General features: G+C 37.7%; 4 protein-coding genes and 1 long non-coding RNA gene across 7 annotated transcripts in view; 2 read left to right on the plus strand and 3 right to left on the minus strand.

The window, feature by feature from the left end:
* Positions 1-19,222: 19,222 nt before the first annotated feature.
* Positions 19,223-25,228, plus strand: LOC107791199 (CRM-domain containing factor CFM3A, chloroplastic/mitochondrial). 2 transcript variants are annotated; one of them, XM_016613216.2, is made up of 9 exons: positions 19,223-20,329; positions 20,996-21,485; positions 21,564-21,694; positions 22,288-22,638; positions 22,770-22,926; positions 23,002-23,294; positions 23,499-23,558; positions 23,695-23,784; positions 24,670-25,228. In XM_016613216.2, the coding sequence occupies exons 1-9, from the start codon at positions 19,466-19,468 to the stop codon at positions 24,811-24,813; spliced, it is 2,580 nt and encodes an 859-aa protein (XP_016468702.2). In that variant the 5' UTR covers positions 19,223-19,465; the 3' UTR covers positions 24,814-25,228. The 2 variants fall into 2 exon arrangements, with proteins under 2 accessions (XP_016468702.2, XP_016468703.2); XM_016613217.2 differs by having other exon boundaries at positions 19,267-20,329; positions 23,695-23,775.
* A 3,484-nt stretch (positions 25,229-28,712) lies between these two features.
* LOC107791200 (transcription factor bHLH92-like) lies at positions 28,713-30,829 on the plus strand. Its single transcript, NM_001325515.1, is given in 3 exon segments — positions 28,713-29,071; positions 29,714-30,004; positions 30,543-30,829. Coding segments are annotated over 3 exon segments (666 nt in total). The 5' UTR covers positions 28,713-28,807; the 3' UTR covers positions 30,654-30,829.
* A 561-nt stretch (positions 30,830-31,390) lies between these two features.
* LOC107791201 (small ribosomal subunit protein uS19-like) lies at positions 31,391-34,448 on the minus strand. Its single transcript, XM_016613219.2, has 4 exons — positions 34,289-34,448; positions 34,024-34,169; positions 33,327-33,384; positions 31,391-31,884 (listed from the first exon to the last, which is right to left on the minus strand). The coding sequence occupies exons 1-4, from the start codon at positions 34,289-34,291 to the stop codon at positions 31,636-31,638; spliced, it is 456 nt and encodes a 151-aa protein (XP_016468705.1). The 5' UTR covers positions 34,292-34,448; the 3' UTR covers positions 31,391-31,635.
* A 22,676-nt stretch (positions 34,449-57,124) lies between these two features.
* Positions 57,125-58,092, minus strand: LOC107807853 (uncharacterized). The gene is made up of 2 exons (XM_016632294.2): positions 57,934-58,092; positions 57,125-57,845 (listed from the first exon to the last, which is right to left on the minus strand). Exons 1-2 carry the CDS (start codon positions 58,000-58,002, stop codon positions 57,372-57,374), a joined length of 543 nt encoding a protein of 180 aa, XP_016487780.1. The 5' UTR covers positions 58,003-58,092; the 3' UTR covers positions 57,125-57,371.
* Positions 58,093-71,246: 13,154 nt separating this feature from the next.
* LOC107807846 (uncharacterized) overlaps positions 71,247-72,089 on the minus strand; it is a 2,489-nt gene continuing 1,646 nt past the window's right edge. The window contains exon 2 of one of the 2 annotated variants that reach the window (XR_012711502.1): positions 71,247-71,908. This is a non-coding gene — a long non-coding RNA (uncharacterized LOC107807846). Of the gene's footprint in view, positions 72,008-72,089 lie in introns of both variants that reach the window. The other variant, XR_001653018.2, reaches the window with a different exon arrangement.

Genomic DNA, 72,089 nt, shown 5'->3' on the forward strand with positions numbered 1-72,089 from the left:
TAAGCAGTAGTAACAGCATGCAGCAGCAGTAACAGCAAAATTGCAGTCACATGGTAGTCCCAGCTACCAAAACTTCCCGAACTACATTAACCTGATTCCCCTTTAGCCAGGGATATGTAGGAAACCTTTGAAGCAAAGGTTCGGTTAAATCATTTTTCAAAAAATGCTTCACACGGAGTACTCCAACAGGGCAAAAAATCGCTCGTATCCGCTCACTTTATCTTTGCACGAAAGCTCTTTGTGCTTTCGGACAAAGAGGGGCAGCTGTGAGCACGTGATTTTTGCTTCACGGAAACTACTCCAAAAGAAATCGAAAAAGTAAAACAAGTTACCTTCGGGTACAATTTTGAGAATTTGCGTGACATTTTGATAATTGTTTTGTCCGTAAATGCTCGCCTTGCTATAGTTAAAAATACAAAAAATACATGTTGCATGCATTTAGGAATTAGTGGTACATTTAGGAATTAATTAACCATAATTTGGTTAAAAGAAAATCACAAAAAATATGCATGTGTATTTCTTGTCATTGTGTGATTTTATTTTAATTTGTGTGTTAATTATTATAGGTGTTAAATAATATGTGTGTAATTTTATTTTTTGATTTTACAATTTATTTAGGATTTTTGTTTAATTTTGATAATTAAAGAAAGAAGGAAAATGGGTGAAGTATCAAGGAAACTTGAATTGGGCCAGGTGAAACCAAAAATTCAGGCCCAAACCAATTACATTGACCCAGTCCAAACCAGGTCTTCCAGAGACGCCCCCCAAACGACGCCGCATAGGGCGTTTGATCTGAGCCGTCAATCCAATCCAATCCAACGGTCCAAGATACCTTTCAGCAACCCATCTCCAACCCGACCCATTTGTCTCCGGTTCGAACCGACCACTGGCTAAAACCATACGACGCTGTATTATTTAGTTTCCTTAATCCTGGCCACTGATCTTAATTGATCCAACGTCTAGGATTGAACCCCCCCACCCCGTATAAGAACCCCCAATCCATCACCCCATGCCCCAAACCAAACCCCCCTCACCTACTGTTCATCCTCGTCCCCATAAACCCCCCCTCACAAACCCTAGCCGCCTTAGGATTCCCCCACCGTAAACCCGGCAACCACGACGCCGATGACCACCAAACTAATACCCCTGAATCGCCATGACCCCCTCTCTCCAAATCCACACTCAGTTTACTTCAAATCCTCTCCGAACGTCTCGAATCTTCGTTCGAAGGTTCGAGCAAAAACCAGATCTACACCCACCGACCCCAAATTCATACCACAATACCTACTAACCTCTCTCACACCTTAAACGCCGTTGGTTCTGTTCGAATTTGACCAGAGCTGAACGAATCCCAAATCGGACCACAAAGAACCCTAAAAAGACCAAAAGTTGAGGTCTGTCCGAATTAAAAGACGATGCGGGGTCTAATCGACCTTAGTCGAAGTGTTCTCAGTTGAGAACACTCGATTAAGGTCCATTCGACCCCAAAAATGGTCGAGTCCGAGTTCGAGCCTGGGTTAGTTTTTGATTTCGAATCCCTAAGGTAATTTTTCCCTTTTTTTGTTCTCCTATGAATTCTATCTGTTTTTCATGTTTAGTTTGGTTTGTTTTTTATTTTTCTGTCAAGTCTGTGAATCCTGAGTTAATATTTAGTTTGTTTTGTGTGTTTTATTGATTGTTTGATGTATATCATAGCTTGTATAGTCATTTAAATAAGTGTCGTCAATTAATTTGTTTGAAAATTAGAGGAAACAGGACAGTAGCTCAGTAATGTCCTCCATGTATGTTTGCCAGCACCACATCTATATGCTAACTTGTAATGGACCTGTTGAATATGTTCAGTTTTGTCTTTGAACTAGACTACTCATTCGTTCAGTAACCTCATGATCTTCATAGTCTGCTATGGAAGCCTGTTCATTACTGCTTTGATCTTAGCCTGTTGGTTGTTGCCTGTTTGCATTCTGGTTCTGAGTTGGTCAGGATTGGCTCCCAATATGACCAACTCATTTGGTTTGATTGACACCCCTTTTGTGATCTGATTTTGAGTTGAACTTAAGTTAGGAACTAGATATGGCTGTAGAAATCTAAGAGGTCAACCTGAAATCAGTGGTAAGTTTAAGTGGATACAGTCAGTATTCAGTGATTAGCTAAATTCAGAGGGGTTTATATACTGACTACTAAAGTTAGGGTAATACAGTAATATGCAAGGGTTAAGGGGTAATTTTGGGGGTTTAGTAGGATGTTAACAGGTTGTAAAGCTAAAGTCTGCCTAGGGGTCATTTGTTAAACTTAGTTTAATTGTCAGTGGGGTACACAACATGAGGGCATGGGTTTATTTGAATATTATAACCCCTCCCATGACTCTTGATTAAAACAAATAAGACAAGCATGGGGAACAATATAGTAGGCATCAAAAAAAGACATTTAGGCATGGTGAATTAAGGGGTATGGGCAGAATAAAGGCTGAAGCAGCTTGGCTGGCCTGGGTTTGCTTATAAATAGTCTCTTTTAGAACAAAAAGGGGGCTGGGACATTTTAAGTTTTCAGAGAAAAAAAAAAGCAAAAAGAAGGCTGGTCTTTCAACCTTTAGAGGACAGTCTGTTTTCAGAGTGACATAGAGTTAAGAGTGTACTAGATTTTGAACATAACAATCAGAGGTTACTGCTGTTTACATTTGTTTCCTTCTCTGCCTTGCCTGTATCTGTTTTGGGTATTGTTGGGTTGCAAGCTGGGTTCTTGCTTGGGTTTTAAAGATCTGATTGCGCTGGGTTTTGTTGCTGCTGATTGTTTTTTTTCTGTTGTTGCTGTTTGCTGTGAATGCTACTACTCAACTGATCATTCCCTTCCTTCTTTTGGCTCTCCTAATACCAGGTACACCACTGATACACTGTCAATGTAAGCTGAAAGTTGAAACATGAATACAAAAATGAAGAGCTGAAGTTATTTTTTTTCCGAATCTGTTTCAGTCTGTATATTGAACATTAAGTTGTATATATAATAGTTCATATCTTCTATTAGGATAATGAATGTAGTCATCATGTAGAACTAGCCATCACGTATGACAACTTAATATCACATTATGTATGTATGTTGGTAGATAGAAAAGAAGTGATAGTGTAGTAAGCAATATCCTGAATTTTAGCTGCGTTTGTGGTTAGCATATCTTCTAATGCATGTTAAGTGCTAAACTGTCCATTGCTAGTTAATATCACTCCATTTAGTAGGCTGCCTCGTTATAACTTGCAACAATACCGTTAGAATAAAATAACACCAGTTTCCATTTCAGCCTTATAAATGTTGGGCCAGAGCCGAATGAACTAACAGGCCCTTATCGAAAAAGGAATGGCCCAGGTCCAGTCCATACAGTGTGCGCAAGGCCTGGGCCCATAATATCCAAACGACTACCCATATACGCGTTCATGTTTCGGATTTTACAAATCATATTCGGAACCCAACTATAACTAACTTGTAAGCATGTAAATAAAGTCGGACCATTTTTCTTCTTTCATTATTAGAGACCAACTTAATAGAAAACATAGCCACTATAGGACGACCTTTTAAAATAAAATGAGGCGCGCCTCGCCAAATAAATCACACATCGCTGGGGCTCTCAATAAATACATAACCATGGACTAGACTTTGGATTTGGCCGTTTAGTGAATTTTTCACGGCCTTTTTTCTAAAATAACAATTCGTAGTTTCTTTAGGACGCGTTTTAATTAATCTTACCTTATTAAATACGGGTGCGCATTTATGTGATCCAAATCCAAATCTCAACGGAGTCGAAATATGTCTCTAATCACCGGTACATTGATTGTGACGTGGCTCGAGATGCGTTTCCACAACGTTGCAAATTCCCCAGAATAACAATAATAATAACAAACAATAAATAACGAATGAGATGAGCCTCGACAAACAAGAATACCCAAAGTGCGGGGCCCTCAACGGATAGTTATCACGAGTACTTAGATTCCGGGATAGGCCGTTTAGCAAAATTCACGGCCCTACCCAAAATAATGATACGCTAGTCGCTTTAGGCGCGTATTTAATAATGTTATCTTCTTAAACTCGGGTGCACATTTATGTGACCCAAATCCAAATCTCAACAGATTTGAAATGTGCCAACAACCACAGGTGCATGGATGTGACGTGGTTCGAGATGTATTTCCACGATGTTGCAATTCTTGATAAAAATAATAGTAATGATAAAAGCGGTTAAAAGTTAAAATTCGCACATAGGTTCAACATGTATTAAATCAGATAATCAAGCCAAATATGACAGTTGAGCGACCGTGCTAGAACCACGGAACTCGGGAATGCCTAACACCTTCTCCCGGGTTAACAGAATTCCTTATCCGGATTTCTGGTTCGCGGACTATTAAACAGAGTCATTCTTTTCCTCGATTCGGGATTAAACCGGTGACTTGAGACACCCTAAATCTCCCAAGTGGCGACTCTGAAGTAAATAAACAAATCCCGTTTCAATTGTCCTTTAATTGGAAAAACTCTTTCACCCCTCGCGGGGGCGGAAAAAGGAGGTGTGACAATCACCCCACACTCGGGGACTGTCGTCCAAAAAATAAACTCGAACAAATCAAACTATCAATTATCAGGGGCATAAGACCCATCAGGCAACCCCCTAATTGTAAGCACGTGATTTTTACCCCATATGAGAATTACTCCAAAAAAAATGATTTTCCTTGGTGGGCAATTTTGTGATAATTTTGTGATATTTTTTGAATAATTATTTGTATTTGTCTGTGCATGTTTATTTGTTAAATTAATAAAAATACAAAAATATGTCACATTTTTGCATGTAGGATTTAATTCTACAATTGTTAGTAATTAAGTTTGTTTTACAAAAAATAAAAATTACAAAAATAGGCATCGTTTGCATTTTTAGCATTTAATGTCCAAATATACAATTTTATGCTTAATTATTACTTAATTGTGCGTTAATTATTATTGGGAGTTAATTTGCGCTTTTATAACTTGATTTAGTTCTTAATAATAATTTAAGTATTTTTATAATTTAGTTTTAGAAAAATAAAAGAGGAAAAGAAAACAAAAATACAAAGAAAAATCGGATTGAGCCACTTCTTCAAATTTCAACCCCAGGCCCAAACAATTGTCCAACCTTCCCCATGACCCGGTCCACTTCAAACCGGGTCGACCCGGCACGCCCCATTAACCCAAATACCCAACACCCTTCTTCATTTTTTTTTTCAAAAAAACACAAAACAAAAATAAAAAAAAAAGAAGCCAAAACCCTAAAAAACCTAAAGAACCTACCCGCCCCCCTCCATCTTCTTCTTCTCCAAAACTAAACCACCCCAAGCTCCCCTCCCTAGCAGCCATGGCTGCCTCCCCATCGATAACACACATACACACACATCGACAACACACACACACACATCGACAACACACACACACATACACAACAAAACACACACGCACACACGCAGCAGCCCGTCCATGGCTGCTGCCTCTTCTTCTTCCTTGACCTCACCATCTTGAACGTCCACCATTGACGCAGCCAACAACTGCTTCATCTTCTCTGTTGTTGCTGCGTTTCCACTGCTTCATCGAAGACGAACAGCTCGTCGACCTTCACCTTCTCCGTCGCAGCTGCTGCCCGCATCCGCCATTGACGCAGTCGTTGCTGCCCGCGCTCTATTGTTGTTGCTTCTCTTCCTCCTTTCTTCTCCTCCGAGCTGCTGCTTCTCCGCCATGGACGAGCACGCACAGCTGCTCACGTTTCTGCTTCGGCTTGCCACGTCGCTTTCACGCTTCTATTTTCTTGCTGCTTCTTCTATGGCCAAAGGATAGACACTATATTTTGTAATATATAGTTACAGTGTGTAATCTTAAACTGTTCACATACTTCTCTCATCAAGTTGTTGTTAAGATTAGCACCATTGTCCGTGATTATTATTTTTGGGATCCCAAATCTACAAATGATATGGGAATGGACAAAATCCACCACTGCCTTCTTGGTTACAGACTTGAAAGTTTTGGCTTCAACCCACTTAGTGAAATAATCGATGGCTACCAGAATGAACCTGTGACCATTCGAAGCTGCCGGCTCGATAGGCCCAATGACATCCATGCCCCATGCCACAAATGGCCATGGTGCTGACATTTAGTGCAATTCCGTTGGTGGAGAATGAATCAGATCTCCAATCTTCCTGTGGGCATAGGCTTCTGGAAAATATACTTTAATGGATCCAGGCGTGAAATAAGGTAAGTAGTATGTGATGACAGATAATGCTTAAACTTTTGTGCTACCCAAGTTAGAGCACAACATGTCTTCTCAAGTTGAGTGTACTTATTCTCATAGACTGTAAACTTCTTGCTGAGATAATAGATGGCTTGCTCTTTTCTTCCTGTGATGTCGTGTTGACCCAACACGCAACCAAACGAATGATCCAGGACTGTTAGATAAAGGATTAATGGCCTCCCCGACTCAGGTGGAACCAACACAGGTGAATTGGATAAATAACCTTTGATCTGGTCAAATGCCTCTTGACATTCTGCCGTCCATTCTATCGCGGCATCTTTCCTCAGCAATCGAAAGATGGGTTCACAAATCATTGTGAGCTGAGCAATGAATCTGCTGATATAGTTCAACCTTCCCAACAGACTCATTACTTCTGTTTTGTTCCTCGGTAGCGGCAATTCCTGGATGGATTTGATCTTTGACGGATTCAACTCAATGCCAAATATCGACCAAGCTCCGAGGTGGTCGGACAACACAGAATGGGAAGGGAAGAAAGGAAAATCCATCTTCGGCAAAATAACCTCCAGAAATTTTTGAGATACAAAATGGGGAAGGGATAAATGGAAAAACCATCCCCAACAGAATGTTATCCCCAGCAAATAACATCATCCCCAATAAGTTTTGAGAACGCCGAACAGGAATAAGGGAAAGGGAACAATCATCCCCATCAAGAGTGACATGACCACTCGCCATATTTCAAAAAAAAAAACTAACTAAATTTTCTTTGATTTGAACAGGAAAATAAAGTGTTGATGATGGCCTAAAGATACGCCATAAGAAAGATCGCCGGAATTGGGGCAGAAAATTTTCTGCCACAAGTGAAAATTTTCTCGGAGAATCGACGAAACAAATTCAAATTATTCTTTACCAATTAGGCGCCCACCAGTATAATGCGGGAATACATTTTATGTTTTCATTTCATGTTCTAGGTCGCCCACCAGTATAATACGGGTATGAATTTTATGTTTTCATTTCATGTTCTAGGTCGCCCACCAGTATAATGCGGGTATGCATTTATGTTTTCATTTCATGTTCTAGGTCGCCCACCAGTATAATGCGGGTATGCATTTCTCTTTTCATTTCATGTTCTAGGTCGCCCACCAGTATAATGTGGGTATTATCCGGATTTCTGGTTCGCGGACTGTAATACAGAGTCATTCTCTTCCTCGATTTGGGATTAAAATTGGTGACTTGGGACACCCTAAATCTCCCAAGTGGCGACTCTGAAATAAATAAATAAATCCCGTTTCGATCGTCCTTTAATTGGAAAAAACTCCCTTCACCCCTCGCGGGGCGGTAAAAAGGAGGTGTGACACTAATTTTAAAGGTCATGACCATACCCATTCGGGGACTGTTATCCTAGACAAGCCTAGATAACTCGGGAAATCAATCTCACTATGCTACGCCCAAATTAAAAGGCTACAGCTGCACTAACACGACTCCGAGATGTTCGAGAACCGTACCAAAAATACCCTCAGCAAACTATGATCTGAGTTACTTACTTTGGGATAAGGTTCCTGGTAACCCCGAACCTCCAAGATGGCTCAAAAGCAAAAATAATGTAAATGCAAGATTGTTCGAACTTACACAACCTAAGCTATTTTATTCCAACCTTTGTGAATACAAGTAATAAAGCAAAGGAATACTCGAAAGCCCAAAAGGGAAAAGAAAGCCTTGTATATATTTACACAATAGTCTTTTACAAAAGCCAGAATTGGCTTTATTCGAAAACATTTTCAACGACCGAAATGGCCCCAAAAAGATGCAAAAGAAAAGCAAAAAAATACGAATACCTAAGTGGCATGGTCTTCATCGGAGTCAACATCCCCGTCCTCGGGATCTTCCCCACATTTAGACTCACTTAAACTATCTGAGTCTTCCTCGGGAAAGGCCGGCTTTCGAGCCCTGGCTTCCTCTGCGTTGGCGTTCTCGAGTTCAGCCAGTATATAAAAGCCCTGAGCGTGGACTCCCTCAAGGGTTTCCCTTTGAGCTTGCCACTTTGCATGATCCACCATGCTATTGGATTGTGCCTGGATGGCCTCGACGTCGACCTTATATTGGGCTACTTTAGCATCGGCCTTGGTGTTGGCCATGACCACCTCAGATTTGGCCGCTTCGAGCTCATTGGCCAAGTTTGCTAATTGGGGCTGAAGCTCCTCAATTTTCATAACCTGCACCGAGGCTTTCTCCCTTGCAGCTCGGAGGTGGATCTCCGCCGACTCCAGTTGTGTTTAGGCAACTTCCCTTTTCGAGGCTAAGTGCCCATATTTTTCTTGAACTCCCCAGCCTTAGCTCGAATAGTATCTACTTGTTTTTGAAGCTCCCCAATTTGTTCAATCCTCTGTCGAACCTGCAAAATCAGATTGTTAGTCATTATATCCAGTTTGTCCTCACTATTGTAAAGCATTCGGAATACCTGCTCGGTTATCTCAGCATGTTCATCCCGAGCCATTACTAAATCGGCCTGAAGCTTCTCGCTGAGAAGATTGTAGGTATCACTTTTATCAGTAAGGTCCCGAACCTCGGCCTCGTGATGAGTTAATTCCTCTCGATATTAGAGGAAAGCCTCGTGATGCATCACCAAAGCCTACAAGCATAAGGGAAGATGTTACTTACAACTTTAAAAGTTAGAATATATGAAAAGAATAGTCACACAAACTTACCCAATTTAATGCTTGTTGAGATTCATTGAAAAGGTAGGGGGTTTCCACCTCGTCTATTATTGCCTGATCTTCTTTGGTCACCAAGCATCGAAGGTAACTAGCAACCCCTATAGAGGCAGAGAAAACTCGGGAGTCCTCCGAGATAGAAAAATCTATTGAGCGTCTTCGTTCAGGATTAACACTTGGGGCCAAGAATCAAGCCACCAGTTTTGGGCTCGATGAAAACCCGGGAGCAATCAACGACGGCTCTTTCCTTGGCACCAGCATGTCACTGAGCCTGGTGACGTCTTCCAAAATAGCATCCTTAACCCCATCCAAGAATCCGTGGATATTAGTCACCCCCTGAGGACTCAACATACTGTCCTCACGAAGCATGGTGTCCGAAATCTGAGGAGATCCGCTGATGTTGATCGCTCCCAGTTTATTTATCGAGGCATTTTTCGCAGCTCAAGAACTGTCGCCCCAGATCTCTCTATAGACTCCCCTTGCTGGGGCAGAATAGGCTTGGCCTTTTCTGGCTCGGAAGTTTCAGCCAGAGCTCTCTCACCAACCTCCTCATGTCGGAATATTTCAATGTCAGCACCCGCCGGTTCGAGAACTTCTTGTGCGATGACGCCAGCTCGCACACAGGCCACTAGTTTGGATTTATTCTCCTCTTCTTCTTCTTCGGACTCATCCCTTAATCATAGGATTGAGTCCGAGGACATGGCATCGGTGTCTCCCCTTGTCTTGCGTGGCCTCTTCGTCATTTTCTTATTTTCCGAGCCCGGGGAACTCAGAGCCCCTTTCCTTTTCTTCTCTTTAGCCTACTTCGGAGCAGGTGGGTGGGGAAGGACTTCTTCGCCACTAGATGGGAGACTCATTTCAACATCCTTCCCAAGGCCTACAAAGGAAAGAAGATGATTAAGCTCGAAAAAAATCTCGAACGATAACCGTTTTAAGAAAGAAAATTACCATGATTGCGGGTCTCCCATCGACCTTACGATAACTCCATCCAAGCACACTCAGAGTATGGTCTCTGCGACACCAGGCCCTCAACCCATTGCTTGAGTTTGGGAACTACTTCCGGCACCTGGGCCATATCTGCAACACCAAAAACATAGATTAGGAAAGAAGATCAGAAGTAAAACGACAAAATTGAACATTTAAGGCAAAGTACTACTCACGATTCCTATTCCATTTCTCAGGAAATGACATGTCTTCAGCAGGGATCAGGTCCGAAGTCCTTATTCAGACAAATCGGCCCATCCAACCTCGGTCACGAGCCTCGTCTATGCTCGAGAACGGGGCCTTGCTGGCGCGGCGAGCAAGCTTGATCAGCCCTCCTCGATAAAGTCAGGGACTATAAAAATGCATAAGGTGATCAAGGGTGAAAGGACATCTCTCGATTTTGCTTACGAAGAATTGGAGGAGAATCACTATTCTCCAAAAGGAAGGATGGATCTGTCCGAGGGTCACGTCGTACCTCTTACAGAAGGCGACAATGACAGGGTCTAAGGGACCCAACATAAAGGGGTAAGTGTAAACACTTAGGAAAATCCTCCACATGGGTAGTGATCGATTCCTCAGGCAAAGGTAGTACCATATGTTTATCCACCCAGTTGCAATCCTCTTTAACCTTGCAAGGAGGTCATCGGTAATTGTACATATATACCTCACGACCGATTCACATCGACTCGGTACTGAGGAGGACTTTTCTATCTTAAAATCAACAACGGTAGGACACCCTCCCCGAACAAAATCCTCAAGGGGATACTCCGTCGCAGCCCCGTCGCTGGCGGGCCGTAATGAAGAGGCAGCCTCTTTTTGCGGTATAGTCTTAGAACTTTTCTCCATTGTAGAAGAAAATGGAATTAGGATGGTATGCTGTTTGCTAAAAGTTCAAGAAATTTGGGTGAGCAAAGAGATTTTTGAAGAGAAGCAAGAATGGAAGAAGCTTTGAACATGAAGTCTGAAATAGAGGGAGGTTACAGTACTTATAGATTGTTGGTGACGATTCAGAACTCATGGTGGCCGACCAGAAACTGACAAGCATTTAATACCTTGGTAACTAGATCGACGGGACGTTTCGGTTTGTTGCTTACATCATGATCTAGTGTATCGATGACGTTCGTCGCTTACCTCATGGTTCATCTAGATGGAGCTCGGAAATTCATATCATTTCTCGTTATCTTCTCTCCGAGAAATGAGGGGACTATCTGTATACGATCAAAATCGAGGTTGCCCTTTTGTATGACTAATAGAGGTCGGAACGTGATAGGGCAAGGTTCAACCTCGTATTATATCGAACCATGGTGCAGAATTAGATTGTCGAGCTCGTGACCCAGAGATCGATAAGGATAGAGATCGACCAAGATCAAAGTCGAGCAAGATAGAGATCGAGCGAGATCGAGGGAAGCTTACCGATCCAAATAACGGAAAGTCGAAATATCTGCAATCGGGCGAGGATCACGGCGAAAATCCTGGCATGTATCAAAAAGAGGCCGATTAATTAGCTAATCATGGGATTTCTTACATTATATAGAATTGTATCAAAAGTAGGACTCCCTACTATATAAAGAGGGTCTTATCATTTGTAAAACCATCATATTCACGCAATACAAAGCAATATACTGTCATTTTCTAGCTTTTATTATCTTGTTATTCTGTTCATAAGCTAGTTGAAATATCTTTGGTTCAAGGGCGACTGAACTCGAGGGCCAAGGCTATTCAATTCGTGTGGTTTGAATTTACTCTTTTATCGTCAATTTCAGTACTTATTTATTCTTCTTAATCTGTACTAAGTTATATCACATGTCCTTAAAACCGCGTATAAATTCAATTGTCATCTTCGATTTAACTTCATATTTTTAATCATACAAATATTTATGACTTATTTTAGAATAAATTTGAAATTTTCTTTTCTTAAATTTTGTATCCAATCAGATAAAATCACATGAAATAAAAAAGATGGAGTAATATGAGTAGTTTTGTGATGTACAGAATAAACTACAAATTATAGCTTCTCCGTGAGAGTAGAATTAAATAGTTAAACAATTTAGACAAAAATATCATTATATTAATATTTTGATTCAAAAGGAAAATCAATCTTTAAAGTTATTCCTTCCCCTTCTTTTACCATGGTTTTCCTTCACTATCTCACCAACTCTTTATACACGCAAATCTCAAATAGAAGATGACATATTTTAATTAAAAAATATTGAAAAATTAATTCAAATCTCTAAATAGTAAATAACTAAGATCATTTTTAAAATAATAGTATTAATTGTAAGATAATCTATACATGGCTTTTTTCGTAATGTAACGCTTAGAAACACCTTTTGTAAAAAAATTAATCAAACACAAACTGCTTTTCTAATATTAAAAATCAAACCGCTCAAAAAACTCATGTTTATTGTAATGAATTTTAATACAATTTATTCATCTTCTAGTTGACTCAACTCACTAGGATTCATCTTTACATTCACTTCTTCAAAACAAACACACCTATAACTCTAATGGATCAACAACACTGCCAAGGAGGAATACCTCCAAAGCCACCAGATATAAATTTCTCACAATTAATAAATACTATATCTGTCTCTTTTAAAGACAAACTACTAGCCAATGAGCTGAAGGAACCCTTCTCAATAGTATCGCCACCGACATACCTATCTCCAATGGCAATGAACACAAACGAGGAAGAAAATGAAAAGGCTTATGAAAATCCTGAAAGGGAATTTAAAGTTCTCATAAGTGGGGAAGATAAATTACGTATTTACTACCCCTGAAGATTCTCAGTTATAATAAAACTACTAGGTAAAAAAATCTTCCACCAAGTTCTCAAGCGTAAACTAATAGATCTTTGAAAACCAACTGAAGCTTTCCCCCTAATTGATATTGGTAAATAATACTAAATAGTAAAATTCAACAAAGAGGAAAACTTGGAGAACGTATTACAAAAAGGGTCATGGTTTGTCTTTGGCCACTTCCTTTCAGTACAATGATGGGAAACAAATTTTGTTCCCGCTACTGCCAAACAAATTTTAACTGCAATTTGGATTCGCTTACCACATCTTCCCACAAAATTCTATGATGAAGAAATTCTGAAAAAAGTAGGGAACACAATAGGCAGACTACTCAAAGTGGATGATTGCACATCAGTGGCTTTAAGGGGTCGCTATACCAGGCTCTACGTAGAGCTACCTCTAGATAAACCAGTAAAATCCAATGTGTGGATAGGCATTCACAAACAATAGATCCTCTACGAAGGAGAAAATCTTCTCTGCAAAAACTATGGCTATCTAGGTCATACAGCTAGACAGTGCAATATCAAGACACAAGGTCCAGCAACCTCGTCATCTAAGAACAATGGCGAAAAGGAACAGAGTGGTCAGGAGCAAGAACATCTCCCCAAAGAGAAGGAAGAATGGAAGACAGTTACTTTCAACAAAAAAAGAAGACTTCTACTGCTACTAACAGAGGCACGGAATCAACTAAGGTTGCAGGTATCAATGTAAATATTTTTTATGCCAACACAGGTAAGTTCCTCACTTTCCAAATTTTTAATTACAATTCCCGCCCTAATCACAGTAAACCTACTGGAAATTCTATGATAAAAGAATCTCACTCCATCAGCAGCAACAATATCCAAATAAATAATCATTTTACTGCTCTAATGGAGCAGAACATGGTTTTGGGACAAACCACAAACCACCCATCGGAGAATGAATCAAAAAACAAACAAAGAACCAATACCAATCACATTATTGACACATCATTACGACACGTGTCACACAATACTACTAATGCTCCTAATAATAATTATAATATATGTACTAAATTAGCCACCTACCCAAATCAACCAATAAATCCTAATAATCTTGTGTTGCATTCCACTAATGACATTGCATACCTGTCTGAAAAACAGGCTACCCTCCTCCAAATGGACAATACCTTCAAACACGTAAACCAAGCCCAATCTCATTCCTTACTTGATAAAACCAGTACGCTACTCCTTCCAAACGCCATGCAAACCGAGCATACAATCATTGGCAAAGATCCTCTGCATTCTCAAGGATCTAATACAGTCTAAACACAGCTTATAAGTATTAATCCTCCAACAAACAATGCCAAGGCTTCCTTTTCCCAGCAGAAGGCGCTATCGCCTCATCCAAATCCTACGCCAACAAAGGCCTCTGAATATGAAAAATAAACCTCCCACCAACACTCCAACAACAAACACCCCCTCTATATTCATCCAACCTCCACTTCCAGAGAACCACCAACCTCTATCATGGGTGGAGTTGGGTCTAATGGGCTATGTCATATCCTTCAACATAATATTGAAAGGAAGGGAGACAATAATAGTGATACAAAACTCCCACTATCTAGCTCAGCTAATCTCGAAAGGGATCCAGATGGCAATGAACAACTTCATGAACCATGTATAGGTAAACAATATTCTTCACCCAATAGCCCTAAATATATCACCCAACATAACTCAAATGATGATGGGACAGTGGAGTCTTCCTCCACATTTTATCCCAGTACAAAATGCAAACCCACTGATAGACCTTCCATTCTTCACTCCGGGAGTGATGACCAACATCAATCCAGTTTTCACACCCTGGGATGCACATGCAAACTAAGGTCAAACTCCAAATGTTCATCATGCACCCTAGTTTCACCAACCAGGACCATCTCACCCTCAATCTCACTCAAACACGCCACAAAACATTCCTCACACAGAAATAATGGGGGAAGCAGTGGAACCCTACTCAATCCCAGAACCAATACTCAAGGATTCAAATCTCGATGAGGTAAATGTGTTCATCTTCAAGGAGATGCAAGAGCAGAGGCAGATTCTCAAATGTCCAATGGCTCTCTACAAGTGTACAATGGATATAAGGCTACCGGCAGATCCGACCATAAGGCAGCATGCAATGATATTGGTTCCTTTCTAGAGAAGGAATCCAATACATGCACCAAGAGCACTGGAGAATGGAGACCTTCACAACTGGAATATCATGATGAATAGACCTATCAATTTCATTATATGGAACATTAAAGGTGGAAACAACGATAACTTTAGGTTAAACTTTAGAGATATGGTTAATACTCATCATCCTTGCATGGTAACACTCTTGGAAACAAGAATGGACAACCATATGCCGCTTCTTAAACCTTTTGGGTTTTCTGACATGATTGAAATTCTGGCTCAGGGTCAATCGGGTGGTATGGTTATCTTATGGGATCACACTCTAGTTAATGTTCACAGTTTCATGCGTAGGAATCAAGAAATCAGCGCAACCATTGAGGTAATCCCCATACATGAATCTTGGTTATTTACTTCTATCTATGCTAGTACTAATATTAATAGTAAAGATCAATTATGGGGCAATCTCATTAATATGCATAATTCTTTCAATGGTCTGTGGTTAGTAAGGGAGATTTTAATGATGTCCTTAGCTCTAATAAAAAATTCGATGGAAATTACCGGGATAATTATCTTTGGAATTACATCAATAAATGTGGTCTCTTAGATCTAGGTTATAAGGGGTGCAGGTATACTTGGACCAACCGTAGGAAAAAAATAACCTAATCATGAAAAGACTAGACAAAATATTTGCTAATAGTGAATGGATTAATTAGTTCCCTAACGCTTCTGTATCCCATCTCCCCAAAATCCATTCTGATCATAATCCTCTCTTACTTGAAATAATCCCAAAATCTAACTTAGCCCTTCAAAAGCCTTTTAGACTTGAAATATTTTGGTGCAGGCACCCTGATTTAACAAATTAGTTACCAATTTATGGAGAGGTACAAATTACCAACAAGCTTCAAACTCCTTTCTGAATAATGTTAAGGATTGGAAAAACAAAATTTTTGGAGATATATTTAAGAAGAAAAATAGAATTTTGGCTAGACTTAGAGGAATTCAAAATTCCAAACACTTCCCTCGCAGTATCTTCCTCCAAAATCTTGAAAGAGAATTGCAATCTGAGTATAACAACTACCTGAAAATAGAAGATGATTATTGGAAACTGAGAGCTAGAATGTCTTGGATTCAAGATGGAGATGCCAACACTAAATTTTTCCATATCATGGCTACTAACAATAGAAGGAGAAATAAAATTACTCATTTCAAAAATGAGGCAGGTGTTTGGATTAATGAACCAACATAAATCCTAAATCACACTATCAATATTTCCTCAATGCTTTCACAACCTCCCACCAACACACCAACTGGCTTGGCATTGCCAATAGTTCGACTAACTTTAGCAAGGTGAACCTAAATTTCCTTGACAATGCTCTAATGCCCTATGAAATAATCAATGCCATATTTTCGTTCAAACCCTTCAAGGCTCCTGGGCCAGATGGAATTCACCCATTTTTTTTATCAAAAATATTGGAAAACAGTGTGACCTTCAGTTATACAATTTTGTCTACAAGTTTAATGCACCAACACTCTTTCATCGGGCTCTAACAATACTTATATCTGCCCAATTCCAAATATTGATAATGCTAATAACTTAAAAAAAATTCGGCATATTGGTCTATGCAATACGATCTACAAAATTATTACCAAAATAATTGCTAATAGACTGAAGCCATTCCTAAATGATCTGATCAATCCCTTTCAATCAAGCTTCATCAAAGGAAGAAAAACCAGTGACAATGCAATAATTGTCCAAGAAATCATGAACCAATTCAAGAAGAACAAAGGTAAAAAGTATAACATGATGCTTAAGCTCGATTTAGAAAAAGTCTTTGACCGTCTTGAATGGTCATTCATCTATCGTATGCTCAGATTCTTCAATTTTTCACCCTCTATATCCAAATTAATCATTCAATGCATAACTACTAGTAACATTGCCATTCTCATTAATGGATTAACCACATCCTTTTTTAGTCCTAGTAGAGGTATCAAGCAAGGATGCCCCTTATCCCCTTATATTTTTATCCTATGCATGAAAATATTTTCACGCTTAATTTCCCATCAAGTAGATATCCACAACTGGGATCCTATGCACCTTAGTTCAAATGATCCGGGTATTTCACATTTATTCTTTGCGGATGACCTTACCTTATGGGTAAGGTAAACAAGAAATCTTGTAGCTATATTAAAAGGAGCATGTCCATCTTCTGCTCCTTGTCAGGGCAAAACATCAACATACATAAATCTAAAATAATCTTCTCAAAAAACTGCCCCACAACTATCTCTAAAGAAGTTACTAAAGATTTTAATATGAGTGTTAGCAACACCTTTGGCAAATACCTAGGATTTCCAATTCTTCAAAATCATCCTAACCCTAGGGATTACCAATTTATTATTGACAATATGCAAAGGAAATTGTATTCCTGGAAAGTCAAATTTCTGAACATAGCGGGTCGTAACACCCTAGCAACATCAACTCTTAATGCTATCCCTAGGCATGTAATGCAATACACCCATTTTCCCACCAAAACCTTAAACCAAATTGACTGTATTCAACGTAACTTCATCTGGGGTTCTACTAAAGATGCCAATAAAGTTCACTATATCAATTGGAATACCATCACTAAAATTAAAGAAGAAGGAGGGCTAGACACAAAAGATGCTAATACAAAAAATTTGATAGCTCTCAGCAACTTAGCCTGGGGAATTATCACCACTCCCACAACCTTATGGTCCAAAGTTCTCATATTCAAATATGCAAGAAATAAAACCCCAATCTCCGCCTCCTTCATCTGGAAAAACATCCTAAAAGGGTGGTCAATCTGCACTAAGGGCATCACTTGGCAACCCTGCAAGAATCTTAATCAAAATCTTTGGCTATCTAATTGGATACCAAATCTCCAACTACTAAGAGAATGCATCAAGGGTCCGCTCAATAAACATGAATTATCCACTAAAGTAAAGAAAATCTTTTTAAATGGCCGATGGGATCCCTCTACATTATCTTTTTAACTGCCTACCAATATTATGGAAAAAATTCATCAAATTCCTATCCGCTTAAATGATAATAATAATAATAATAATAAAGATACCCCTATATGGAACATGAACACTAATAGTTATTTCATCCGCAAATTCCGCCTTACAATTATTAAACCTACCATAAAGCCTCAATATGACTTCATGTGGATATGGAAACTAAATTGCCCTAATAAAATCAAATACCTCCTTTGTCAATGTCTACACAACAGACTACCATGCATGAATTATCTTCAGCATATTAGGATAATTATATATAATAAATGCCCGATGTGCTACAATGAAGATGAGTCTATAGAGCACATCTTCATCAAATGTCCCCTAGTGCATCACTTATGGGATGAACTTGGTATCATTAACCCTACTTCAATAACTAAACCATCACTGGCTCATCCACAATAAAAACCAGACCCCAAAAATCCAATCCCCACACCTGGAATGGTCAGACCTCCTTCCCTTTTCTAATATGGGGAATTTGGATTAATCGCAATCACAACAACATAAAACCCTCCTTAAAGATGATTTCATGCAATTGAATTTCACTTCTTCATTACCAAAAGCTCTCATTCTCAGGCTACCAGAGTAATCCAAGTTAAATGACATGCTCCTCCAAAAGGTTGGATTAAGCTCAACATAGATGGGGCATGCAACAAAACATACGATGAAATAGGGGGAGTATTTAGAAATAATACGGGAAAGTGGATTCTAAATTTCCATAAATACTGTAGTGCATTATTTCCTCTACACATGGAATTACATGCACTCCTGGAAGGACTTCAGATGGCTTCAAAATTCAATCTTTACCCGTTAGAAGTGGAAACAGACTCAACTGAAGTAATCAACGCAATAAACAATGACATTCAGTTCTTACTAATCTAATTCTTTCCTGCAGGTCATTAATGCTCCAGGGGAAGAGCCTTCTACTACGCCATAATTTCAGGGAAGGGAATGCAGTAGCTGATGCACTAGCCAAGGAAGCAAAAAAAAAAATAGTAAATTTAACCCAAGAGGGACTAAGGTGCTCCCTGAACCGTTGATTTTTGTACAACAACTACTAACAAAGAATATGAGCGAGGATAGCTTATCTTCAAAAAAAAAGTACCTACCTTTCTATGTAATATGTTTAGATCATTAGGGAACCAAAACATTACAAGTGACACGAGTTGTTTGCAAGAGGGGATATCTAGCCTCAATATCATTATGACACGTAATATGTAAGATTTTATCTAGTAAGTATTATATAAATTTTCAGTTTACTACTAAAAAAAAAAAATTAATACAATTTACTTACGAAGAAAAACGCCATACACCCTCCCCCCCCCCCAAAAAAAAAAGTATAAAAACCTTATTTATCACAGCCAGTTAAAAAGAAAAGGGAAAAAGAAAATAAGTCGAAACAACATCTGCAAATCAGTCACTGAGATGGATATTCTTTGAAAGAGTGAACAAACCCCACCCAAAACCCTCACATTCTCACTCTGGTTTTCTTTGTTTCTCAATCTTTTCACATATAGATACATATTAATGTATTATATATGTTTTTTTTATGCATAAAATTTGAGTATGGCTCTTGTCCCTAGCCACCAATTCTACCCCAGAACCACAAGGCTATCATTCTTCAGGTACAATTCAATTATTCCTTTCAAGAAACCAAATTTTCATACAACCCATAATAATATTGTCAATCAAGATTGCATTTTTAAGCAAACCCCACAAAAAAGATCAAATTTTGTGCTGAAAAACAAGGCCAAAACATGGAATTCAAAGCCCAAAGTTAGTGCTACTAGTGTATTTAGCAGTTCTTGGTTAGGTAAATGGAATGAAACCCATAATGAAATTAAGCTAAACAAGCCCCAAATTGTGCTTAGTTATAGGAATAATGGGGATACATCTGGTTCTGATTGTGAAGAAAGTAGTAGTGGTGGTAGTAGTACAATGGATAGAATTGTTGAGAAATTGAAGAAATTTGGGTATGTTGATGAGGCTAAACAGAAGGATAAAAAGGTAATTAGAGATGTTGAAAAAGGGTCTATTGAGGATATATTTTTTGTTGAAGAAGGAATATTGCCAAATGTAAGAGGTGGGTTTTCCGAGGAATCCCCATTCGGGGATGAGAATGTGTTTGTTAAAGATGGTGTGGTTAAATTTCCATGGGAAAAGCCATTGGTGAAAGAAGAAGAGGGGGGTAATTCGATGAGCAGTAGGAGTCGGACTCATTTGGCTGAGCTGACACTACCTGCTTCTGAGCTGAGAAGGTTGACAAATTTGGCTCTCAGGATAAAGAACAAGACGAGGATTAGCGGTGCTGGTGTTACGCAACAAGTTGTGGAAACCATTCGCGAGAAGTGGAACACATCGGAGGTTGTCCGGTTGAAAGTTGAAGGTGCTCCTGCACTAAATATGAAGAGAATGCATGAGATTCTAGAGGTTAGCCAACAGAGCTTTTTATTGCATGTTTCCTTGTATACCTCTGCTTGTTAGTGTTTATTTTCTTCAGTCTGTGATTTTTTTCCGGTCTGTTCTTTTGAGCATTTAGCTCATGTTTCCTTGGTGAATTTTAAACCATGTATGTCAGTGGAGCGCAAAGTTCCAGTGTTTTTTCCTGGTAATGGGAGTTGAAAATTTTATACTTGTCTGCATCGCGGTTAAGTAAATTGGTGCGATTGCTTTTTGGTTTTCCAGTAAAAGGGGAAAGAAAATAGTTCAAGTGATTTTTTTAGCTGTTGGCGTACATTTCAAACATATAGAGTTAGGCTATACCATTATAACACATTAAACAGTGGTCTTTAGTTAATTGAGTTATCTGGTATCGACTATTCGACTTTGCTTAGTCATAGTCTTTTATCTTGTATTGATTTTCCTTAGTGCGACATATATAGAAGAATTCTTGATATAGCCTTTATATGGATAGCTATCTCTTGAAATTTGCTGCATCTTTGAGATAAAACCACTCGACTGTATATTGACGATATTAGCGGTCTCTTGATGAGCAAAGAGCTTAGTTTTGAAGCATATGGTTTCGTATAATTCACAATGAATACTATCCTTCATTAGCTATTAGCATTTTTCGATTCATGTTTTCCTGCTATTCAGAGGAAAACTGGTGGACTGGTGATTTGGAGATCTGGCACTTCTGTGGCTCTTTACAGAGGTGTCAGTTATGAGACTCCATCTGAGCGAATGAAGAAGAGGATAATGAGAAATGAGATTCGTCGTAAGAACTCTCCAATAGTTGATGATGAAAGTAATCAAAATCCTTCAGAAAGCAGTCCTAGCAATTATGTGAATTCACTCCGACCAGAATCTGCAAATACTTCTGAAGAGAACGGAAATATCGTTAGACAACCAGAAGTGAACTATGAAGATGAAGTAGACAAATTGTTAGATGGCCTGGGGCCTAGGTATACAGATTGGCCGGGAGCCGAGCCACTTCCTGTAGATGCAGATTTACTTCCAGGTATAGTCCCCGGATATCAACCTCCGTACAGACTTCTCCCTTATGGGGTGAGATCTACTCTTGGGACGAAGGAGGCAACCGCTTTAAGAAGGCTTGCCAGAATTCTACCTCCACATTTTGCTTTAGGTAGGCAACACTGCACTTATCAGTGTCATTTGGCTGTCTCGAAATATGCTCTAAATATTATGTAATTCAAGTATTCAGGTAGAAGCAGGCAGCATCAAGGTTTGGCGTCAGCAATGATTAAGTTGTGGCAAAGAAGTTCAATTGCAAAGATTGCTATAAAACGTGGCGTCCAGCTTACTACAAGTGAGAGAATGGCTGAAGATATTAAGGTAATAAAAGAGTGTTTTGGTGTAATTCTGAATGCTATCAACAAAAAAGTGGTGTCAATGCCATGCCTGCTAGTTGGTATTCTACCGTCATGTACTAGTTATTTACTTTCAAGTTGCGCTTTGTTTGGTCCAACAGATCTTACGGACAGTTATTGATTCAAACACAAGCCAGAATATCATTACAACTGAAAGGCAAAGGAATGAAAAAGAAAAAAAAACTGACTTAAAATACACATAAGAATGAATGAATTATGCAATTTACCTAAATCTAAATGTCTCAAAAGTACATGTTGCAAAGGTATTGTCTCATAAACGCATATTGCAATGGTATTGTGTGTTTGTCCAACCAAAAATGAGGCTGTTACAAGCAAACCTGGAAGATGATATGAAGATTATAGGGTTTTTTTAATTGAAAAAATGCCACTGGAGTGAATTGTTTTGTTCATACTGAGTTTAACATTTTTCGGATATCTAATTAAGAGTCAGATATTTTCTGTCACAGGCCAAATATTTACTCTTTCTGTATTAACTGATTGTCTATAACATAGCAATGTAGCTTTACAATATCTATGTATGATTTGGTTTTGGTTCAGAAATTAACAGGGGGCATGCTACTCTCTAGAAACAAGGACTTCTTGGTATTTTACAGAGGTAAAGATTTTTTGTCACCAGAGGTTGCAGAAGCCTTGTTGGAGAAAGAGAGTTTGGCGAAGATGTTGCAAGATGAAGAAGAGCAAGCTAGGCTAGGAGCATCAGTCTCACTCACAGCAGGTGTTGCAACAATCGATTCTTCAAGAACAGCTGGCACACTAGGCGAAACTTTGGATGCTGATGCTAGATGGGGGAAAAGGCTGGACGATAAGGACAAGGAAACTGTGATGAGAGAAGCAGAAATAGTAAGGCATGCTGACTTGGTCAGGAAGCTCGAAAAGAAGCTTGTATTTGTAAGTTCTGCAAACCAGGTTACTTTTGTTAAAAGCATATTTTTACTGGAGATTCAAGAGTTCTCACTCTGTAATATCTTGGAGATTCAAGAGTCCAGTGAGAGACAATAAAGCGAAATGTACTTTTTCAGGCCGAAAGAAAGTTAATGAAAGCTGAGCGTGTGTTGTCAAAGGTGGAGGAAACTTTAAATCCTTTGGATAGGCGTGCAGAGCCTGACAGCTTAACAGATGAGGAGAGATTTATGTTTCGGAAGCTTGGGCTAAGGATGAAAGCTTTCTTACTTTTGGGTAACATTCTTTCTCTGACGCAAATTTTTTGTGCTTAACAAAGAGAAAATGACATGGAAAGCTCTTTTTTTCCAGGTAGGCGTGGAATTTTTGATGGTACGGTGGAGAATATGCACTTGCACTGGAAGTACCGTGAACTGGTCAAAATCATGGTGAAGGCCAAGAATTTTGAGCAAGTATCAAAAATTGCATTAGCCCTTGAAGCGGAGAGTGGGGGCGTCTTGGTTTCAGTGGACAAAGTGTCCAAAGGATATGCTATAATTGTGTTCCGTGGTAAGGACTACAGTCGGCCACCTACTCTGAGACCCAAAAATCTTTTAACCAAAAGAAAGGCACTGGCACGTTCAATAGAACTTCAGAGACGTGAGGTACCTTCTTTGGCCTAATTCCTTAGTCTTGAAAATGTAGCCTCCTTTATGTGCCGTGTACACAGTCATTTTCCTAATGGTTGAAAAGCAATCATCAGCCCATTCGGTTTATGTTTGCTTGAATCTGCTACTGTAAGAGTTGTTATTTAAGCTTTTGAGGAGATTTGTGCTGATGACAAGGCTTTGCTACTGCTTTTTTAACAGGCTCTTCTAAAGCATATTTCAACAGTTCAAACAAGAGTACAACAGCTTACAGCTGAAATTGTATGATCTCTTTGCTATACGCACATCTATTTCTAGCCTTTTATTTCTTAAACGTGAATATATCCTTATGTTAGTCGGTAATTCTTGTCTCATTTGGATTGGAGTTGAACCTTTTCTCCCATGTTTATGATGGTAGGAGCAACTGGCTAGTGTGAAAGACTCTGGAGATGATGAACTATATGATAAGCTAGATTCTGCTTATTCTACTGAAGACGAGGTTAGTGAGGTTAGTATCTCCATATGGCGTTTTATGTTCACTTGATTATTCAGTTTCTTTCTTCTTCTTTTTAGATTGCACATGGAATATCATTTCTGTTTCTCTTTGTCAAGGAGATTAGAACTGGAATCGGCTACTAGGCCATTATAATTAAGTAGGCCTGAATAATCTAGATTTTTCCTGTTGAAGCACTATTCTAGCTCAGGCCAAGACGTGGCGTTAGATCAATGCCAACCTGGCTTAATCAAGCATTAATAAATGCTGCCGCTATTGGGGCAAATGGAGCCCATTAGATAAATGGCATGTGTCCTTTTTATCGATCAATCAATTACACCTAAAGTCCAAATTAGTTAGGGTAGGGCCGGTAGGTTGTATGGATCCCCTCTATCCGTCCCGCTCTCTTCATGTCCAAGCATATATGTAGATGAATACATGCAGATTTTCTCGTTCATTGATGATTTTATCCTGAAAGGGAGCCTTGGCGTAATTGGTAAAGTTGTTGCCATGTGACCAGGAGGTCACGGGTTCGAGCCGTAGTAACAGCCTCTTGCAGAAATGCAGGGTAAGGTTGCGTACAATAAATCCTTGTGGTCTGGCCCTTCCCTGGACCCCGCGCATAACGGGAGATTAGCACCGGGCTGCCCTTTTTTTTTTAAATGATTTTATCCACATACGAACACAATGCAAAATCACCATGAAAATCTCCTTGCTAGCTTTGTTTTATTGCATCAGCCTATGATTTGCTATGGTTAATGGTAAAGGATAAGTTAAAAGGGTGGTCATTCAGGACAGTGCAACTTCCTGCTTCACAATGTGCACAATAAAGATGCACCCTTTTCTTGTTTTTAACTCTTCATTATTAGAGTCAAATCACCTAACTCGGTTCATTAACAGGAGGAAGGGGACGAGGCATACATAGAGGTTTATGACAGTGATAACGATGTTGTCAATAGTAGTGATGATTCAGATGATATTCCACATCTAGAAACAGAGTACCAACACCTTCATCAAAATGAATCACAAAGGGAGCTTGTTTGAGTAATACTGTTCTTTAAAATCCGCAAGGCATGTCTGTGTTTGTTAGTACAAACGAGGAGAAGAAGCTAGGATACAGAACCGGGCGACACGGAAGCAGGCACAATATAATTAATCAAAAATCTGAACTTGAGAATTTGATTATTGGGCAGGTTCCATTTATTGCCTGTGGTCTTGTTGGTTGTTGATACCTTACATGATGCTGCAATTTTAAGGCTTTTAGCTCCAAAAGGAAAGAAGAGGCCGGGGGTGGGGGTGCAATTTTATTGAGCTTCTCTGTACATATTTGTTAAGGAAATACAGCATTGTATGCATTTTCTCATTCTATTTTATAATAGATGAATATTCTATAACTCGCTTGGACGGGTTGGTCGAATGATATATTTATTTAATGGAAAATTACGCGACATATCAAACATTCACATTGTATTTACCATTCGTAGCTATATTTGAATTTTATAGCAAATCCACGAAATAAGAAGTTAATTGTTTTGAACTTAAATGAGAGAGCTCAGTTGGTTAGAGCGTTCGCTTAGTTAGCGGAGATCTTGAGTTCGACCCTCAACAAGAAAATTTATTTTTCTGTATTTAGCCTTGTCTTCATTGTGCGATCAAATACAATCGATACAAGTTGTATCTTTTGTATACACGCTTGTATTTTGCCTTAGTTACAATTGTTGCACGAATGAATACAGTAGTGCGAACGAATACAGTTGGTACACGTTGTATTGGTTGCGCGAACGAATTCTTTGTATACTCGCTTTTATTTTGCCTCAGTTACAATTGATACATATTGTATTAGTTGCACAAATGAATATAATTGCGCAAAAGAATACAGTTGGTGCACGTTGTATTGATTGCGCAAACGAATACAGCCTGTGTCAACTGTATTCGTCAACTGAACGAATACAGTCTGTGTCAATTGTATTATAAGTTGATATAGCTTTGTATCAACTGTATTCGTTGCGCGTTTGAATACAAGTAATACAAGTTAGTAACAATTAAATAGTAGCTACAAATGGTAATTAGACAAACTATAATTACTAGGCTCTAAATAATAATGGTTTATGAAAATTTCTCTTTATTTAATGATTAAACCAAGGTAATTGCTTCCCTGCATTCAATATTTATACAAAGCTATATCAACTTATAATGGTTAAGTGATTTAATAAGATAAAAATATCTGTAAATAAAGTGTGGTTAAGTGATGAAAGTCCATGTGCAAATATATTTTATGCATATTGATTTGGTGTAAACGCTGGGTGAGATACATTTATGCTATTAAATTGGTGTAATCTAAATCAGTTCACCCAAATTTTTGAATCTTTTTCTCATTCAGTATCTTGTATCCGTGTTAAGGTTAAACTAATCTAGATTCGTGTTAAGTCCCACTTTGGAGTAAAGGCGCTCTCTACCAATGTCCAAACTTGACCCAAGTACCCAACTCATCTATTTGACACTTTTATGCGAGGTATAATATTTCTGAAAACATTTCTTCTTTCGCAAGTTACAGTAATTAATTGATTTATACTATAAAAGTACCTACGTAGTAAAAAAAGATTGCGATTTATCTTATTGGGGAATTTATCAAGCTTGCGATATCAGGTTAGGTTTTTAGTTTTACAATTATTCTTAATTCATCACTGATATCTACATTTAAAGAAAAAGAGATATCTTCTTCTTTTTTTAACTTCAATATATAATTTTTCTGACATCTTTTTTGGGGGGCTTTTCTTTTTAAAATCGAATATAGTTTTTTCAATTTCTTCCTTTCTTTTTTTTTTTAGTTAAAAAAACTTTCTTCTGCTTACTGGTAATATTTTGTTTTGTAATTTTGTTATATCAGTTGCAGGCGTCTTGTTTACTAGCGTTGCTGCTTTCATAAACAATTTTGAGTGAGTTTTTACCTTTTCCTAATTTTATTTCAAATTTATCGGTAATGCATTAGATTTACTGAGTTAATTTAGTTCGGTTTATTCTTTTTTTTTTTTTTTGTAGATAAGAAAACTAAATATTGAAGGATTTTAATTCACTTCGACTTTTTTTCTTTTAGATGGCGTTCTTTTAAATTTGAATTTAAGATATCTGTCTTTCGTACACAATTTTACCTAATTTTCGTTTTAAATTTGATTAACGTGTTGACTTTATTTTGTTGTGATTAATTACAGTATGAGAAAGGCTTATGATAAAACCATGGGAAGGGCTCTGCGAAGGATTCGGGGAAGGACCAGACCACAAGGGCCACAACGGTCTATTGTACGCAGTCTTGCCCTGCATTTCTGCAAGAGGCTATTTTCACAGCTTGAACCTGTGAGTTCCTGGCCATATAACTTTACCAGTTAAGCCAGTTGAAAAAAAATATATAACTTAATTAAAATATGTGTGCAGGTGGATCAATGGTGAGGAAAAGACTAGAGGAACAGTGGCCAAGGACTAATACTGATTACCTTAATTCTAAGTAAATTAAAGGGTTATAATTTGTATGTTGTAATGAACAACATAAATAATTCTTCTTCTTCTTTTCTTCTTATTTTCGTGGAAGATTTATATCATCGATTTTAAATCTAGCTAGAGTTAAAGAATTCGAAAGTTTATTTTGTATTTATTTTAAAATTCCTCACATATTTATGCTGTGACTCGGAAGCAATTGACCCTTTTATTTAAGTTACTAACATAATAAAGAAATATAGATCCTTCACACAATTTATGGATAAGATTTTTTATAATATAGACTTCAAAGGTACATAAGGGTAATAATAAAGAGAGTCCACTTTGGTAGACAAGTTCCAAAATAACTTGTACAACTACTATTGACCATAATCCACCCACTTTAATATAAATTATTCCCTCCATCATAGTTATGATGCCTTTTTCTGAACAAAATAGATTTTTTAACTTTAGATTTTGAGTTATAATGTACTACTTTTCTCACTTATACTAGTAAAATGGTCTATTACACATCAATCTCTTAATGCACCTTTGTATCGATTTAATCACTCTTTTGATTTAGTCGATCAAATTGGTGAACCACGCAAGCTGTTTAGGTGTGTGGGGTAGAGGGCTCGCAATAATACCTCCTTTGATTGATCCGGTTTTTTCTTCGCTTCGGTAGTAAATAACCTACTACAGGGACAAGTCTCCTCCATTAAACGTACTTCGATTTTTTACTATACTTTTAACCTAAAAGTGGACGAATTTTCACCTTATACACTTAACAAAACATATTCTTTGTTCTGGTGTTATACAATTCAAAACTTTCAACTAATTTCACTTACAAAATAAAGTATTTTAAAAAAAATAAACTGGGAAAGACAAGTCTAAACAGTACATGATGTATTTTTGTATATTTTAAACCATAAGAAAAATATGTTACTCGCTAGAATTTAAAAAGTTTGTTTCCCATATACCCTTAGCTAAAAGAGAAGTACTATATGTATTATCTCTAAATATTATTAAAGTAATATGCAAAAGTTAACTTGGTAGGAGTTTAAATTCTACATTCTTGAAAATACTAGTATATATTTTATTTGTAAAGATGTGACTATTAGTACTATAAACTAAACCTGCGGGCAAAAAAACAAAATTAGATGATTTTTTCTCATCTATCCAAATCTTAGTATATAGAATTACCTGGTACGTGTTGGTGGTAGGAGGTGTCAGTATCTCATAGAACTCGAATACAAAGAAAATGCTATAAAATAAATCTTCCCACCAATAAATAAAAATATACAAGTAGCTAGAAGACTAGTTTTGACCAATTGAAGGAACTCTTCAAGTCAAAGTCCAAGGTACCAAAACATTTGACCATATGTTAAATGTGAATTTCATTTATATTATGCTAAAATTCCTCTACACCCTCTCAAACTCTGTCAAATATATAACCGTTAGAATAACTAACTTTTAAATTTCCCAGCAAGCCATGGAAGAGTTCTTTCAAATTCAATCTTCACAAACCAATAATGGAGAGGTTTTATGGTTTGAAAATGAAGCTTTTTTGATGAATCAAAGTGCTTTTGCGAGTTTCAGAAACCAATCCATTGAAGGATTTGGAGTTTCTGGCTATGGAAATGTATCGGCGAATCATCGGAACATGAACAAGAGGATGATGGAGTTTTTGAAAAAGAGTTGGATTCCTAAAATTGGAGAAGTGAAAATGGAAAGAGAGAAAGTGCATAAACATATGATTAAAGAGAGGATTAGAAGAGAAAAGCAGAAGCAGAGTTATTTGGATTTGCATAAATTGCTCCCAATGGGAACCAAGGTTAGTACATTTCCATACCTACAGCTCACGGGTTCGAGTTGTGGAAGCAGTCATAATACTTGTATTAGGGTAGACTGTTTACATCACATCTTTGGGGTTCGGCCCTTTCCCGGACCGAATTGTCCTTTAAAATTTTTTGGTCTTGTAATATATATATTACATATATCTTGGTTCCAATATTTTAATTTCTTCCTTTTATTCAAGCATCTAATATTTTGGGAAGCCTACCATAAGAGTTTTAATGCTCCCTAACTCAATTCCAGTGCTCAAACCGGAGACCTCTGTGTATTTCTCTTCTTGAAGTTGTAGTTCTAATTAGTAATTTTTGCTGAAAAATAAAAAAGGAAAGCCCGATACACGAAGCATCTCGTGTTCACGCAGGATTCGGGAAGGGCCGTACCCAAGGGAGTGTGACGTAGGAAGTCTAACTCGATGCAAGCATATTTTATTGTAATTTGTTCAAATTTTTGTTTGAGGATCAAGTTGACAAGTTCTCAAAATTACATTGGGCTGGATTAATTCTTTTTTTTTTACACAAAAAATTAGAATTTTAGTTATTAATAAACTAAATTATAACTGGTTCTTTTTTTTCATATAAGATGGAAAAGTACATTTTAAAATATGATGAACATGTGATTGCAGGGTGAGAAGAATGCTATAGTCCAAACAGCAGCAAGCAGAATTCAAGAGCTGCAAAAATACAAGGAAAGTTTAAAGAAGAGAAATGATGAACTTCAGATGATTTTAGCAGAGAGTAAAAAGGAGGAATTTGAGAAGGCTAAAATCAAAGTAAAAATTAATTATCCCATTTATGGGATAGATTCAATGCTAGAGGTTCTCAAGTGTTTGAAGAACTGTGGAACCAAAGCAAATGCCATACAATCAAGTTTTTCTCAGCAAGAATTCTCCTCCATTCTAGAAATAGAAACTAAGGTTAGTGACCATTAATTTGAGTGATAGCTTAATATAAAAGTGTTTATCTTACATATTAGAGGTATATCCTTTAATTCTTGTCAAATCTTATTGCAAATAACTTTGTAGTAGAGAACCTTAGGCTTTTTTGTGGAGCTACATTATTCGAATTCGAACTTAGTCAGATTAGTAAGTTTCGGATATCATATATTTACAAGGAAAAAATAACTTTAGAAGAGGAAGTTTGTGATACTCATGGATGGAGTTACCGTTCAACTTACGAGATCAGCAGAATTCGCTAGCTTTGGTCTAGAATATGTATTTGTTTTAAGATATCTATTTAATATGTTTAAATAATTATATGAAATTCAGTAAGCTACTTTTTCTTGAATTTAGAACGCATAAACTCAACATTATGACTATGTGTCTTATGATACTCTCCTACTACCTTGCGCTAGTTCCACCCACTCTTGTTTCTTTTCCATATCTTTTAAATGTTGGTTAAGTTGTCTCTTTCATTGATTTAATCATGTGGCTAATTATGGTCAATTTCTGATAGATCGGAGCAGCAGAGGTGGAAAAAGCAGTGCAAAATACTCTATTTGAAACTGAAAGGAACTTTCGTGCACACCAGTTGCCAATGACTTGGTTAACTTCAGCCACAGAATGATGCAACTTGTGATGTGAAAGAAAATTTTGATGTCTGAGGTTGACCAGTTCATATATATACAAAATCTTGTAATCTGGAAAAAGCACCTTCGTCTCTTCTTCCTTTTTCGTTTACTTTTCAATCCTGTTGTCTCTATTGTACTATATCAATTCATTGATTACATGGACTTTAACAAAGAAAGATCACGAACGATGTAGCTATAAAAGCTTCTCATTAAGGATAAAGTATATAATGCAGAACTCTAGTGAAATAAATATACCATTTCCAATTCCTCGTCGTATTAGCCTTGTTACTAATATTAGTCGAGTAGACCAATCTAGCAATTTATTCAATACCACAACCACAAGTGCAACTTTGCAAATGAACTGGGAAAGAATCGCCTTTTTTTCTTCCCCTTTCTTTTGTTTGATCTTCCTCGTCAAGCCATTCTAGGTTAAATAAACTGCTGAAATTTTAGCAGCGATAAATCGAGTCTCGAGCATCACAATAGAGTATTCTGTCACTCATAAGCTGCAAGGAGATTTGGATTCAACATCAAGATAGACATATTTACAGCACTCGATGCACATATTTCAGTTACTTCGACTATATTATCACATATCTACAGCACTCAATGCACATATTTCAGTTACTTGGACTATATTACTTGTCCAAAACTCTGGGACATCATTAGGATGGGCCCATACTCCGCAAATCAAGCAGTTGAGGTTGCAAGTCAAATATGACGATATTCATGATTAAAAAAATGCCAAATCCATTTTGATGTTTCAGGAAAACACTAGTCTTACAAACTAAACAGTAATAACACTTGGTCTCACATCAAAATTGTTGTACGAAACAGTTCAGACAAGGCTAGAACAGAAGCAAAAGTAGACATTGGCACCCAAATCACTTGAGTTGTATGAACCTTGATGAGTGAGTAGCACCAATACCAGGTCTACCGAGCTTGACAGGCTTATATGAGATAGAGAACTCGACCAGATCACTTGAGTGGTATAAACCTTGACGAGTGAGTAGCACCAATACCAGGTCTACCGTGCTTGACAGGCTTATATGAGATAGAGAACTCAGCCAAATAGTGGCCAATCATCTCAGGCTTGACTTCAATCTGATTGAAAGTCTTTCCATTATAAATTCCAATAACACTTCCAATCATTTCAGGAACGATAATCATGTTCCTCAGGTGGGTCTTGACAGGCTCTGGCTTTTCACCTGGTGGAGCCTCGCGTTTCTGCATAAAGATGCTGCTATGAGTAGGTGCAGGTGAAAAAGAATAAAGGCAATACGAGTATCTGCTGAAAGGAAACGAACACCAACAGAAACATAGAGGCATATCAACAAAAAAATTAGCTCAATAAACCAAGAAACTATACATTTCAAGTAAGTTGGAGCAGCATATTAGACTCTGAATCCTCTAAAACCAAATAATACACACCATCATTCAGTAGTATCCACCCCAAGATTACCACTACATCTTATTTCAGGAGTGATCAGCAAAATGTGAACTTTATTTCATGCCAGATCAAGTGTTGCCAAAGGCGAAAAGCTCTAAAAAGCGCTGCAGGTCTATTGGAGCTTTAAGCGTAAAGCACAATTTAAGATAGAACTCATGGGCAATGAGTGAGCATGCCTTAGTGCCTTGCCTACACTGCAGCGCACCTTAAGCAAGGTGAAGTGCCCTCCACAAAGTTTTTTGGAGCTTCAAGGCTTAAGCGCGCCATAAATGAGCTATCATCAGAAAACACAGAATAACTCTGGAAATAAAAGCTCATATTTCCCCAAGACAAGACAATCTTTGTCTACATAAGCAATCAATCATAACACTAACAAATCCAGGTCAGGTTTTCAATCAAAAAGATCTGTTGGGTGCCTTTCATCCTAGTCATGTAATGTTCAACTCAATTAACAGTCAACAATGCCAACAGAGTTCAGAGCTAAATTAGCTATTCCACTATAAAGTCAGCCAAATTGAATTTACTATTACACCCCTACATTGCCTCAATCCTCAAACTAGAAACAAGGGATAGACCTTAAGATATTTTAACACTTAACCAGTAAGGCTGATGAAGATCTAAACTAATTTGTTTAGTAAATTCAGCATTGTATCAATTCACCCTGAGTAAAGCATTCATCATATACTTAGAATACCAAAATGAGAAATTTCACTGTCATTAACTACACAGCTCAAAATTGGTGCAGCAGGGGTTTTTGATATGGATACCAAAATTGATAAAAGCCAAATAACATGTAAACGGACAAGATTGCAACAAGAACTAAACAATGCAATATGCATGAATCAGCTAATACTATATAGGCAAAAACCTTATCTTCTCAATAGATGATGTTCGTATACAGTGTCAGTGTGTCACTCAAGTGACACAAAATATACAAACCTACTATGACAGATCAAGTTAAATAAGCAAGGTGTCAATGGTTGTCAATATACTACAATGACTTCAAATAGACTGAATTCAGCATTGTAAAAGATGCCTCATAAAATATTAAGTCATGTAGCAAATGTTACAGAAGCAATGTGCATCACAAGGCAAATAGAATATTCTTAACAGAGTGATGCATTCATACTACAAAACTGATGGGTTTTTTTAAATAAATAAATAAATAAGACCAATGATAGCGAGGGCACAAAAAAGTAAAAGCAGCAAAATTGCATACCGCCTTCCGCAGCTTCTTGATCAGTGCCATCGGCTTCCTCTTCAAACCTCTCTGAAACCTGCAATAAATAAGATGTAGCAAATCAGATCAGAAGTTCTAACAAAAACTGCCACAAATCCAACAGAATTATGCTCAGCATTGACATACAAATGTTAAGATGTATCAACACTCAAAATAATCTTATGCCTAAGCACGAATTACTGTATAATGCAACTACAGGTAATTAACTCAGTGTACGTAACATGCTAAGTACTACAATAAAATATAGCTCCAATCCATAAAAGATAATGCACTCTCTTAGTCTCTTTATCCCATTTATATAACACCAATACTATTCCGAGATTCAAACAATTATTCCTTAAACCACGATTTTGTCAAACATTTATGAAAGACTTCAAATCGTAAGGAAAAGCATTTTGTAATACTTTTTATCTAGATTGCCCTTTTTTTGCCAAGTACTATCAATAATAAACTGAAAATTATTACTAGCTTAAATGTTTTTAACACTTAAACTCTCTATCTTTAGATAGTTCTTAACTAGGATATTCTAAAAATTTTAAAAGGCTATTAATTGCAAAAATAACATTTTTATAGTACTTAGGTATAGTAATCGAACTGTAAATCACAAACAAATAATATAAGTAGTATTCATAAATAAAACGAAAATTAAGGAAGATGAAAATGAGGAAAAAAATACCTTCTACGAGGACGAGCATTGAAGAGCTTAACGAGCTCATCAGTGGACATATCGAGAAGAGCATCGAGATCCACTCCTCTGTAGCTAAACTTCTTAAACGTTCTCTTCTTTGGCTGTCCACTCGTCACATCGGCATTAACGTCCGCCTGTTGAAACACAACACAACACAAAACAAAGCAAAATTGAGAGGAAAGAAAAGAAAAACATCATAATAGACGTTGAAAAAGCGAAAAAAGTAAAATTTTGTGGCGGCGGAGATGGCTACCATGGTTGTAGATATGGAAATCAGCGACCTTCACGGGCGGCGGAGATGGGGTCGGTAGGGGAATAGGGTTTTTTGTGGGAGTATGAAGAGGATTTGAGCTAGGTTTATGGGTTTTGTGCTAAATGGGCTGTTTGGTGGGTCTGGGCCTGAGCCACTCGTCCAACATCAATGGAGCAAGTGCACCTATAATCATTCTTCGAAATACTATTTAAATATTATCTAGTACTTATTTTATCTTAAAATTTTAAATTAAAAAATTAAAATTCATGACGCACTCCCTTAGGTAGCTATCTGGTGTAATTTCTATAGCAAATCAATGGGGAAAGATTGTGGGATCTTTACACAAATAGTCTGCCGAATTTACAGTTTATTTTTTCTAGCCATATATTGATTTTACGTGATTATATACCTATAGTCAGGCTTTTTTTATAACAACTATTATGTAAAACAACATTCACTATAAGGGTTAAGTTTACTTGTGAATTGATTTTCATGTTATTATGTTCTCTATAACATCAGTTCGCTACATCACCCAAAACAAATTCGGACAAATAACTTCATTATAGAGACGTTTGATTGTACTATACATAAATTCAAAAGAGGATTTAGAATTTGAACCTTATGACTTCCTAGCGGTCTCCAATTAATATGCAATAATAACCTGATAAAAAAACAGAACTAATTTGGACATAAGTGATACTTTCAGCTAGTAAATTTTATTTGGTTGGTCTGTATTTAAAAGAAAGTATCGATGTTGTTTTGGGGGGAAAACAAAAGTGAAGCTAAAAAGTGCACCATGGAATTCCAACTCTCATATAACTTATTCGAGTCCGGAACTTAAATATTGTTTTTTTACTCAAATTACGTTAATAGGTGTTAAAAAAAATACATATCTATATATAGCGTGCAATTACAAAACGCTATACTTTAACGGTAACTTTTGTCGTTAAGGTATAGCGTGTTGTAATTGCACGCTATATCGCCTAACGATTTGACTGTCATATATAGCGTCTTGTTATTATACGCTATATGTAGCGTTTTCTTTTCATACGCTATACCCCATTTAAATATTGCCCTTCGTCTTCTTCCCCGACCAGAACCCTTTCCCCCATTTTTTTTAAAATCCCCCTGCTTCTGCCCCCTGCTTGATCTTAAAAAAAATTGTGCCCCCCCCCCCCCCTTCCCACACAAAAGGTTAAGAATGTATGTCTCACATCGTAGTAGAGTATTGTATTATTGTGGTTTAACTCCTTCATTTTCAAATTTTCACACAAACACTCACTCAATACCTCGATGTAGTGTTTGTTTTATAATTTAAATTCTTAATTTTTAATTATTTGATTGTACAAAGTATATATCACTATTGGGTTCCAAGCTCGATATTTGAGGCCCAGTAGTACCAAACTATCATTAATATTTATGCGTGTCAAATTCAATTTTTTGATAATTTTGTGTGTGTTTGTTTTATAATTTAAATTCTTAATTTTTAATTATTTAATTGTACAAAGTATACATAACTATTGGGTTTCAGACTCGATATTTGAGGCTCATTAGCACCAAACTATCATTAATATTTATGCATGTCAAATTCAATTTTTTTATAATTTTGTGTGTGTTTGTTTTATAATTTAAATTCTTAATTTTTAATTATTTGATTGTACAAAGTATATATAACTATTGAGATCCAGACTCGATATTTGAGGCCAGTAGCACCAAACTATCATTAATATTTATGCGTGTCAAATTCAATTTTTTGATTATTTTGTGTGTGTTTGTTTTATAATTTAAATTATTAATTTTTAATATTTGATTGTACAAAGTATATATAACTATTGGGTTCCAGGCTCGATATTTGAGGCTCAATAGCACCAAACTATCACTGTAAGCACGTGATTTTTGCCCTATATGAGAATTACTCCCAAAAAATTCAAAAATAAAATAATTTTTCTTGGTGTGCCATTTTTGTGATATTTTGTGACATTTTGAATAATTATTTGTATTTGTTTGTGCATGTTTATTTGCTAAATTAATAAAAAATACAAAAATATGTCGCCTTTCACATGTAGGATTTAATTCTACAATTGTTAGTAATTAAATTTGTTTTACAAAAAAATAAAAATTACAAAAATAGGCATCGTTTGCATTTTTAGCATTTAATGTCCAAATATACAATTTTATGCTTAATTATTACTTAATTGTGCGTTAATTGTTATTGGGAGTTAATTTGCGCTTTTATAACTTAATTTAGTTCTTAATAATAGTTTAAGTATTTTTATAATTTAGTTTTAGAAAAATAAAAGAAGAAAAGAGAGCGAAAATATAAAGAAAGTCGGAATTAGGCCTCTTCTTCAACTTCAAGCCATAGGCCCAAAAAATGGCCCAATCTTCCCTACGACCCAGTCCATTTCGAACTGGGTCGACCCAGTCCATAACCCAAAAGACCCAAACCCTTTTTGTCTTACATTTTACAAAACAAAAAAAACAAAACAAAAAAAAAAGAAGGGAAAACCCTAAAAATACCTAAGCATCCGCCCCCCCCCCCCCCATTTTTCTTCCTTCTTCCTCCAAAGCTCCAACCCAACGTCCATGGCTGCCCTTCACCAGCCCCATCGACAACCAACTCTTCACATCACGTCTCCATCTTCTTCCTCGTCTCCAAATGACCCCTCCAATCGCCGGAAAACTTGACAATTGGAGCAACCATGGTTGGTTTCCGAAGAAAGCCCCATTGTTGCGTCTTTGTTGAGCTCCAACTGATCATGGTTGGTTCTTCTTCTTCACCTCATATTATCATGAGCGTTCTGCTGCTCGCTACGTCCAGCTCGGAACAACCAACGTCACCGCCATCCACGTCGACCTCCCCGACTGCTTCGCCGCTGCCTTGGTTGCGTTTTGCTCGTCGAGCACTACTCCTGCTGCGTCGTTGCTGCTTGAGCTCACCATGGCCAGCTGCTCCTGCTTGCAAGCTTCTTCGCGCAAGCACCAAACACACCCCCCAGTTATTTCTTCTTCGCTACATCCAGTGCATCGACCTTCTCCATCATTTGCCGCTACTGCTGAAGCAGAAGCTCCGTCCAAACAAAACCAAATCCAGCTGCTACTGCTTCGGCTTCTGCTTTCGACTGTGTATCGCTATATTTCGTGTTCGAGCTTTGTTTCAGGTTTGGTCGTCGTCGTTTGGTCGAGTTTTGGTCGAGGCTCGTCAAAACAGTCCGTACATATTCGTTTCGATCCGGTTAGTAGTTTTTGAGTTTTATTTTTGTTCGTATTTCGTTTGGATATTTTTCGAATCTAAAATCGGCAAATGTTTGTTTTGTTCATGTCTATGGTTGGATATTTGATTTTTGGTTTTATTCATGTTCATGTGTTTTATTAAAATTAATTTTCAGATTTCAAAATGAAAGATTAATTAGTTATTTTTCATGTTTATTTCATGTTTGTATTGTTGTTTAAATGAATATTTGTTAATTTGATGTTTGTTAGATTCAAATTGAAATTTAATCAACTATTTCTTTAATTTGTTTCATGTGTTTATGTATTGTTAGAAATTGTTAATATTGTTAAGTTCAAGTTTAAGTTCATAATTGTTTCTTCGTCGATCTTGTTATTTGTTTAAAGAATTTAGTTGTATTAAAGGAATATATTGTTTTAATCGTTTAATCCGTCATGTTTGTTGTCTTAAAATAGATTCATTCATGTTCATACTTTGTTTGGATGATCTTGAATCCGAATTTTGTATAGTTTGATTTCTTGTTTACCATTTATGATTATTGCTTGAATTGTTCTCATAATCTTGTTTAAAGTTTAATATAAGAATTGTTTGTTGTAATGTTGTTAGAGTTGATTTTAAGTTCAATATGATTGAATTTAGAAATCTTCATACTTTGTTTGTTGTTGTTGTTGAATCCAAAAATAGGATTGTTTGTTGCTAAAATATTGTTCAATCAAATTTTAGTTGTTCTTTGTTGTTCAATTCATGTTCATGTGATTTGTTGTTGAAATATTGTTAAAATCGTATTCATGTGATATTGTTGTTATGATGTTCATCCATGTTCATATTGTTGTTTGAACATTGTTAGAAATTGATCATATTGTCTATATTTTGGTTAAGTTTGATTAATTAATGTGTTATAGCTGATGGTTAGTTTGGTAAATTTGTAATACGTTCAGGGGTAGTTTGGTAATTTCAGTAAGGTCGGAAGGGGTAGTTTAGGAATTGTACATTTTGTAATTGTTTATTTGAAGCATGGGGAACAAAATGAAATGGGGTGGGTTGTGATATGATTATTTAATATAAAGGGGGGACAAGATTTAAATTAAAGGGGAATCTTGCATTATTTTAAATAAAGCATGGGGGACAAAATATAATGGGGTGATGTGATATATTTATTTAATGTAATGGGGATGAGTGGGAAGATAATGGGTTTGGTAGAGAAAGGGATTGATTTTAATTGATTAAAGGGTGGAGATTATATATAGAGGTCTGAAAAATGATAGAAGGGGAAGAAATACAGACAGAAAAAAAAAAGAGATTGAAAAAAAGCTGAACATTTATTCCGAAAAAAAAATTGAAACTCTGAAGAAAAGAAAAACATACAAAGAAAAAAATTGAAAATTAGAAGAGAAAGTAGTACACACCTGATAAATATTCTGGTATACAGGTGTAGAAATTAAGGGTTGAAGATTAACTAGCCTTTCAAAAATCTGAAAATTTCCCTTGGTTTCTGTCCGTTATTTTCGGCATTCCTGGATTTTATTTTGAATTTTTCAAAGCTGTCACTGGGATTTTCGTTGACTGGTTATTGCTGGTTATTGTTGCTGTTGCTGTGTTACGTATTACGTTGCTGACTTTCTTCTTCTTATATTGACAATATCAGGTACACAACTGTAATTTTGGCATTTTGTAAGCTGAAATGAAGAATGGAGTGTTAAATTTTTAATTTAGTTTAATTTAATTTTTTGTATTGTATTTAGGTTATTCAGGTATTATTATTCCGTAAATCACTGTCATCGGCATAACTAGGCATATTATAGCGACATATTAAATAACGTCTTTACCAGATTATTAGGAAATATATTTAAACCTGATTATTAATTAAAATTGTTTAAATAAAAAAATAGAAGAAATAACGTAAAAATTGCGTTATTGAATCAGTTTGGCAAAAATTAACTAAGTTCCTTATTCATAAGGTTTTTCGTCAACGATAAGTTAATCCGAATCATGTAGTCAATTTCAGTTATAACATGAATTAGTTTGCAAACAAGTATTAGGACATGATGAATTAAAACAAAGTTAGTTAATGTTAAATTGTTTAAATTTTTAGAAATATGATTTAGTACTCAAGTTTTTATTTTTATTTCTTTCAATTTTCAGTATTTGTAAATAATTAGTTTCAATAAGCTTAAGTCTTACTAATAATTTGAATTTTAATCCAACTATGGGATAATTAGTTTTTTTATTTTTTTACTTTTCGATAATTCCATGTTGTATTTATGATTATAATTTTATTACTTTCTGTTAATATTTGTTTTTCTCTTCTATTTAATATGTCATTTTCAAGAATGTAGATATTGATTTTATATTTATAAAAAAACTTAGTAATAATAAAAAGGTAGTCATTAAAGGATATTCTTAAAGGATTTCGCTAAAAATAAATAGATAGTCTTACTAACAATTTGAATTTTAATCCAACTATGGGATAATTAGTTTTTTTTTTATTTTTATTTTTTACTTTTCGATAATTCCATGTTGTATCTATGATTATAATTTTATTATTTTTCTGCTAATATTTGTTTTTCTCTTCTATTTAATATGTCATTTTCAAGAATGTAGATATTGATTTTATATTTATAAAAATTTAGTAATAATAAAAAGGTAGTCATTAAAGGATATTATTAAAGGATTTCGCTAAAAAATAGATAGATGTAAATAATACAAATGTATAGGATTCTCCAATCTCATTTATTTATTTAAAAAAAATTACTTAGAATTTGGGATGGATTGTTTTAGTGAATTTCACTTCCTTCCCCAAAGATAACGACGCGTTAGACTCTTTAGGCGCGATTTAATTAATTTTACCTTCTTAAACTCGGATGCGCATTTCATGCGACCCAAATCTAAATCCTAAAACATAAAATAAAATATGTTTCGTATTGTGGGTGCATTTCATGTGACACAATCCAAAGATATGTTTTAAGCGATGTTCACATTCCTAAAAAATAATTATTATAATAATAAAGCGGTAAAAGATAAAATTTGCACATGGTTCATAATTGTATTAAAAATCAGATAAATAAGCCGAATATAACAGTTGAGCGACCGTGCTAGAACCACGGAACTCGGGAATGTCTAACACCTTCTCCCGGGTTAACAGAATTCCTTATCCGGATTTCTGGTACGCAGACTGTAATATAGAGTCATTCTTTTCCTCGATTCGGGATTAAATTGGTGACTTGGGACACCTTAAATCTCCCAAGTGGCGACTCTGAAATAATTAAACCAATCCCGTTTCGACTGTCCTTTAATTGGAAAAAAAACTCCCTACGCACCTCGCGGTGCCGGAAAAAGGAGGTGTGACAATCACGAATAATTATGTGTGTTAAATTCAATATTTTAATTATTTAATTATACAAAGTATATATTTTCATCTATCAGTACAAAAAAATACTTAAACTACAGGGATTCTACGCTAAAATACTATACAATTTACTATGCCAAAAGTTTCTATATTTTACTACGCTAAAAGTTTCTACATTTTACTACGCTAATAAATAAACTAAATATAAACAACAAATATATTTTAATCACATAACATTCACAAAAATACATATAATATACTAGTTTTGTAAAAAAACACAAAACGACATGGAAACACTAATATCTAAATTCGGATATCAACATAAAAAATTAAATCTCAATTTTACATTTTTTTAGAACACTAATATTTAAGTCCGGATAAATATAACATACTAGTTTCGCAAATAAAACACAAAACGACATGGAAACACACTCAATAGGCAGTGATATACATTATTATACAAGTTTGGACATAAAATAAATCGAAATTGTGACAACCCGGTCAGTCGTCTCATGAGTTACCGCTCCATTTCCCCCATTTCAGCTTCTTTACGCTTTGTTATCCGTGTTTTATGGGATCGAGATGATTAGTTCGAGTTCGGAGAGGATTTGGTAAGAAATGAGACACTTAGTCTCTTTTAAGAAGGCTTAAGTTGGAAAAGTCAACAGGATGTTGACTTATGTGTTAGAGGGTTCGGATGTGAGTTCCGATGGTTCGGTTAGCTTCGGGAGGTGATTTGTGACTTAGGAGAGTGATCGGAAGTGGTTTTGGAGGTACAGTGTAGAATTAGGTTTGAATTGGCAAAGTTAGTATTTTGGCGAATTTCGGTTGATAGGTGAGATTTTGATCTGAGAGTCGGAATGGAATTCCGAGAGTTTCTGTAGCTTCGTTATGTCATTTTGGACTTGTCTGCAAAATTTGAGGTCATTCGGACGTGGTTTGGTTGGGTTTTTGATCAAAAATGGAATTTGGAAGTTCTTGAGATTCATAGGCTTGAATTCGATGTGATTTGATGATTTTGGTGTTAGTCAAGGTGTTTTGATGATTGGAACGAGGTTGAATAATGTTTAGGATGCGTTGGTGCTTTTGGTTGAGGTCCCGGGGGCCTCGGGTGTGTTTCGGGTGAGTTTTGAGCGAGTACGAACACCCCGAAACTTAGAAAAATGGAGGGAGCAGCAGTTTTGGCGCGGAACGCGCTCCTTTTCGCGCTGGGCGGGCTGGCCTAGTGCTGACCGCGTCAAAGTGGCCACGGCCGCGGTCGTGAAGACTGCAGGTTGCTGGTCCTACTTTGGAAGCTCATATCTTTTGATCCACAAGGAATTTTGAGGTGATTCAAAAACGAAAGTTGTATCCCTTCGTGTCTAGTTTCCAGAAAGGTATAGAGATCGCAATTTGGACATCTATAGCGAAAGTTATAGCCAAAATACTAAAGTCTGTCCCTGCAGAGCAAGACCTACGTGGCCGCGGTCGTTTTTGCGCGGACCGCGGTCATTTTTGTGCGGTCAGCGGTGTCGGAATCCGAGGGGTACTCTATAAATACGACGTTTTGGGTTTTATTTGATATTTTGACCTAGAGAGCTCGGATTTTGGCGATTTTTCGAAGGTTTTTCAAGAAATTGGTCGGGGTAAGTGATTCTAACTCAGATTTGGTTAGAATACATGAATCTATCACTGAATTCATCATTTAATTCGTGATTTGAGATGGAATTTGGGAAAAAAATTGTGGAACCTTTCAAAAATGTAAAATGATGATTTGAAGGACCAATGGTATCGAAATTGGATAATTTTGGTATGGTTAGTCTCGTGAGGTTATGAGGATTCTGAAAATGTAAATTTTACCCGATTCTGAGACGTGGGCCCGGGGCTCGAATTTTGCTAATTTCGAGATTTTTGATATTTTTCGAATGTTTTCGCTTGGGCTTTGTTCCCTTAGCATATTGTGACGTATTCGTTCTGATTTTGGATAGATTCGACGCGCGTGGAGGCCAATTCAAGGGGCAAAGGCGTCGTGAGCTAGAGAATTAGCCAGTTCGAGGTGAGTAATGGTTGTAAATGATGTTCTGAGGGTTTGAAACCCCGGATTGCACATCGTAGTGCTATATTGAGGCAAGATACGCGCTGGATGATGAGCGTGGGGTCTTCACTACTGGGGATTGTGACTTGGTCCATCCCGATTGATGATTTTACTGAATATTTGACTGAAATTCATTTGTTACCATCATGATTTGGGCTGATTGCCATATTTGGGCTGATTGCCAACTATTTGGACCCTTCGGGGATTTTTATCACTGTTTCCTCACGACTTGACTTATTATTTGAACTCAGCCCTGTTGCTATCTACTGCTTTACAAACTCAGCCACTTTTACTCAGTTTTGAAACTAAAATGATATTTCTATATCATGTTTTGGGCTGAGGACTACCGTTTTACTAATGCCCAAGGGGCTTATGATGATTTCTGGACTGAGTGAGGCCGAGGGCCATATGTGAGGATATGCTGAGTGATATGAGGCCGAGGGCCTGAGATACTATTTATGCCATGCGGTGGCTTGAGTGATGTGAGGATATGCTGAGTGATGATGCCACGAGGTGGCTTGATATAGCGCTTGGGCCGTAAGGGGCCCCTCCGGAGTCTGCACACCCACAGTGAGCGCGGGTACCCATGTGATTTGAAACAGTGGTAACAATGACACTGTTTGATGAAAGTTGGTCAGGTAACAATGGCTGACCATTATGCTGAGTGATTGTGAGGTAGCCCGCGGGGCTGATACCGTACTGAGAGTGAGCCCGAGGGGCTGATACTATGCTGAGCGATTGATACTGTGCCCGAGGGGCAGATTTCTACTTGTTAATTACCTGTTAAATTACCTGTTTTACTTGTTTTAAAAAGGAATATCATTTGATTTCTTCACTGATTTACTGCTTTAAGTGATTTTACTGCTTGATATGGAATTGCTTTGTGCCTTTACGTGTTTTCATACTTTCAACCATTATTTGTAATTATTACTCACTGAGTCGGAGTACTCACATTACTCCCTGCACCATGTGTGCAGATTCACGTATAGCAGAGTCCGCACCTGAGCGTTGATTCTTTCCAGGCTAGGTAGTGATTCGGAGTTACGAGGTAGTTGTTGACGTCCGCAACCCCTTGACTCTCTTATCCTCTATCATTTATGTTTTCTTCAAACTGTTGTATCGGATTCCGTACTTTGTAGACCTATAGTAGATTCTGTAGTAGCTCATGACTTGTGACACCCCTGTTTGGGCTGTGTCGGGATGGTTCCTGCTGTTATTATCGTTAAATTCTGCAATTTATGAGTATTATATTATATGTTATTACTGTTATGATGATTAACTATTTAAAAAAGGTATTCCGTTTTGGTCTGGCTGGCCTTGTCTTCACGAGAGGCGTCATCACGACCGAGTTCGAGGATTGGGTCGTGACAAGTTGGTATCAGAGCCTAGGTTACGTAGGTCTCACGAGTCATGAGCAGGTTTAGTAGAGTCTCACGAATCGGTACGGAGACGTCTGTATTTATCCTCGAGAGGCTGCAGAACCTTTAGGAAAAATTTCATATTCTTGAAACTCTTATCGTGCGTCCTTGATTCAGCTTGACAAGTAACTCTTGAAATTCCTTCCACGTGTTCATATGCGCGTATGAGCACTCAGTATCAGATGTTCATCAACGGCTTGTGATTCCCCGATCGAGGGGCGAGATGTGATCTCTATGAGTTGATGTTGGGCCGGTCTGGAGGACTTGAGGTCGGATCTTTGCCTATGGCTTGAGCACCGAGGTGTTGATTGTGTGAGCAAGTGTTTTGAACTTATATGTTCGGTATTGCCCCTATTGGTTTGAATGACGGCTGGATAGCTACGTGATGAGTATGTCAGTACTGCGAGATGTATCTATATGACTCGGAAGTGGCGAGGAAGGTCTGCTGGATGATAGATGAACCATTAAGTGTTTGATTTCCATTGTAATTGGATGTGTAGCCCTGAGTTATGGGTGCGTGAATAATCTTTTCATGTCTCCTATCTGGAGTGAAGTAAATTTCATGTTACGGTATGAGTTTGGACTCAGGAAGATTAAGTGACTGTGTAATATGTATGGCAGTGGAAGGTATACAAAATGTTAATTAGAGGCAAAACAGGTGGGTTATCTCCTGCGGAGTGTTCTAAGGTGGTGTGATCCTTATGTTGTCTATTAGAAGATCTCATTTACAAGTGAAGAATATGCGTTGAAATCTAAATTGTGATTCCTAGAGAGTGAGCTTAATTGTTGTGTGAGTGAATACAAGAATTGCAGAAGAGTTAAAAATTCCAGATGATTTGTGTTTCCACAAGCGTATGAAGGAGTGAGTTCAATCTCACTATGGTATTATAGCAACAATAGAGTATGTGCGTTATGATTTATTTAGTGTGTTTTGTTATATGGATTTGATCCAAGTTGGGGAGTTTGCTATTAATTAAGTTGATTGCACGGTTAAGAGCTATATTGTTCCAGTCTGCCACAGAGATGCCTCGGTATTATTCGATCCCGGTTCCACCTATTCTTGTGTGTCCTCATATTTTGCTCATTATTTGGGTACGCCCCGAGAGTTTTTTTATTTACCTATTCATGTATCTACCCCAGTATGAGATACTGTTGTTGTGGACCGTGTGTACCGTTCATGTATTGTGATTATTAGGGGTCTGGAGACCCGAGTTGATTTATTGCTATTGAGCATGGTGGAATTTGATGTTATTTTGGGCATGGATTGGCTATCTCCGTATCGTGCTATTCTAGATTGTCATGCTAAGACAGTCACTTTGGCTATGCCGGGTGTACCGCGGATCGAGTGGCGTGGTGTGACTGATTATATCCCTAGTAGAGTGATCTCATTCTTGAAGGCCCAGCGTATGGTTGGGAAGGGTTGCCTTTCATATCTAGCATTTGTGAGGGATGTTGGAGCTGAGACTCCTAGTATTGATTATGTCCTAGTTGTGAGGGATTTTCCCGATGTTTTTCCTATAGACCTGTCGGGCATGCCACCGGACAGGGATATTGATTTTGGTATTGACCTGGTGCCGGGCACTCAGCCCATTTCTATTCCGCCATATCGTATGGCACCAGCAGAGTTGAAGGAATTGAAAGAACAGCTTCAGGAACTCCTAGATAAGGGGTTCATTCGGCCTAGTGTGTCCCCTTGGGGTGCACCGGTTTTGTTTGTGAAGAAGAAGGATGGCACGATGAGAATGTGCATTGATTATAGGCAATTGAACAAAGTAACAATTAAGAACAAGTATCTTTTACCTCGCATTGATGATTTATTTGATCAGCTTCAGGGAGCGAGGGTGTTCTCCAAGATTGATCTCCGTTCGGGTTATCACCAGTTGAAGATCAGGGATTCAGATATTCTTAACATTGCTTTCAGGACCAGATATGGTCATTATGAGTTTCTTGTTATGTCCTTCGGGCTAACCAATGCCCCAGCAGCATTTATGCATTTGATGAACAGTGTATTTCGGCCTTATCTGAATTCGTTCGTTATTGTATTCATTGATGATATCCTGGTGTACTCGCGTAGTCAGGAGGAGCACGCGGAGCATTTGAAAGTTGTGTTACAGAGACTGAGGGAGGAGAAGCTTTATGCAAAATTCTCCAAGTGTGAGTTTTGGATCAGTTCAGTGGCTTTCTTGGGGCACGTGGTGTCCAGCGAGGGTATACAGGTTGATCCGAAGAAGATAGAGGTAGTTCAGAGTTGGCCCAGACCGTCCTCAGCCGCAGAGATTCATAGCTTTCTTGGGTTAGCAGGCTATTATCGCCGGTTTGTTTAGGGATTTTCCTCCATTGCATCGCCCTTGACCAAGTTGACTCAGAAGGGTGTTCCATTCGTATGGTCGGACGAGTGTGAGGAGAGCTTTCAGAAGCTCAAGACAGCCTTGACCACAGCTCCAGTGCTGGTTTTACCATCAGCTTCAGGTTCATATACTGTGTATTGTGATGCTTCAAGAGTTGGGATTGGTTGTGTGTTGATGTAGGAGGGTAGAGTTATTGCTTATGTTTCTCGGTAGTTGAAGCCCCATGAGAAGAACTACCCCATTCATGATTTGGAGTTGGCTGTCATAGTTCACGCATTGAAGATTTGGAGGCATTACTTGTATGGCGTATCTTGTGAGGTGTTCACTGATCATCGCAGTCTTCAGCATTTGTTCAAGTAAAAGGATCTTAATTTGAGGCAGCGGAGATGGTTGGAGTTGCTTAAGGATTATGATATCACTATATTGTACCATCCGGGAAAGACCAATGTGGTGGCCGATGCTTTGAGCCGAAAGGCAGTGAGTATGGGGAGTTTGGCATATATTCCAGTTGGTGAGAGACCTCTTGCGGTTGATGTTTAGGCCTTGGCCAATCGGTTCGTGAGATTGGATATTTCGGAGCCTAGTCGGGTGTTGGCTTGTGTGGTTTCTCGGTCTTCTTTATATGATCGCATCAGAGAGCGCCAGTATGATAATCCACATTTGCTTGTCCTTAGGGATAGAGTTCAGCATGATGATTCCAGAGATGTGACCGTCGGTGATGATGGTGTGTTGAGGATGCAGGGCCGGATCTGCGTGCCCAATATGGATGGGCTTAGAGAGCTGATTCTGGAGGAGGCCCATAGCTCGCGGTATTCTATTCATCCGGGTGCCGCGAAGATGTATCAGGATTTGAGGCAGCACTATTAGTGGAGAAGAATAAAGAAAGATATTGTGGGATGTGTAGCTCGGTGTCTCAACTGTCAGCAGGTGAAGTATGAGCATCAGAGACCGGGTGGTTTATTTCAGCAGATGGTTATTCCCGAGTGGAAGTGGGAGAGAATCACGATGGACTTTGTGGTTGGACTTCCTCGGACTTTGAAGAAGTTCGATGCTATTTGGGTGATTGTGGATCGGCTGACCAAGTCTGCGCACTTCATTCCTGTGTGTACTACCTATTCTTCAGAGCGGTTGGCTGGGATTTATATCCGGGAGATTGTTCAGTTGTATGGCGTTCCTTTTTCCATCATCTCAGATAGAGGTACTCAGTTTACTTCGCAGTTCTGGAGAGCCGTGCAGAGAGAGTTGGGTACTCAGGTAGAGTTGAGCACAGTGTTTCATCCTCAGACGGACGGACAGTCCGAGCGTACTATTCAAATATTGGAGGACATGTTGCGTGCTTGTGTTATTGACTTTGGAGGTTCATCGAATAAGTTTATACCACTTGCAGAGTTTGCTTACAACAACAACTACCAGTCGAGTATTCAGATGGCTCCATATGAGGCTTTGTACGGGAGGCGGTGTAGATCTCCGGTTGGTTGGTTCGAGCCCGGCGAGGCTAGACTATTGGGGACAGATTTGGTTCAGGATGCCTTAGAGAAGGTGAAGGTGATTCAGGAGAGGCTTCATACAGCGCAGTCACGTCAGAAGAGTTATGCGGACCGGAAGGTTCGAGATGTGTCCTACATGGTCGGTGAGAAGGTTTTGCCCATGAAGGATGTTATGAGATTTGGGAAGCAAGTCAAGTTGAGTCCTCAGTTCATTGGGCCTTTTGAGGTTCTTCGGAGGATTGGAGAGATGGCTTATGAGCTTGCTTTGCCACCCAGCCTGTCGAGTATGCATCCGGTATTTCATGTTTCTGTGTTCCGAAAGTATAGTGGGGATCCGTCTCATGTTTTGGACTACAGCACGGTTCAGTTGGATGATGATTTGACCTTTGATGTGGAGCTAGTAGCTATTTTGGGTCGCCAGGTTCGGAAGTTGAGATCAAAGGATATAGCTTCAGTGAAGGTGCAGTGGAGAGGTCGGCCCGTGGAGGAGGCTACCTGGGAGACCGAGCGGGAGATACGGAACAGATACCCTCATCTGTTTGAGGCTTCAGGTATGTTTCTTGACTCGTTCGAGGACGAACGTTTATTTAAGTTGGGGAGGATGTGACGACCCGGCCAGTCGTCTCATGAGTTACCGCTCCATTTCAGCTTCTTTATGCTTCGTTATCCGTGTTTTATGGGATCGAGATAATTAGTTCGAGTTCAGAGAGGATTTGGTAAGAAATGAGACACTTAGTCTCTTTTAAGAAGGCTTAAGTTGGAAAATTCAACCGGATGTTGACTTATGTGTTAGAGGGTTCGGATGTGAGTTCTGATGGTTCGGTTAGCTTCGGGAGGTGATTTGTGACTTAGGAGAGTGATCGGAAGTGGTTTTGGAGGTACGGTATAGAATTAGGCTTGAATTGGCGAAGTTAGTATTTTGGCGAATTCCGGTTGATAGGTGAGATTTTGATCCGAGGGTCGGAATGGAATTCCGAGAGTTTCTGTAGCTTCGTTATGTCATTTTGGACTTGTCTGCAAAATTTGAGGTCATTAGGGCGTGGTTTGGTTGGGTTTTTGATCAAAAATGGAATTTGGAAGTTCTTGAGAATTTGGTTAGCGGTGTCGGAATCCGAGGGGTACTCTATAAATACGAGGTTTTGGGTTTTATTTGATATTTTGACCTAGAGAGTTCGAATTTTGGCGATTTTTCGAAGGTTTTTCAAGAAATTGGTCGGGGTAAGTGATTCTAACTCAGATTTAGTTAGAGTACATGAATCTATCACTGAATTCATCATTTAATTCGTGATTTGAGATGGAATTTGGGAAGAAAATTGTGGAACCTTTCAAAAATGTAAAATGATAATTTGAAGGACCAAATGGTATCGGAATTTGATAATTTTGATATGGTTAGACTCGTGAGGGTATGAGGATTCTGAAAATATAAATTTTACCCGATTCCGAGATGTAGGCCCGGGGCTCGAATTTTGCTAATTTCGAGATTTTTGATATTTTTTGAATGTTTTCGCTTGGGCTTTGTCCCCTTAGCATGTTGTGACGTATTCGTTCTGATTTTGGATAGATTCGACGTGTGTGGAGCCCAATTCAAGGGGCAAAGGCGTCGTGAGCTAGAAAATTAACCAGTTCGAGGTGAGTAATGGTTGTAAATGATGTTCTGAGGGTTTGAAATCCCGGATTGCACATCGTAGTGCTATATTGAGGCAAGATACGCGTTGGATGATGAGCGTGGGTTCTTCACTACTGGGGATTGTGACTTGGTCCATCTCGAATGATGATTTTATCGAATATTTGACTGAAATTCATTTGTTACCATCATGATTTGGGTTGATTGCCTATTTGGGCTTCGTGCCAACTATTTGGACCCTTCGGGGATTTTTATCACTGTTTCCTCACTACTTGACTTATTATTTGAACTCAGCCCTGTTGCTATCTACTGCTTTACAAACTCAACCACTTTTACTCAGTTTTGAAACTAAAATGATATTTCTACATCATGTTTTGGGCTGAGGACTACCGTTTTACTAATGCCCAAGGGGCTTATGATGATTTCTGGACTGAGTGAGGCCGAGGGCCATATGTGAGGATATGCGGAGTGATATGAGGTCGAGGGCCTGAGATACTATTTATGTCATGCGGTGGCTTGAGTGGTGTGAGGATATGCTGAGTGATGATGCCACGAAGTAATGCTGTATTTTGTCCCGGGCCCGGGCCTTAGTGGGCCTAACGGGCCGGGCCTCGCGGTCCCGGGCTTCGTGGTCCCGGGCTCTGGCGGTCCCGGGCCTGGCGGTCCCGGTCTTCGTGGGCCTAATGGGTGGAACCGGCCCGTGACGGGCCTAAGCCCACATGGTCCTGTGCTTAACGGGCCGGGCTCGTGGGCTTCGCGGGCCTAGCGGGTTTTTTTTTTTTTTTTAAGACAATTTCTTGTAGTATCATGGCTATATTAATATGTAGTATATATGTATATCTAATTATTAAAGTGCTTGACGAAAAAGAAAATAACAAAACAATAGTAAAACACTAAATTGTCATGCATAAATATCACTTCTTGATATTATATTGTATCTTATGTATATATATTCTCTTATATATTTTCTTTTAGTATATATATTGTATCTTATGTATATATTGTAGCTTATAAATATATTTTCTTGTAGTATATATATTGTATATTATGTATATATTGTAGCATAATATATTTTCTTGTAGTATATTATATTGTATCTTATGTATATATATTCTCTTATATATTTTCTTGTAGTATATATATTGTATCTTATGTATATATATTCGCATAATATATTTTCTTGTAGTATATATATTGTATCTTATGTATATATTGTAGCATAATATATTTTCTTGTAGTATATTATATTGTATCTTATGTATATATATTCTCTTATATATTTTCTTGTAGTATATATATTGTATATTATGTATATATTGTAGCTTATAAATATATTTTCTTGTAGTATATATATTGTATATTATGTATATATTGTAGCATAATATATTTGCTTGTAGTATATTATATTGTATCTTATGTATATATATTCTCTTATATATTTGCTTGTAGTATATTATATTGTATCTTATGTATATATATTCTCTTATATATTTTCTTGTAGTATATATATTGTATCTTATGTATATATTGTAGCTTATAAATATATTTTCTTGTAGTATATATATTGTATATTATGTATATATTGTAGCATAATATATTTTCTTGTAGTATATTATATTGTATCTTATGTATATATATTCTCTTATATATTTTCTTGTAGTATATATATTGTATATTATGTATATATTGTAGCATAATATATTTTCTTGTAGTATATTATATTGTATCTTATGTATATATATTCTCTTATATATTTTCTTGTAGTATATATATTGTATCTTATGTATATATTGTATCTTATAAATATATTTTCTTGTAGTATATATATTGTATATTATGTATATATTGTAGCATATAAATAATTCTAAGTATAGACAAAGAAATATTGCGAAAAGAAGCTCATGGGTAGAAGCAATAAATTTTATTACCAAAAAATGACATATCTTTCTTAGTCATCCTTCCCCCAATGGAATGAGCACAACAAGGTACTAATACCACCATTAGAAGGAAAAAAACTAAGGAAGATGTGCCAAAATACAAGTTACATATTATTCTATGTATTATCTCTAACAAATCTCATAAATCCTTCAAGGTTCGGAGGAGGTTGCGTTGGTGGTGGTGGAAAAGAAGCTTGTTCATCACCACTTCCGGGCGAAGCCGAATCCTCCGTAAGTTCCGCTATCATTTCTTCATAAGCTTCATCTATCGCCGGTTGTGCTTCTGCAATTCCAAAGTTTCTTCTTTCCGAGCGGATCCAATCTCTAAACAATACTGATTTTTCCAAGCTATCCCTCATAGACGCTCTATGATCACCTATTTGCAGTCTTGCTTGACTGAAAGCGCTCTCTGATGCAACAGTTGAAGCTTGAATTGATAAAATATCCCGAGCCATCCTTGCAAGAACAGGAAAATGTTTTTCCCTTGCCTTCCACCATTCCAAAAGATCAAAAGAGCCGTCTGGATTCTCCTTTTCAAGTCCCTGAGACAAATAAACTTGAAGCTCATTTAGATGTGAAGTTTCATCATAATTTTCACCTTGAGACCCCTGAACTCCGTCCAAGATTTAAGAGCTTTTAAGCCCGCAACTCTTTTAGAGGATTGTGAGCTAGACGAAGTAGGGGTTGGAATAGTTGGCCTAGCATGCTCTAAGGCAAGTTGATAAGCATTATAAACTGTTTGAGCGTTAATCTTAATTGAAGCTTTTGCATCTGCAAGTGTCGCAATTTCCTCATTTGAAAGATCTAAAGCCTTATAAATATTTGAATACCAAAAATGAGGACCTCCCAATTTCATTGTAGGATTTAGCATTGCAGCAAGACCATAAATAGGAGGGATAGGAAAAAAATATTTTTTAAACTTTTGTTTCATTTCATTTATAGCAAGTTCATAAATATCCCCACCCTCACTAAATTCAACAAACAAATCAGATAGTGCTGCAATATAAACTAAACAGTTTGAAATAGTAGGATAATATTGCCCAGAAAATGCATTTGTTGCAATTTGAAAATGTTCTAAAAAATCTAAAAGAATTTTAACATTAGTCCAATCTTGAGTGGTAAGCATTTCATCATCATCTTCACCACCTACCCGAGAATTAAACGTTGCATTAATTGGGTTTCTATATTCATATGCTACTACTAAACTTTCGTACATACAATTCCATCTAGTCGGGCAAGGTTTAGGAACCTTTCTTTCTCTAAGGCCATATTCATCACATTTTTTAAAATACTCTCTAAGTCTACTTCTACGGTTTGAATAAAAAAGCCAATTAAGAGCCATTCTAACCTTTTCAATTTCTATGTTTAATATTCGCATACCATCACCGACAATTAAATGATAAATATGACAAATACATCTAACATGGAAAATATTAGTAAATGCAGGATTTAGTGTTGTTGTAAGCATGCCTATAGCACTGGTGTTACTAGAAGCATTATCCATTGAAATTGCCATTATTTTATCGCTAAAGCAAAAATATCTACAAATATCTGCAACAGTGTTAGCTATAAATTTACCTGTGTGACGCGAATTAATTATTCTATATGCAATTATGCGTTTTTGCATTATCCATTCTTCATCTATCCAATGACTTGTAACAGTTAGGTAATCACAATCATTACCACTTCTACCAATATCAGTAGTAATAGAAATCCGATTAGGTATATGAGTAAATAAATAACGCAAATATTGTTCATATTCATGTTTGAATTTATAAATATCACTCTTAACTGTTGCGCGAGGCCAACCTTTATAAGTAGGATTAAACACTCTTCTAATATAATGAACCCAATTAGGATTAGAAGCAAAAGTATAAGGTAAGCACATAACAGTAATCATCTTTGCTAATTCTTCACGATCTCTATTTGGATCGTAATATAAAATACCTCCAGTGACAGTGTTAATTCCTGGTTGAACTAGATTTGAACCTGTACTAGGGTTAATCGCAGAATCTACACTTGTCCCCTCTAGATGCGCTTTCATTTGAAAAAATCTAGCCTTATCTCTAGGGTGTGTTTTTATGTGCCTAGTCAAACTACCTGTGCCGCTACGGTCTCCTACATATTTATGCGACATTAATTTCCCACAAGTTTTACACTTAGCCTTATTTTTTCTCTTACTTGAGTAAAAAAATTCCAAACTAATGATGTTTCTAAGCGTTTAGCAGGTTCTCTATTAAAAGTAGGAGTTTCTACAGGTGGGTCGACCGGTGCATCACTTGGGTTATTAAGAGGACTAGTAGGTGTATCATCTAAATCCGGTGCTTGAGTTTCATCATCATCCTCATTTTCCTCATTATTTTCTAAGATGGTTTCATTAGGATAAAGAGCATTCATAATTTCATCATCTAATCTATCACCTGGTGCAACATTATGATAAAATTCACTATCGGTAAATTGAAAACAAGGGTGATCACTATCAAGAATTACGGAAGGAGGAGGACGTCTAGGTTGGCGACTACTTTCAACTTGCTTATCTTTTCTAGGTCGGGGAGCCGGGGGAAGGGTAGTTGGTTGGCCACTACTTTCACCGGTTTTATCTTTTCCTTTACCAAACATTTTTTTCAAAGTAAATGCCATATTAATTATAATTATGCAAACTAAACCACACAAAAATATATTATAAAAACGTAAGAGTTGAAACGAGTTTACCGGATTGCCGAACAACTTCTTGAAAATTGAAAATCGTTGAACACTTGAAAACTTCAATTCAACAACTTCACAATTTTTCACGAAATTTCAACAATAAATTAAGTAATTGTAGTAGAGAGATTGAGAGAGATTGAGAGATATTGATGAATTGGTGAATAAAAATGAAAGAATGAGGGGGTATTTATAGTTGAGAAATGGGGAAAAGTGTAATTATATAAAGTTTGGGGTTAAAATAAAGTTTGGGGGCCAAATGGCCATTTTTTTAACTTAAAAAACGGTCATATTTTCAGCCCAAACGGCTAGATTTTAAATATGGCCGTTTGATTTTTTTTTTTTTTTTTTTTTTGAAAAATAGCCGTTGGGCCCGCCAGGCCCGCCAGGCCCGCCAGGACCGGCCCAGGCCCGCCTGCCGGTCCCGGGCCAAACGGTCCCGGGCTCGTGGGCTCAACCATGGAGACCAGCCCGTGACGGGCTCAGAGGCCCACCAAGACCGGCCCACCCAGGACCGGCCCACCAGGCCCACCAGGCCCGTTAGGACCGCGGGCCCGGTCCGGTCCGGTTCAGGCCCGGCCCACCGAGCAGCATTACCACGAAGTGGCTTGATATAGCGCTTGGGCCGTAAGGGGCCCCTCCGGAGCCTGCACACCCACAGTGAGCGCGGGTACCCATGTGATTTGAAACAGTGGTAACAATGACACTGTTTGATGAAAGTTGGTCAGGTAACAATGGCTGACCATTATGCTGAGTGATTGTGAGGTAGCCCGCGGGGCTGATACCGTACTGAGAGTGAGCCCGAGGGGCTGATACTATGCTGAGCGATTGATACTGTGCCCGAGGGGCAGATTTCTACTTGTTAATTACCTGTTAAATTACCTGTTTTACTTGTTTTAAAAAGGAATATCATTTGATTTCTTCACTGATTTACTGCTTTAAGTGATTTTACTGCTTGATATGGAATTGCTTTGTGCCTTTACGTGTTTTCATACTTTCAACCATTATTTGTAATTATTACTCACTGAGTCGGAGTACTCACATTACTCCCTGCACCATGTGTGCAGATTCAGGTATAGCAGAGTCCGCACCTGAGCGTTGATTCTTTCCAGGCTAGGCAGTGATTCGGAGTTACGAGGTAGATGTTGACGTCCGCAACCCCTTGACTCTCTTATCCTCTATCATTTATGTTTTCTTCAAACTGTTGTATCGGATTCCGTACTTTGTAGACCTATAGTAGATTCTGTAGTAGCTCATGACTTGTGACACCCCTGTTTGGGCTGTGTCGGGATGGTTCCTGCTGTTATTATCGTTAAATTCTGCAATTTATGAGTATTATATTATATGTTATTACTGTTATGATGATTAACTATTTAAAAAAGGTATTCCGTTTTGGTCTGGCTGGCCTTGTCTTCACGAAAGGCGCCATCACAACCGGGTTCGGGGATTCGGTCATGACAGAAAAAACTCGATGTAGTGAGTGTTTTGTGTGAAAATTTGAAGACGAAGGAGTTAAACCACAATAATACAATGTTCTACTACGATGTGAGACCTACGTTCTTAACTTTTTGTGCGAGGGGGGCCCACAATTTATTTATTTTTAAGATCAAGCAGTGGAGGGGACCAAAAGCAGGGGGTTTTTAAAAAAATGGGGGAAAGGGTTCTGGTCGGGGAAGAAGACGAAGGGCAGTATTTAAATGGGGGCATAGCGTATGAAAAAAAACGCTTTATATAGCGTACAATAACAAGACACTATATATGGAAGCCAAATCGTCAGGCGATATTGCGTGCAATTACAACATGCTATATCTTAACGCTATACTTTTGTCGTTAAGGTATAGCGTTTTGTAATTGCACGTTATATATAGATATGTATTTTTTTTTAACACTTATTAACGTAATTTGAGTCAAAAAAATAATATTTAGGTTCCGGACTCGCAAAAGTTATCGTTAAGGTATAGCGTTTTGTAATTGCACGCTACATATAGATATGTATTTTTTTTTAACACCTATTAACGTAATTTGAGTAAAAAAAAAAACAACAATATTTAGGATCATAGTTTAAATTGGTTCCTCCCTTGCCACATAACCAACAATTGATTTTACTTCTGACTTAAAAGATAAAAATAGTTGTACATTTAATGAATTTCTTAATACCAATATAAGGTCAAGTAATAATTAAAATTTTAGAAATTACTATTTTTAGCTCAGGTGATTGGACAACGTTAATTCTTCAAAGATTGCTACTTGACACCCAACTGATTTACAAAGAGCCTTTACAGATTTTCCAAATCTCTTTTTTAACCATATACCATAGGAGCAATTTTTCAATTTTGTAAAGAATCTATATACGTAGTTTAGGATTTTCTTTTTGCTAAAAAAAAAAAACTGAAAGTTTCTGGCTGATTAAAAAAAATGAAAAACAACACCGCAAATGGCAAGATATGCTTTCATTTTCCTCAACTGAATTTTGCACGTATTTGAAATGTTAATATTGAGTTTTTTAGATTGTCAGTAATCATTTCAACAAAATTCATGCGATTATTGCGATATTCATTTATTTCCCAAAACCCCAAATGTGAAATTATACAAGATTTTTTATCAGTAATCATTGAAACAAGATATGCTTTCATTAAGTGATGTGTGACAACAGTTGAAGCAATAACATTGACACAGATAGAGAGTTTTCTATTGCTAAAAAAACATATATGTTACTATTCAAACTTATATATGACAATGAGCACAAGTCATACTCCTAAAACAAACCCTAACACTAAATAGCAATCCTAACAAGCAACACCAAAAGTGCCAAAAAAAAAACAAATTGAAATTGATAACACTAGATTAAAAAAAAAATGTACAGCGATTCAACACCCCTTTAACCTACAATTACTAAAATACCCCTAACACCTCTTCATTTCTTGGCTTTCTTCGCCGGTGACTTAATACTCTTCGGCTTCTTCACAACCTTCTTCGCCGGGGTTTTCTTCACTTTAGCAACCGCCGGCTTCTTCACCGGAGTTTTCTTAACTTTCGCAGCAACTGGCTTCTTCGCTTTCTTCGCCGGCGTTGCTGCTTTAGCCTTCTTCACCACAACCTTCTTCTTCGGAGCCACAGCTTTAGTCTTCGCAGCACCGGCAGCGGCCTTCTTCGGCTTCGCCGGAGCAGCGGACTTCGCGGCGGCGGGTTTAGCGGCGGCTGGAGCAAGCTTGAAAGAGCCCTTGATTTTAGAGAGCTTTCCAGAAGCAACAAGCTTCTTCAACTGAACTAAAAGTAATTTCCTGAAATTTGAAGGCAAATCCTTTTGCTTTTCCTCGATGAATTTCGCTATGGCAAATTGACTTGAACCAGTTCTCTCCTTTAACGCCACAATTGCTTCTGATATCATCTGCAAATTAAAAAATAGAATTAATTATCTGTTTAATTATAATTCTCCCATATATAAAAATAAAACAAAAAATCGGTTATAAAATTACCTCAGCATAAGGAGGGTGAGATCTGGGTTTCTTAGGAGCAGAAGTTTTCTTTGCAGCTGTAGACGCCATTGTAGAACAAAACAAAAAGCTTAATTGAAGATCACTGAATGCTATGTGCTAATTGCTATGAGAGAATGATGAATTTTGCTGTAAACTTCGAATGCAATATAAAGGAAAATGGAGAGATCTTATTGGTTTAAAAGAGAGTGACGCGGATCGATATAAAAATGAGGAAATCTTTACTATGAGCGGTTGGATTATTAAATTAATCAACGGCTGAGATGAGTTCTGAGGTCTGTCGCGCGGATCGAAAGATTATGTTTTTTGTTTTTTTACTTTCTATCCCACGAAAGAGAAGTAGGGCTTTTGGTGTGTTTTTGGAAAGGAATTGGAGGTTAAATAATTTGAATTATTGTTTTTGGATTTTGATGAGGTTTGAATCTTTATTAAAAAAAAGGACTTAATTTACGTTTCTGTTAATTAAATATACTAGTCTTAGGCCCCATTTGCCATTGAAAAAAATCAAAAAAGAAATTCAAAAATATGCTTGTCCATAAAAAAAAATTTCACTCACAAAACTGTAATATTTTTATCAAGTGAAATGCATGTCCAAACATAATTTCAAATTTCAAATATTATTTTTCAGCTTAACCCAAATACTATTTTTTTTTAAATGTATATATATATATAAATTATGTCCAAACGTCTACTTAGTGATAGGGTTGTTCATTCGGATCGGATATCCGAAATCCGATCCGATCCATTCAACTTCGGATTTAGGATTTCGGATTGTGTTTATTAAAATTTCGGGTTTCGGATCGGATTCAGATTGGTATATTTTAATCTGATCCGAAATCCGAAATTATTACGCACTGTATAAATACTACACTTTGATTTCGGATAGTCAATACTTTCTTTACATCTTCCTCCAAGTTATTACCTTTACAATTGTTGTATTTAGCTATATTGGCATCATAATACTCTCATAATTGCTAAACATGATTTTTTTTATGTATTGCCTCTTTTACAAAGAAAATATATATATCGGTTTGCAACTTTGAGGCATAATAATACGATCCGAAATCCGATCCAATCCAAACATTAAAATTCGATCCAATCCGATATAATTCGGATCAGATTCGGATTGCATTTTCTAGAATCCGAAATTCAAATTCGAAATGCGCTAAATTCGATCTGATCTGATCCGTGCATAGCCCTACTTAGTGTACCCGCTTTGCTCGTTTTCCCCATATTAATAAGAATAACTTTTATAAATAACATAAATATGATTCAAAAGATGTGTTTGCACTATAATAGTAAAATTAAAAATATTACAACTTCCAAAATAATAAATATTAATCATGTTTAAGAGTTTGATCTACTCTGGTGGTTCTTTCTTTAATTAATTATAGTACTTGTTTCATTATACGAAGTGTCAATAAGATGCGTTTGATTGAAAGGTCAATAACAAAGATCAAAATAATAAAAAGTAGCAAAATTATTTGTTATTTTTCTGTTGTGATAATGTGTTTCTGATTATTTTTAGATTTTTTTCATGCATGATGATTATTTTTGTCTATAACAATTGGTTAAATAAATCATTTGACATTATAAAAAGAAAATACTTATATTTGTTTAAATGAAAGAAAATATTTTTTCTACATCATGAACAGAAAGTACTCTAATTAATATTTTCATATATTTATGGTTGGGGTCAAGGATCAGGGGTAGGGTTTGGGTGGTGCATGGATGAGAGTAGGAGGGGGAGGGGAGTGGGGATGGGGGTGGGTACGGCCTGGGGGTAAGGGTGGTGGTGGGGTGGTCGCGGTTGGTGGAGATGGGAAATGCTAAATGAATCAATTCAAATGTATGAAAATAGGTATTATAAAGTTTTTCCCAAAAAGTCAAAAATTGACCCCGAGCCCGCTTGGTCCAAATTCGAAATTCGGACCAAACCCGATTACCCATTCACCCCCGAGCCCGGATATATAATTGATTTTGGAATTTGACCTCAATTTGAGGCCTAAATCCCCAAATTTCAATATTCTTAGGTTTTACCCAAAATTCTCAATTCCACCATGAAAACCCTATATTCTAGGATGAAATATTGCAAAAAAAAGTTAAGGAGTGAAAGAAATGAGTTTAAAATCACTTACTAGTGTTTTGGAGAAGAAAGAGTACCTTGTAAAATCGTCACTTATGTTTTAGGGTTTGAAAAATGAGAAATAACTAAAAAGTCCCATTTAAATATACTCCTCTCAGACCCTCTCCGCGGACCGCATAAAAAGGGACCGCGACCGCGAAGCTCCACCGCGGACCGCAAGAAATCGAGCGCGACCGCGAAGACTTGGCCTTGCTCACCGCAAAATGCACAAATCCCACCGCGGACTAATGAATCTAGGGCTAAGCTTGCCCCTTTTCCCAAATCTCATCACGCCCTTCATAGGCGATACTCGAAGCAACACCCGCTCGTCGACCATGAATGCCACATAACGAACCTTACGGTCGGCATAACTCTTTTGCCTGGGCTGAGCTGTACGAAGCCTATCCTGAATGATCCTGATCTTTTCCAAGGCATCCTGTACTAGATCCGCACCCAACAACCGAGCCTCTCCTAGCTCGAACCATCCAACCGGCGACCGACACCGCCTACCATATAAAGCCTCATAAGGAGCCATCTGGATACTCGACTGGTAGCTGTTGTTGTAGGCAAACTCTGCTAAGGGCAAGAACTGATCTCACGAGCCTCCAAAGTCAATAACACAAGCTCGGAGCATATCCTCCAAAATTTGAATAGTACACTCGGACTGCCTCGTCCGTCTGAGGATGAAATGTTGTGCTCAACTCGGCCCCCCCCCCATGCCCAACTCACGCTGAACTGCTCTCCAGAAATGTGAGGTAAACTGTGTACCTCAGTCCGGAATGATAGACACGGGCACACCATAAAGACGAACAACCTTCCCGATATAGATCTCAGCTAACCTCTCGGAAGAATATGAGACTGCCACATGAATGAAATGTGCTGACTTGGTCATCCTATCAACAATAACCCACACTATATCGAACTTCCTCTGAGGCTGTGGGAGTCCAACAATAAAGTTCATCGTGATACACTCCCACTTCTACTCAGGAATCTCAATCTTCTGAAACAAATCATCAGGTCTCTGATGCTCGTACTTAATCTGCTGACAATTCAAACATCGAGCCACATATGCAACAATATCCTTCTTCATCCTCCTCCACCAATAATGTTGCTGCAAATCCTGATACATCTTAGCGGCGCCCGGATGAATACAGTACCGGGAACTATGGGCCTCTTCTAAAATCAACTCTCGCAGTTCATCCACATTAGGCACACAAACTCGACCCTGCAGCATCAAAATTCCATCATCTCCTAATGTAACGTTCTTGGCACCTCCGTGCTGCACCATGTCCCTAAGGACACACAAATGAGGATCATCATACTGCCGGTCTCGGATACGCTCCAATAAAGAAGAACGAGCGGCTGTGCAAGCTAACACCCGGCTAGGCTCAGAAACATCCAACCTCACGAACTGATTGGCCAAAGTCTGAACATCCAAAGCAAGCGGTCTCTCACCGACCGGAATATACGCAAGACTTCCCATACTGGCTGACTTCCTACTCAAAGCATCGGCCACCACATTGACCTTCCCCGGATGATATAAGATGGTGATATCATAGTCTTTCAATAGCTCCAACCACCTTCTCTGCCTCAAATTTAGCTTATTTTGCTTGAACAAATACGGCAGGCTCTTGTGATCCGTGAACACCTCACATGACACGCCATACAGGTAGTGCCTCCAAATCTTCAATGCGTGAACAATGGATGCTAACTCTAAATCATGAACTGGATAGTTCTTCTCATGAATCTTCAACTGTCGTGAAGCATAAGCAATGAGCTTGCCATCCTGCATCAACACGCACCAAGTCCAATACGAGATGCATCGCAATAAACTGTATATGGATCTGAACCTGTGGGCAAAACCAACACCAGCGTCGTAGTCAAAGTTATCTTGAGCTTCTGAAAGCTCGGCTCACACTCGTCCGACCACCTGAACGTGGCACCCTTCTGGGTCAACCTGGTCATCGGGGCAGCAATATATGAAAACCCCTCCACAAACCGACGGTAATAGCCTGCCAAACCCAAGAAACTCTGGATCTCTGTAGCTGATGCGGGTCTAGGCCAGTTCTTGACTGCCTCTATCTTCTTTGGATCTATATGAATACCCTATGTTGAAACAACGTGACCCAAGAATGCAACTGAACTCACCCAGAACTCGCACTTCGAAAACTTAGCATACAACTGACTATCTCTTAGAGTTTGAAGAACAACTCTCAGATACTGCTCATGTTCCTCCCGGCTGCGTGAATAGATCAAAATATCATCAATGAAGACTATCACGAACGAATCCAAGTAAGGCTTGAACACTCGGTTCATCAAATTCATAAAAAGCTACTAAGGCATTGGTCAACCCAAATGACATCACCAGGAACTCATAATACCTGTACCGAGTACGGAAAGCTATCTTAGGGATATCAGATGCCATAATCCTCAACTAATGGTAGCCAATTCTTAAGTCAATCTTCGAAAATACCTTGGCACCCTGAAGCTGATCAAACAAATTATCAATCCTTGGCAATGGATACTTATTCTTGATCGTAACCTTGTTCAACTCCTGGTAATCTATACACATCTTCATCGATCCGTCCTTTTTTTCACAAACAATACTGGCGCACCTTAAGGCAAGAAACTAGGTCTAATGAAACCTTTATCAAGCAAGTCTTGCAGCTGCTCCTTCAATTCTTTTAACTCTGGCGGGACCATACGATATGGCGGAATAGAAATGGGCTGAGTGCCCGGAGCCAAATCAATGCAGAAGTCAATATTCCTATCGGGTGGCATACTAGGCAGGTCTGAAGGAAACACCTCGGGAAACTCACGAACTACAGGCACAGAATCCATAGAAGGAACCTCAGCACTAAAATCACGAACATAGGCCAGATAGGCCAAACACCCCTTCTCGACCATAAGTCGAGCCTTCATATATGAGATAACACTACGGGTAGAATGACCAGGAGTCCCTCTCCACTCTAAATAAGGTAAATCCGACAAGGCTAAGGTCACATTCTTGGCATGACAGTCCAAGATAGCATGGTAAGGTGATAACCAGTCCATCTTCAATATGACATCAAAATCAACCATGTCCAAAAATAACAAAAAGTAACAAATCTACTCGAGTTTCAAGACCCCCAATCACAACTATACATGAACGATGAACACAATCTACCACAGTAGAATCACCCGCCGGTGTAGACACGTATACAGGAGCACTCAAAGAATCATTAGGCATGACCAGATACGGTGCAAAATAAGATGACACATATGAGTATGTAGACCCTGGATCAAATAGAACTGAAGCATCTCTACTACAAACCAGAACAATACCTGTGATAACTGCATCAGAAGACTCAACCTCAGGCCTGGCTGGAAGAGCATAACATCGGGGCTGGGCCCCACTACTCCAAACTACATCTCTGGGACGGCCTCCTACTGTCTGGCCTCCACCTCTAGCGGCCTGACCTCCACTTCTAGCACCTCTACCTCCACCTCTAGCTGGATGAGCAGGCGTGGAACACTTAGTGCCTGAACCATGGCAAGGGAACCATAATACTGAGAACTGCTCGGTGTTCGAGGGCAAAATCTAACAATGTGCCCCGTATCGCCACATGTACAACAAACCCTCGGCGGCTGAGACTGCTGAACCTGTTATCCTGAATAACCACTATGAAAACTCTGGAGCGAAGGTGCACTGATAGGGGCTGGCGGTGCACTGTACGGCAACTGATCGGAATACTACATACGCGAACCACGGCCACCCGGAGCACCGTGAGAAGCCTGAAGTGCTGAATGAAACGGCCTGGGAGGATGGCCCCTCCCAAAAGAATCCATGCTTCCAGATGAGGCACCACTGAATCTACTCGAATGACGAGGCCTCTTGTCAGACCCCTAACCACTCCCCTGCGATAGAACCATCTCAACTCTCCTAGCCACATTGGCCGCCTCCTGAAAAGAAATCTCGCTCCCCGTCTCTTTGGCCATCTACAGTCGAATAGGCTGAACGAGTCCCTCAATGAACCTCCTCACTCTATCTCTCTCTCAGTGGGAAGTATAAGAAGAGCATGACGGGCCAAGTCAATAAATCTAGTCTATGTACTGAGTAACAGTCATAGAACCCTACTAGAGATGCTCAAACTGCCTCCAATAGTCCTCCATTTGAGTGATAGGAAGAAACTTCTCCAGAAATAGCTGAGAAAACTGCTCCCAAGTTAAAGCTGGTAACCCAACTGGTCTAGCCAAACAATAATCTCTCCACCAAATCTTGGCGGATCCAGATAAGCGATAAGCAGCAAAGTCGACCCTATTGGTCTCCACTATCCCCATGTTCTTGAGAACCTCATAACAACAATCTAAATAATCCTGGGGATCCTCAGAAGATGCACCACTGAAAGTGGTAGTGAAGAGCTTGATAAACCTGTCTAATCTCCATAAGGTATCAACAAACATAGCTGCTCCATCACCGGTCTGAGCTACCGCACCCGACTGAACTGCTCCAACTGGCTGAGCTGTTGGAGTCTGAAACTAGAGAGCCATCTACTCTGGAGTGCGGGTAGAAGGAGTTTGTGCTCCTCTCCCGACCTGAGAGACGACTGGTGCTACTGAAAGTAAGTCTGCCCGGGTGACACTCTCCATAAGGCCCACTAGACGGACTAGAACATCCTGTAATACTGGGGTAGCAATGAACCCCTCTGGGACCTAAGCTGGGCCCACCGGAACTGCCTGGGTCGGAACCTCATCATCAAACTCAACCTAAGGCTTCGTCGTTGGCGCTGCTGCTCTAGGTTGAGCTCTGCCCCTGCCTCAGCCTCTAGCACAGCCTCAGCCTCGCCCTTTGCCCCTCGTGAGAGCTGCTGCTAGGCGCTCAGGCTGTTGATCGGTGGATGAGAAAGCGCGTGTTCTCGCTATTTGCGAAAGAATAAAGTAAAAATTCAATCAGCATTAGGAAACCAAACTGCACGACAGGAAAGAATAGATATGAAGTTTTTCCTAACTCTGTAGCCCCTGAGGGGTAAATACAAACGTCTCCGTACCGAGCCCTCAGACTCTACTAAGGTTGTCTGTGAATTGTGAGACCTAAGCAACCTAAAGCTCTGATACCAACTTGTCACGACCTGGATTTCCCACCCTCGGGAGTCGTGATGGCGCATACTAGTGAAAGCTAGGCAAGGCAACCATTTGCATTATTTACCTTTTTCCCATTTTAATCTCTTAACAATTAAGAACCAATATTATGTAAACAGTAGAATTTAATAAACGGCAGAACATAATATAACCACTTAAATATTACTAATACAAATCCTTAAACATAAACTACCCAGAATTGGTGTCACAATTTCACAGACGGTCTAGAAATGCTACAAATAAGGGTCCAAAAAATAAATACAACGTTGTCTCTGAAATGCATAAATGAAACATGATGAAAGGATAGAAGGGGACGCCAAGGCCTGCGGACGCCTGCAGGACTACCTCAGATCTCCGAATGGACTGAAGGCAACAACCTAAAGCTAAGGTCCGTAAGCTCCTGTACCGGGATCTGCACACAGTGCGGAGTGTAGTATCAGCACAACCGACCCCATGTGTTGGTAAGTGCCTAACCTAACCTCGACAAAGTAGTGACGAGGCTAGGACCAGACTACCAAATAAACCTGTGCAGTTAAATCATATACAACGGAAAATAAAAGAAAAAATGTACAGTTAAGGATGGGAGGGGAAAACATACTACGGGGAACATCAAATAATTGCAGAAAAACAACAGATAAATATAAGGATCACCAAGGTTCAATTACCAGCAAGAAATCAGAAATAAAAGGCAAGTACACGGCATCACCTTTCGTGCCTTTACTCTCGTCCTCACCATAATAATCAATAAAAATCTGCATGACATCACCCTTCGTGCTTTTACTCTCGTCCTCACCATGAAATCAGTATAATCGGCACAGAATTGTACGTCGTGCGACACAGCATCACCCTTCGTGCTTTTACCTCACAATATTGGCACGACATCACCCTTCGTGCATTAACACTCTCAAAATCATACATGGCATTACCCTTCGTGCTTTACACTCTTTCACAAAATATCATGCACGACATCACCCTTCGTGCTTTACACTCATCCTCACCCAAGCAACAATCACAAATAATTTGGGCAAGAGAACCAATAATATTTAAATAAAATTCCGGCAAGGGAACAACAACATAATAACAATATCCCGGCAAGGGAACACAATATCATGAATAATAACGTCCCGGCAAGCGAGATAATATCATAAATCTCTTCTCTTTTCCACATTTACTTCACAACTTGAGTCAATGCTCTAAAATGTTCAATTGGTAATAATACTTCTACAAATCATTTTACAACTTGAGCTAACGCTCTTCGATGTTCAATTATCAATAATACTTTCACAAGTCTTGTTCATCAATGGAAATCATTATATAAAGCATGAATAATATGAAACAAAGTCACATTAATCATATTATAAGACTCACGGGCATGCTTGACACCAACGTATAGATACTCGTCACCATGCCTATATGTCGTACTCAATAATTAACACATAACAAATAAGACACGATTCCTAATCCCCCAAGCTAAGCTTAGACCAAACACTTACCTCGATGCCACGAACACAATCCAAGCTTCAACTACCGCTTTACCTCTTGTTTCCACCACCAACTCGCTTGTATCTAGCCACAATTTACTTAACGATATCAATAAATGCTAAATGAATCAATTCTAATGTATGAAAATAGGTTTTATAAAGTTTTCCCCAAAAAGTCAAAAATCGACCCTGGGCCCGCTTGGTCCAAACCCAAAATTCGAACCAAAACCCGATTACCCATTCACCCCTGAGCCCGGATATATAATTGATTTTGGAATCCGACCTCAATTTGAGGTCTAAATCCCCAAATTTCAATATTCTTAGATTTTATCCAAAATTTCCAATTCCACAATGAAAACCCTAGATTTTAGGATGAAATCTTGTAAAGAGAAGTTAAGGAGTGAAAGAAATGAGTTTAAAATCACTTAGTAGTGTTTTGGAGAAGAAAAAATGCCTTACAAAATCGTCTCTTATGTTTTAGGGTTTTGAAAAATGAGAAATAACTGAAAAGTCCCGTTTAATTATACTCCTCTCATACCCTCTCCGCGGACCATATAAAAATGGACCGCGACCGCGGAGCTCCACTGCAGACCGCAAGAAATCGAGCGCGGCCGCGAAGACTTGACCTTGCTCACCGTGGACCGCACAAATCCCACCGAGGTCGCGAAGACCCCACCGCGGTCGCGAAGGTTCCACCGCGGACCGCGAGACCTAGCTTCAGAGACCTGCAACTCCTCTGAACCTGCAACTTTTTCCTAAGTGTAAAAACATCCCGAAACCTATTCGAAACTCAACCGAGCCCTCGGGGCTCCAAATCAAACGTGCATACTAACTCAAAAACATCATATGAACTTACTCGTGCGACCAAATCGCCACATTAACACCTTTAACAACAGATTTAGCATTAAAATCAAAGAAAATCTCATGAACTCTTAAGTTCCATTTCTAACAACCGAGGGTCCGATTCATGTCATTTCAAGTCCGTTTCTTACCAAGTTTTACATGCTCAACTGAAATACCATATAAGACATGTACCGGGCTCTGGAACCAAAATACGGGACCGATACCATCAAATTCAAACATATTTAACTTTCCAAAACTCTTAAAATTTCAGCTAAACATTTTTTTAAAAAATTCATTTCTCGGGCTTGGGACCTCGAAATTCGATTCCTGGCATATACCCAAGTCCCATATTTTCCTACGAACCCTCCGGGACCGTCAAATTACGGCTCCGGATCCGTTTACCCAAAATATTGATCGAAGTCAACTTAAATTCATCTTAAAAGCAAAATTTATCATTTTTCACAGATTTCCACATAATGACTTTTCGGATATACACCCGAACTGTGCACGTGAATCGAGGTGAGACAAAAAGGAAGGTTTTAAGGCCTCAGAACATAGAATTTATTTCCAAAACAAGTTTAGGTCATCACATGATTTTAGCACGGTCGCTCAACTATTAATATTTGGCTTAATTTTCTGATTTATTACATGTTTTAAATCTATTGTGCTTTTTACCTTCTAACAGCTTTTAATTATGTATTTAACCGCTTTTAGTATTTGTGGAATTTATTTAAACAAGTCACGACGTCACGCACTCGTTTGTTTTTGTACATATTGCGAATCGCGCCACGTGAAACGTACCCGCGATTTACAATTTGTTTATTTTTATTATTATTTTTTGAAGTTATGGTTGAATTACGTGAAACGCACACTCGGATTGTGGATTACGTATCATGCCTATGCCACGAGAACCGTACCCATAATCATGATAATTTAGTAAACGAGTCTAAAGCAAATTACGATTATTAAATCACTCAAATATTTGAGATGCATTGTGGGGTGTATGAGTTACAGATTGGATTGGTGGAAAATGGTGTAAATTTACTAATGGATATGAGTAGTATTAACTGAATCTAAGTTGTTTGGAAATGTTTGACAATGGTTAGGCATTCTGCTAAAAAGGAATTGGAGCCAGCTGCATGTATTTACTAAGATTGGTTTAAGGAGAGTTTTCATCATTTGGGCCAAACACGTTTCGGATGTTAGCCTTTGTTCCCATAAATTCACAATCTAGTCATATATGAATACAACCCATGGTCTCTAAATTAAGGGAGAATGACATAAATTCCCACAAAAACAAAACTATTTACCCTTGTTTATTCATTTGTTTTCCTACTCATCAAACTAATTACATTTCCTACCCATAATAATTTTTCTGGGGAATTTTTTCTTTCATCTACAATTCTTTTTTATTTTTATGCTTCTTTTCTTTTTTTCCTTTATTTCTTTCTTTTCTCCTTTTCTTTTTTCTTGTTTTTTTTTCTTTTCTAATTTCATTTAACTTTTTTTTTATTTTCTTTTTCTCTTCATAATCTAATTTCATTTACTGTTTTTACTATTTTTTTAATTATTTTTTATACAATAAGAAAAAATAACTAATATAGTAAATATTTGTTCACCTTTTTTTAATATAACTAGTACAATATACCTTTTGTTTTTGTTTTTTTTCTCATTTTTTTAAATTCAATTATTAAATTAAAATAATATCAGTTGTCACTTGATCTAATTAACTGAATATCATACTGACTGCTGCTGAGCATCATAAATTACGTAATCAAATTCTAAGAATCAACACGTGATTGCCATGCAAACCTTGATCTCCTTCCCTACAAATATCAGTACACACTCTGTCATTAACGGTAATACAACCAGTTATAGAGCAAGAAAACATAATCTACGTCAACCAAATCTCCATATATACTAGTTAGAATAAAAATGATAATAAAATATTAAAAAATTCAATAAAAGTATAAGTAGCAAAAAAGACTTCTAGTACCATGTGATACAAATACGGTATACATGTATACCAACAGATCGTATGATTGCTCTAGAATATTGTTATAACTATCTGCGACTATACTACTGTACCAAAACATTAAAGGACACAATAAAAGTATGAGAAAATTACATGATCGTATTGCAAGCTAAATATTCGCAAAATAACTTGCTCATTCTGTATACTAACAGGGTATAGTAAGGGGTCGTTCCAATAATTGCCTATAACTATAAAAACTATTACATAATACACATAATTTATGTTCATTGGCACACAAAAATTCCAGCACTGCAAATCATGTTCATATAAATAATTTCATAATAGAATTCACTTAAAATGCAGCTAAAACAACCAAAACAATGTTCAAACTACCATATGATACCAATATGACATATAACTATACCAACATGATATACAGTTTTACTGGTTAATTTCCGGCAACTATGTGATTGTACTACTATTACATAACACACATGTATAAAGAGAAAAATAAAAAAATCGTGTACCACATATTAATATAATAAAGTATTTCAAGATATTGTACTATATTACTATTATTAAAAGAAAATCAAATATTGTACCAATTAAATACAACTAATACAACCAAAAAATAATTCAACTATCATATGATACCAATATAATATACAGCTATATTAATAGGGTATATAGTTGGAATGAATTGTATACCAAAATGGTATATTTGTATTCTATACGGATATACAATACAAATTTGTCTGCTTCTCTGGTTCAACTATATTTCAACCCAAATTTCTAAAATCTACGATAAAATCTCCACCAAATTGACTAAAACTTTAGCTACAACCTAGCTCCAATCAACTTTCCAAACAAACTCGTACAAGATCGGATCAAAACAATTAAAAACTCAAACAAACCAAGTTATGAGTTTCAAGCTTCAAGGACATTCAGTGATGGATTTAAATTTTTGTACAATAAATCTCCAAAAACCAGCATCAAAAGTATAATCTACACATCAACTCAATAACAACCCAAACTTTAAAAATCTAGCAAATTGACTAAAAATTTAGTAACAATATATAAATTGTCTTTTTTGCTACGTCAACTCAATTTCGACTCAAAATTCAAAAAATTACTCCAAATCTCAACCAAATTGACTCAACATTTAGTTACAGTTGCCAATCGATATTTTAATCACACGCCACTCAAAATCTAATCAAACAATTACAAACTCGACAAATGCAATTTATGATTTTCAAGTTTCAAAGTCTTTCAGTGGTTGATCTAATTTTTCTTACAATAAATCACTATGAACTTCTCAAAAGATATTAGTTATTTAGCTTATCATTAAACCATATCAAATCTCACTCATCAAAATCACAATAAAAATTGGGCAATGACGAGAAAACATGAGATATGTAAGACGAAGATAGTATTTTGTTGCTGGAAGAAGAAACGGGAAGAAGGGAAAGGGGAAAGGGAAGCTTTAAGGAGGAGAGAGGTTAGTAAGGCAATTGAGAAATGGGTGGACGGGTAATTATTTTGGTTGGGTTAGGTAGGTATAGTAATTATTATTGAAATGGATAAAATCGGATTATTATTTTAGGTTTAGTGGGTAGTTAGTGTAATTTCCTCGGTTTTAAATGGTTAAAAGTTCGATCAACATTCACTTTGGGATTTGGGCTTTTATATTAGCACATGCTAGATAGTTATTGTTACAATTATTTTGCCAATAATTAAAAAAAAAAAAATCAAGTAAACAAGTACAATCATTATCGACGACTATGTGCATTTCATGAAAACACAGGGCTAAGAATTTAGCAATCATGTAGTGTAACTGAACTTATGATTCAAATTACAAATTTCACCAATCTAAAGCTAATTCAATGCATTCCATGATTCCATCACACTATCTTGCATGATCATAGCTATCCTCGAATCACACGCCTCTCGTTTCTTCGGACAGATCTTTGATTTATAAGAAAAATAGCCACGGGGCTACCCTTATGAATCGGCTGTCATGCACAACAACTAAATGGCTAGGCAGCATGTCTGATTAATCTATTACTATAGATATCATTTTTGAGTATGATCTAATTTTCATTTTCAGAGAATAAACCATCATACACTATACAATAAACTAATTATGAGATGATTTTAACATATAAAAACTTGTAAACCAAAATAATGATGAATCTGTGATATTAAACCTACACAATGACATTGAGTAGTTGTGTAAACTAGTCAGAAGATAACTTCAACCACAATATTTAGTCAAACAAACAATCAAAACCAGAAATTTACATGGAAGCAATTGCAGTTGAACCTAGTAAGGAAATTAAACACAAACACAACACCAGACAATACAAGTTTCCATTCATAGAGGCAATAGAGTGATACAAGTGAGCTTGACCGTACCTGAAAAGCAGAAAGCAGTAATTAAAAAATCCAAATGAAGTTCAGTAGTGATAAATCAACAAAAACAGCCCCGGAATTAGACGAATAACAGCTTGGTACCTAGAGAAATGATGGAAATCCCCTCAAAATCAATCAGCAAATAAACTACAACTTTGATTTGTTTTTTTTTCTTTTTACAGAA

Source organism: Nicotiana tabacum, chromosome 7, assembly GCF_000715075.1.
Source record: "Nicotiana tabacum cultivar K326 chromosome 7, ASM71507v2, whole genome shotgun sequence".
Lineage (NCBI taxonomy): Eukaryota > Viridiplantae > Streptophyta > Magnoliopsida > Solanales > Solanaceae > Nicotiana > Nicotiana tabacum.

What these genes read in the sequence shown, in the direction of transcription:
- LOC107791199 (XM_016613216.2), top strand. Translation starts at nt 19,466, where the DNA reads ATGGCTCTTGTCCCTAGCCACCAATTCTACCCCAGAACCACAAGGCTA. An exon ending in TCGAAAAGAAGCTTGTATTT is followed by an intron (nt 22,639 to 22,769) that starts GTAAGTTCTGCA and finishes GTACTTTTTCAG; the next exon opens with GCCGAAAGAAAGTTAATGAA. An exon ending in TAGAACTTCAGAGACGTGAG is followed by an intron (nt 23,295 to 23,498) that starts GTACCTTCTTTG and finishes CTTTTTTAACAG; the next exon opens with GCTCTTCTAAAGCATATTTC.
- LOC107791201 (XM_016613219.2), bottom strand. An exon ending in AATGCTCGTCCTCGTAGAAG is followed by an intron (nt 33,385 to 34,023) that starts GTATTTTTTTCC and finishes TATTTATTGCAG; the next exon opens with GTTTCAGAGAGGTTTGAAGA. An exon ending in TCAAGAAGCTGCGGAAGGCG is followed by an intron (nt 31,885 to 33,326) that starts GTATGCAATTTT and finishes ATCTTTATGCAG; the next exon opens with AAACGCGAGGCTCCACCAGG.
- LOC107807853 (XM_016632294.2), bottom strand. Translation starts at nt 58,002, where the DNA reads ATGGCGTCTACAGCTGCAAAGAAAACTTCTGCTCCTAAGAAACCCAGA. An exon ending in CTCACCCTCCTTATGCTGAG is followed by an intron (nt 57,846 to 57,933) that starts GTAATTTTATAA and finishes TTTAATTTGCAG; the next exon opens with ATGATATCAGAAGCAATTGT.